The sequence below is a fragment of the Neltuma alba genome, unplaced genomic scaffold (genome assembly GCF_004799145.2).
Source record: "Neltuma alba isolate B1F8T4 unplaced genomic scaffold, ASM479914v2 tig00004254_pilon, whole genome shotgun sequence".
NCBI lineage: Eukaryota > Viridiplantae > Streptophyta > Magnoliopsida > Fabales > Fabaceae > Neltuma > Neltuma alba.
The window spans coordinates 1-62133 of NW_021633622.1; the positions used below are offsets into that span (position 1 = coordinate 1).

A 62133-nucleotide genomic window follows, 5' to 3' on the forward strand; every position below is an offset into this window, starting at 1 on the left:
GTGTGGATGAACCTATTGCTACTCCCAAGAAATATCCTGCAGGTGATAGAAACCATCAATGTAAAAAATGGGGCTTTGTTTATTTTTTGTGGGAAAACAAAGAATTGATGAACGCTTACATCCTTATCTTTCATTGCAAACATGACAGCACTGGCCTGCTCCGCAGCATTGCCCACTAGGGAAGCAATATTACACTGATAAAGACACTGGCATTTTTCCATGAAGTTGATGCTCCCTGTGAACCAGATGATCATATATAAAGCCTCACTTCTTTCAAAATAATCCTTCCAAGAACATTAACTCAGCAGTCACCAAACTTTATATTTAGTTCCATTTTTGCAAACACGCTAACATGATATGATGAGAGGTTGGTACGCTAAGCTATCAGAAGCTAAACTCTGAAGAATCTGCTTCAATTTCTCTTCAGTTGATATGTATACCAGGGAGCATACAAGGAATAAAAAGAAACACAGATAAATCTCAGACAGATGATGCTACTTTATTTTAGACAGACTGGAATTTTCAAGGCGTTCAGCAATTGTCAGAGAGAAAAGTTGAAAAATTAGTCACCTCTATGGCACCAACTAAATATTCTGACAGAATTGATATCAAAGCAGTCATAATTGAAAGCCAGATTATTGATTCCCATTTAGAGTAGAGATTCAGGGATTCATCATCTTCTATGCAGTTTCCATGATTCCCCTCCTCCTGAATTCTCATCATGCATCACACAACTTAGTGAGTCAAGGATCAAAATGTTAGTTTTAAACATACATCAGAACAGGTATGCACCAGAAAAGCCTCCATTAATTTTAGAAGTCTTAAAAAATATGAGCAGTGAACAATTACTCTATTTTAATTCTAACTCAAAAATTGCTTTAACAAGCTGATAATCTTACCTGCAGTTATTCACATTTGACAGATAATGTTCTGAGAAGTCAGAGACAGTATTCGTGGCAAAATTTAAAAAAGAAAAGAAATCAAGAGTTTCAAAGGAAATAGCATGTGCACAACCAGAAAAAATGAATGAATTTAAGAACAAACACAACAGAGCGAAAACTTGAGGCAAGAAGGCAACCTCATTCAAAGAGAGGTAGACTTCTTTGACTAGTTTAACTGGAAAATAGATATCGCTAGCAAACAAGCAACAGCATGAGCAGCTGCTGAATCTTGAAAGGGCCAACTCTGAGCTCCCAAAATGGACCTCAGTGTGGTGTGTAGTGAAGACAGCAGGAAAAAGTAGCCCATAACTGCCATCATAGCAATCCTGCGTTCACTGTAGCAGTTCCCTGCGTGCTCATGTGAATCAGCTTTGGTCAATTATATTAAAGGTGAAACTAAGGAAATAAAGAAAGAAGCAGAAGCTAACATGTCTACCTTGTTAAAAACCTGCTCCTTCTTATTAAAACAATCCACCACAAAAAAATGCACATCCAAGCACCACAACAAGTTAGACAAATTGACCCCCGCAAAGAGAGTTGGACAACTCGTGTCAGTCCTCTTTTCAAGTGCATATATTGAGATGATCAGTTTCTGTTGCATTTCCAAAATGGCATTTAGAAGACCCCCAGCTGCAAGATCCAATGGAATAAGTTAAGAGAACGAACTAGTAGAAAGAATTGCTCAAACTCAAGCAAAAGTTAAATCGATGTTTTTCCTTTTGGACATGAAGCCTCACTTTACCATCAGAACTCACAAGCTTGGAACTGATATAAGATTGATGTCTACATGACCAACCAATGGAAAATTAAGGTGCACGTAACCAACAGGCACAGGATCTGAATTTCAATTCAATCTATGCAAAACTATTCCCTATTGTTAAAAGAGCACCACCCTATTCAATTTTCCTCTCTGTAAGTCACTAATAGCCTGAATTAAACGCTGCACAAGCCACCAGAAGGCCAAGTTAATTCCCTTCCTTTTTGTTGAGTTACGTGGAATTGCTCAGAAGGACCTACTACATTATAGACTAAAGTAAACAACGGCAATCCATGATTTTTTTTCAACCAACAATCCTAAGTTCAAATACGACATAACATGTAAACACGATATATAGATAAATAGAGTGGAAGAGAGAAGGAAGCAGGGGGGAAGGGGGAGAGGCTTCAGTCCAGATTACTACTTTACAAAAAAGACAAGACTTAGTGCTTCACATTCAAATCACACATTTCATACAACTATTTTCAAGAGATTAAAAAAAAAGAAAGACAAATCTGGTACAATGCTGCTTATTTGAACTGTTAAAATCGTTACCAGTGTCTCCAGAGTAAACGCCAGCTGCCTATATCACACCGAGAGAATAATAGCATCAGAAACCTTAAAAGCCGTGATAGACAAAACGAAATTTGAAACAAAAATGCAATATTACTCTGTAGCATACCCTAGCCGCTCAGCCAAGGCATTATACCCAACAAACTCAGAGTGAAGACCCAACCCTGCAACCCATCTTTACATTTCAACATAAGACATATGAAAAAACTTAGTGAAGATCTGTTTAAGCTCGAACTAGAACTCACGTGATGATTAGTCAGTCTCTCCACAATAATTGCCAAAGGCCCCAGAGGCATAAGCAAGTTGAGTCTATTTGAGAAAATAACAATTTGTATACTGTTGTAGACAATACTCCTTAGTGTTTTCTGAGCAGATATTTCAGGGAAATGAGGAGTCTCGTTCCGATCTCCTGAACTGGTCTTTCATTTAGAGAGTCCATCTATCACAATAACATCATTTAGTATTCATACGGTACCTCAGACCTCTATACTTACAAGGACAACGAATTACCAAAACAAGGTATATTGGCAGCCATTCTTGGATTTGTTTTTACAATCTTTGAAATGAGAAAGTATTAAACATTATTTCAACTGACATTTCAATCCATCATGCAGCAAAACAGAACGCCCTTTTTCCTAGACAAAACTATAACATAGGGAAAATCATGGAAACAATATAGAAATCAGGATGTGAATCGAAGGAAAACTTAGAACCTGATAATCAAGACGAGGGAAAAGAACACCCTTGCATGTCTCAAACAATCGTCTAACAGTTTGCATGCGCTGCAAAGCAGAGATATTCAGTGCCAAAGACAGTGTAAGCCATTATTGAACCCGGAAGACAAAAACCCATATTTGAAAATCGAAAAATAAAATTGTAAAGATACAGTTAGCACATGAGAGTTGGTTCTAACTTTATTGGATGAGTCTCCATTTCTTATCATAAACAAGTAGAAAGAAGATGAAAGCAAGAGCAAATTCAAGGGGGTATCATGATAATTCCAGAAGAATATTAACATAACACTAATGAACTGATGCTCACCAGTAATAAAGATGAAGTGAAGGAAAATTTTGGCTTGAAAGACCATTTCAGTTTCTTCTTGCAGGTTCGTTATGAATGACCAGGATACTCCGAAGCAGTTTCTTCTAGTTAACACCGCTCCCCCTCTCTCTCGAAACCGATCAGTTTGAGTCGTTGACAATAAAGCTCAATAAATAATTTTACAATTTTGGGAATTTAAATATTATGGTTCATAGAGTAAACTTATCTATTTATCGTGGTTAATAGGTTCCCGGATAATAATACCATATCTCCCTACTTCGGACGGCATAAGCATTGTCTGTCAATAACAAAGAAAAGTGTACTTGTCAGTACAATGTAAGCAAAGATTCATTCTGACACGTGGCCCCGCCAGATCAGGCCTTTGCCCACGACGAACACTAGATCGTAATATTATTGCTGTGGATATTCTCTTTTTTGGTGGGGAGCTGTACATATATTACTCCGATTCTAAATATAAAATCTATTTTGTAATGTAATTTATACTACAAAATAGGTTTTATATTTAAGATTTTATGTGTTTTAGTCCCTATTCCTAAGTTGTAACATAGTACATTTCAAGGAGTTTAAGATGAGGAACGAATCTCATTCAAAACGCCAGATGAAAAACGACGAAAATATTAAACGGGAAGAAAGCAATATATATATATATTTATATATTGCATTTATAATTTTTAAATCAGTTTTTAACAAGCCTCTATTATTTAGAGAATTCAATTCAATTGTTTTGTGAATTTAAAAACGATTATCTGTTTTTACTTGAATAGTCATATACTATTCAAATGTCTTTAGAATTTGGTCATAATAAGTTCACAATTCATTACAAATTATAAAGTAGAGTGATCATCCTGTGAAAATGTTAAACACATTCTTTTTGACGATTTCTATTTTGAACATAATTTAAAAAATGATTAAAAGTCAGCCATTGTCAACATGTGTAAGCTCTATTTATTCCATCAATAGTAGGTCTTGAAATCAAACTAAATTGATTGAACCAAATGAAATAAATTGGTTAGAAGTCCATTAAAACAATAGATTGCTCAAAACTTTCATTTACATGTAAAATTTGACTTCATCAGTTAGAAATGGAATTCAGGCAGTCGAAAAAAAGAAAAAAGAATTTGAATTGCATCCGTTCGACTAAATTAACTAAATTAGAGCATTATAATAAAAAGCTACAACTATCTGTTCAAAAACATTAGTAACTTACACTAATTTACATTTAAATTAAAAATAAAATTATAATACAACAAAATATAACCAATTGTGCCAAGTTTTCACCATCGCAATGAAGATACAAATCAGATTGAGAATAATTCTCTCCAAATAAATTCCAGCATGCTGTTAACAGATCACTTTTGTGATCATCATGAACATGTGGCTTCAGAAATATAAATACGAACCAGGGCAGAAGCCAACTTTTCACACTTTTCCACCGGCCAAAATTTGGCCAGGAGGCCACAACAAAATACAATATGTTAAGTTCTATTATCAACCTCTATAAAGATAAAAAATTGACATGCGAGCAATTTTTTTTAATCGTTCTTGTAAAATTTGAATGGGAAGCAAGTTAGTTTGCTTTGACAACTTGAGGCAGAGACTTGAGAAGGGACAGAGACGGCCTTCGAACATGTGATTCACAGTAACATAAGTGTCATAAGCGTTAGAGCTCCAGCCTGATGTGCAGTGCCCAGTGAAACAGGAACGTATGAAAGAAGCGTTGAAACTCCTAATGTAACCTACAAACAATAATAAATTAATACCTCAGACAGGAAACAAGATATTCTTGAAGAAGTTCAATCTACAAAAGACATGGAATAAACTGATCATGAGAAGACTCGTAAAAACATTGAGATAGATCCTCTGAATGATATGCACAACATATGCTTCAATATCACTTTTTTTATGGAAAAACTTTCATATCACTTGATCAGCGGGAAAGATACAGAGTGGGCAAAGCAACCAGAGATAACCCAGATAACATTCAAATTGAAATAATAACCTGAAGAGCAGCCATCCCAGCAGTGCTTCCGATCAGAGATCGAATGGCAGGATGTAGGTCCAGCTTTCTAGTTGACCACCATAAAGCACCTACTGAAACCAGAGTTGCAGTTGCAAGGATGCGGTGATCAAGCTGCGACATTTATTCGAAACTCGTGATTAAATTCCACACGGGCACAAAGCTATGAATAAACACGGGAATGCCACAAATGGTCTTACAGAATAAAAAGTTGCACCAATTTGCAATTAAAACTTTTGTCAACAAACTGCACTAAGTAGTAAGGATTTATCTACCATTAAGTATCCATTCCAAAATTGGCTGAATCATATAATACTTCTTTATTTTAACTACACTTCATTTACATCGGATTTCCTCAATTCTTAACAGCAAATAAGAAAACCATGAGGTAGTAGGTGCTTCAAAGCGGTATGCATATGGATAATCACCTGTACAGTTGATGTATTCTCAAAGAAGTTCCGAATCAGAGGTTTCATTTCAAAAATATCATCTGGTATCCATGCGTCGCCCATCATTGGAAAAGTATTAAATGCATGCCCCTGGAAATCCACAAGCAAGCAGAATACTTATCTTTACTCATCAAAGTTTTCAACTATAACAAAGCATGAAAAACATAGAAATAATAGACATACTAACATACAGCATCGTTTCCAGCAACAAATGCACCTGAAATAGCTGTCAGACCAACAAGTAAGCCTATAGGTAGTGCCAGTCTCTTCACTTTAGCAGCCCCATGAACCCATGCTAGTGATTCAGCTGGTGGTTCAGGCATAACAACAGACAAAGCAGTCCAGAAAAGACCACAGTAATAGCAAACGCTGAAGTAAGATGAGCAGCAAGGCGATAGGGGCTGACCCTTGGCTGAAAATATTCAGATGCTGGTTCCTATAGAAGAAAACTGGCTTAAAAGAATGATAATGTTAACAATAAAACTTCAAAATCAACAGAGGAATTTGCCAACCTCTAAACCACTTTTAACCATCCACCACCCAATTAAACCCTGGCCAGCCCCAAGGGCAAAGAGAGTAGAAAGTCTGAGTCCTAATCGTAAGGTTATGTACCCCTTACGGAGAAAATATGAGAAGGGCAAAGCAAACATAACTCCTAATGCCCTTCCCCACATACGATGTGCATACTCCATCCAATATATAAATTTGAAATCTTCAATCTTCATTCCCTTGTTAACTCTGCAACAGGTGACAAAGTATTACATCAACGTATTCGGCATCTAGGTAAAAAATCAGCGCAATAAATTAAGGCACGCAAATAAAATAAAATAAAATAAAGAATTTTGATAAAGCATACATCCTCCACAATGCAATATTACGTTGACATTGCATGAATCACAGCGGTGTTTGCACTTGTTACTTACCGCTTGTATTCAGGTGATTGCTTATATTTCTCAAACTCTTGCTGCCATTCCTCATCTGACATGGGAGGGAGCCCACCCGTGAATTTCCAATCAGTCATTGAAAGACCGGATCGCGTCAGTCTAGTAACACCCCCAAGTACCACCATACTAAACACCCATGCGGCTGAGCCGAAAAGCCATATTCCAACCGCTTTCTGGGCATGAGGTCCCCCAGTCACTAGCAGTTTCACACCCTCTTTCTGGGCCACCTCAGTAGACGCCACACTACAAAAGCTCCTCATGTACGGCACATTGTGACCCTAAAAGCATCGTAACATTTTCCTTCAAACCAAATGTACAAAACAACACAATAAAGAAAGCTTCGTCACCCCGAAAAGTTGCAAGACCAAAATAGAAACGATATATTTACCACCAGATTTAATCATGATACTCAAGAATATCTCATACAATTATTATGATCATAATCAATAACAACTGACAGACCCCAGACAAATCCAAAACACCATCTTTGAATTGTCAATACTCATATATGATGAAGTGAACTAAAAATGACAATTATCCAACATATAATTGAACAGAGTAAAACAAAATTTACCCAGGTTATTTACAACCTGCTGAATGCATAAACTTTAATCGCTCCAAAGAAAGGGAAAATAACATACGCCAAATGCATGAGATAGATAGAAATGTTTCAGTAGAAGTGAAAAGAAGAGAATTGACGAGACCTTAGGCTGAGATCGAAACATATGTAAATATTGCCGGGCGATGGTCGGGTAAAAAAACCTTGACGAATCCCCGGAAGAAAAACTTGAAGTTGGCCTTGTTTCTCTCAGCTTGTACATCCCATTTACATCTTTACTGCGCCTCAAAAATGACCAGGCCGCTCTGCTCCGAAACATCTCTCTCTCTCTCTCGCTCTCTCCCTCCCTCTCTCTCGCTCTCTCTCTCCCTCTCTCTCTCTCTCTCTCTCTCGCTAGTTTGCGCTGGGAGGGGCTTAACCAGGGTTTAGGCGTCTAGCAGAGACGGAGATTCGCCTATTCCTCGATGCGGCGCAGTCGTTTTGGCGCAAGGCAGCCACAACTGTGGGAACGATCAAAATTATAATTATTTAAAAAATCAAATATCAAAATATATCCCCCTGATTTTCTTTCATTACTGCATTCCTTATACACTCCCTCTGTGTGCTATGTCAAATGTGAACCGTCATTTCAAGTAGAGATTAGTTCTAAATATAACATTTTAATTTTTTTAAAAATATTTTTATTCATTAATTGTAAAAATGTAATGTAAATAATTGAAGAGAATAATTTAAAGAGACCATCACATATTTATGACAAATAATTAATTTAATTAAATTTTTTAAAAAAAATTAATTTTTTAGTCCTTTAACTTTCAACTTACTTTTAACTTAGGGGGTGTTTGGCATTCTCAAAACTACTGTTTCAGAAGCACTTTTCCACAAAATGAGGTAATCTCTTCCACATATTTATTTCGTAATCCGTAAAAGCACTTCTGAAACCATGGTTTGGTTTCTATCCAAACACCCCCTTAAATCCTTAACTATAAGTTGGTGCGACTCAATCCCTCAATTTTTTAATCATATATGACTTGGTTCCTTATTTTTTTCACTTTTAACGTAAATAATTAATACTTCTCCGATCCTTAATATATAACCTAATTTACTAATTTGAATAAATTAAATATAGTAGTTAAATTAGTCAATATGATATATTTTTTCTAAAATATCATAATCATCTTCCTTAATTCATTCCCTCCTTTTCTCCCTTACTTAATTATTGTTGAAGAAATATCAATAGGATTAATTTAAAAAATATATCTTATATATAGAATTAACATCAACTTTCAAATTAGGTTTTATATTAAGAATAAGTATCATCTTTAAATTATTTTCCACTCAGCTCCGCCTGTTTGTTCAAAAAATTCAAACAAATGAACACGCCGGAAAACCGTTCAGACGTGGCAATCATGCTCCTCACTGGTATCCACAAGCTTGCCGGCATCTTTGTGGGCTTCGAGGGACAACTAGGGTCACCACGCTTGAGATTCAAACACGTTGGAGGAACTCAGGAGGAGATGCCAGGATATGGAAATCAAATGTTTTGCACTTTACATTGATAGGGAGCCCCTGGAGCAGAGGTTCAAATTTTCCTGTGTAGTTCACACAAGCATTTCCTCTTCTGGTTTGGCAAATGCTTTGAGAGAGGATGTGTTTATGTTACTGTTTGAGTTTGGAAGAGATGAGGCGAGAGAGATGGATCGCAGACGAGGATTCTGCACGTTTTAGGTGTAATTTAGTCGGTAGTACACAACACATATTCAAAAATAAAAAGATAAAATGGACCGCGTAATTCCTTTTGTTTAGATAAATCTGAGGAGACTAACTCGCGGGAGAGGATAAAGTGTGATGACCATAGTTGTTCCTCAGAGCCCACAAAGATGCCGGCAAGCTTGTGAGTTGTGGGTACTGATCAAGAGCATGATTGCCACGTCTGGATGGTTTTCTTGCGTGTTCTTTCGTTTGAATTTTTTGAAAAAATAGGTGGAGTTGAGTTGGAAATAATCCAAAAGATGATACTCCTCTGGTGCTAAATATAAGACTCATTTTATAATGTAGTGTCCTAAATATAAGACCCCTTTTGTAGTGTAATTTACACTATAAAAGGAGTCTTATATTTAGGACCGAAAAAATATTAATTATTTATACAACATAGAATGACTCAGGATCATTGTTTAAAAAGTAAAATAAAAGACTGGGTCATATGTGAGTTCAAAGTTACTCCTTCCATTCCTTATTATAAAAGACATTTGATGCTTATGGCATGTTCCCATATATAAGAGACACTTAAAAGTTATCTCTAGTTTTTTGTATTGATTTCCTATTTTACCCCTATTTATTTTGTCTCCTACTCATACTCTCTCTCCCTCCCACTTCTCTTTCTTTTAATAATTTAATTGTTCTCTCTCATACTCTCTCTCCTTATTAATAGGGGTATTGTTGGTAAAAAACATTATACTTTTTACGTATTAATTGTCCTCAACTAATTTTAACTGTTTTTTTTATCAATGTAATTTGGTTATTTGTCTCTTATAATAAGGAACGGAGGGAGTAAGATACTAGGTCATACCGAATCATAGTGAAGAGACTAAGTTAAAGGTAAATTAAAAGTTAAAAATCAAAAGATTAATTTTTTTATTTATTTTTAAATATCTTCAAATTAGTTATATAATTATATTAAGGACCACAAATAATACCTACACTAGAAATATTCAAAAATTCATTATTTATAATAAATACATTTTAGTTTCTTTAAATTATATTCTCCGTCTTATTTATAAACTTAAAATTCAGAAAGGGATATGATTCATTTTTTAAGTTTTAATTTGGGTTTATAAACATTTAATATGTTTTTTAGAATTTTATTCTTAATTATTCCTTTGTCATATTCTCTCACATTACACTTACACAATTTCCATATATTCTATTTCATCATTTTTTTATATTAAAAAATACTCCATCCGACTTATTTATAAGCTTTAAATTTAGAAATGAGTATGATCTATTTTATAAATTTTAATTTGGATTTGTCTATGTTGCTCTTAATTTCTTTTTTATAATACTGCTCTTAATTATTTTTCTTTTATCATGTTTTCTTATACTTTTCCTTTCATTCTTTGTTTCATTTATTATAATTGCATATTTAAAAAATATTTCTAAATTATTTATTATTTTAATTAATTTTAACTAATTATTTATCATTCATAAATTAAATTAAGGGACAGAGTATCTGAAAATATGTACAGTGTTAGCAAAGCTTAATCCATTAGCAAAGCTTCCTTGTCCTGTTATCTCACGCGACGGAATTTGCATTAGCAAAGCTTCTTACTAAGCATCCTATGGAAGGAAGAGGCTCCTACCTCTCTTTACGACCTACCTGTCTTCTGCGACCACGTTTAACAAGTTCATACCGACAGAACAGGGACAAACATACGATCCGTGGGACGATGATGCGTTCGGGCACAGCACGCCGAGAGGAGTAGAAGACGGGCTAACGGATGAAGCTCACCTGAACGGAGAACAGCCGCAAGATGGGCAGGAACTGAGAAGGCGAGGTCGGAGGATCTTGATTCTGGAGAAGCACGACTGAAAAAGGGAGTTTCTTTTCTTCTTCTTTTTTTGCCATTTTTAAAATTCTTCTTACTAAATAGAGAAACAATTTTTTTTCCCATTTATTAGATTATGGATGGTGCAATCTTTGTATTCTTCATTTCATTACTTTTCTCTGAAGTGTCTACATAAACTCTTCAAAACATTCATAATAAATTCTACGCAAAAAACAAGAGCCAATCCTAAGATCCTCCTGTTCATAAATCAGTGGATATGTTCCATTGGTACAGTTCTTTGTCTGGTACTCTCAGCTCTATAGTGACCAACCCAGATTCTGCCTCGTATCTGAATTCCACCTCCTCTGAATCAACTGTTATCTTCTTGGGTTGAGCTGATGAATAAGCTCCAAATAGGCCACACCCACGAACCTTCATGACAACGTTTGCAGTTCCATTAGCTTCTTCGTACCTCAAATCCTTGATGGCTCCTCCTGAGTTGAACATCTTGATCAAACCAATCGGAGCAAACCTAACCCCATTGGTCAATTCTTTGACAGGAACTACTGTGAAAACTTCATATTCTCGAGATTTTAATGTAACTGGCATTGATGCATCCTGTGGAAGATAGACTACTTCTCCTGCAAATTACCATAAGTGAGCATGTTAGATTCAAAAAGTTTTAAGTACCATATAGAAGATTATTTCCAATGTATAATGTGAAGCCTAGCTAGAAACATACCACCAACATGGGAAAATATAATGGTGTCTCCTGTCCATTTGTCATCTGCAACTCTGGACAAATAATCAACATCTTTGGCTCTAATGATGCCGGTGACTGTGCCGGGATTTTCATCGTGGATAAGGTTCTTCTTTCCAACTTTGCACCACCCAGCTCCCTGGCAGTTGAATGCCCCAACAACTCCAGAAAAATCATTCACATTCCATATCTTCAGAAGGCTGCAAAAGCAACTTTCAATGAGTATTTTGAAATCAAAAGCTCAATGATCTGACAATCGTTCAAACGTATTCAGGTATGTTGATCTGACAATCGTTCAAACGTATTCAGGTATGTTAATTCATGTTGGATTCCTTTACCTCTTTCCATCTCTGGCAGGATCAGAAAATAAGCAATCCTTTGTTGGCCTTCCTGGAAGTTTAGCCCTCAATATAGAACCATCAGGGAGTGCGAGTTTCTTTAATAGGTTAAAGTCATGGTGCCCAGGCTTATCACTGTAAATATGAAGACATTCAATGCTAAGAAACCATTCGTTCAATTGTATAATAATGCCATATCATTCATTGGAATCGATCATACCTAACATAAATGGGACATCCTCCTATGGCTCGAGCTGCACCGTGATATTCAGCCATTGGATGTAAGCTCTGTCATACATCAAAGGTTCAAACTTGATTAGCTCTGGAAGAGCAAGTACAAATTTAATTTTCAGAAAAAAGACGGGAATTAATCATTTTCCAACTTACATGAAACATATCCCAATCTGGCTGCATAAATTCACCCAGGAAGATGGTGTTGTAAGCAACTGATGCAATGTGTATTGTGTGAGATGCTGGATCTCTCGGCCAAAAATCATCAGATGCCCTTACAACAGCAGACCGTTTTGCACTATAAAAAAATTCATACAAAATCATTATGAATGATCTCACTCATAAAATCATTAACTCACTAGAAGTTCATGAGCAAGGAAACCATCCTCACCTGTAAAGCCCATCAGTGTTGTGACTCATACAGCAGATGATTCCATTATCAGGGAAATTTCTGCAGATGGATGCCTCTAATGCTTGATGGTATTTCCTTGCAAGTTTCACCCTTCCTCCATGCCCTGCCCCTAGAGTTTCAAGGATATTCTGAACATCAACTTTTACACCATCAATACCAGCAGATGCCAGATATGAGTGGAGTTCATTATAAAAGTGGAAAACTTTCTCAGGATTCACAAGGCCAAGCCCATTTATGGTGATTGTATCTAAAGCTTCGTCTGGTTGGTTTGATTGAACTCCGGGAGATGACACAGGGTAGGTTATCTTCGAGTCATAGTGCTCCGTTCCAGTGACACCAGGTTTAACACCACCCCAGTAACCAGTTATAGCATGCCACACATAAATGTGCCTACAGAAACGAAGTGAATAGATGAACTGAATATTCTCAAAGTAGGGAAAAATGGAGAAAGATGTAAAATGAAGTTATTAAGCATACTTTATGGCGTGCTTTTCTTTGATCTCATGGGTAATATAACGAAGTCCTAGAGACGGGTCTTCTATCCTCTCACCCTCTTTGCCATCTTTCTGAAATTTGTGGTTCTCTTTTATGTGCGTTAAACGATTTGCAAAGCTGATACAGAAGAAAGAGAACAAAGTTAGAGAATAGGAAATAGAATGACTGAACCAAATATGCACAGAAGGATTAAGTTAAAATATGGTTATGAAACTTAGAAGAAATAAATACTCACTTGGCTGTATTATCTGCTTTCCATTCTACAGCATTGAGGTCCAAACCAACAGATTGCCATCCATCATCAATTATAACAAACTTGGCAGGAATTCCACCTTTCTCTAAGCTGTAAAAAATAAAAATAAAAATAAAAAAGTAAATAAATAATCTTCACGACTCTGATCCAATATTTCCGAATTTTATTTTTTGTATTACAGTGGATGGATAGAAGCAACACCTTTGTAATCCCTGATTCACACCCTCTGAAGTGACATTAGTGTAGAAACCATCCCATGTACACCAGCCAAACCAGTTCAACATGTCAGGCATCTGAATACAAGAAAATAAGTATTTATTAGTTAAGATGCATTACTCTTAGATCATAAGATCATCGGAGGGAACTCTTATGAGAAAGCAAATATCACCTTCTTCCTCTCACGATGAGAAAATGTCTGCAAGTGTTTCTCAACAGTCCTGAAGAAATTGGAAAGGAAATCAAATTATGACCCGAGTTTGACCCCAAAAAACAAATTGTCTATAACTAGGATAGACACAGAGTGTAATAGGGAACAGTTAACTTACTTGACAGCATTTGTAATAACTTGGTATGGGTCTGATCCAGCTCCAATAAATACCAGATTAGTACCATCAAATCCTTCAACAGCAGGACATCCTACAGTCGAACACACCTTAATTTCAGTACTTTGAAAAACTAATAAAATGTGAAGTTCTGTACAATGTATGGGTCCCACTAGTTGGTTAGTTCAGTTTTAGACGTACCGCTTTCAACACAGATCTCTAGCTCGTTTTGTTCGTTGCCTTGAAGAACAGCCCTGAAATCTCCTTCAAGAAGAGGCAAGAAAACTGCATAGACAGCAGCGTGGTCTTCTCCTGCGTCAAGATCAGAAGGGTTGTGTACTTCCACAAGCAAGAACTGTGTTTCAAAGGGAATGTCTCGTCCACAAGTACCCATCCTCTGTGTCATCCACCACATTTTGAAGCGGAAAAGACACATAAAACGCAGCCCCCTGAAACAATCATTAACGAACCGATTAATAAACCTTATTTTGTGAAATCACACAAACGTATAGGATTAATACATTGTTTTGACTTCAATAACAGGTTACTATAATTAACTTGAAAACAAAATATGCATGTCGGTAACACCTATTTAGAGAATCACAACCAACATCAAAATACTACCAAGTGCACTCCAGAACAGTGAGTTTTCCTATAGAACTTCTTTTGTTAGTAAAACTATAATCCCGAATTAAATCTTCTAATGAATGAATTGTTATTTTCCTGGCCCAAAAAAAAAAGATTAAATTTTACAGCTTGAAGTCAAATTTTTTTTCTGTGGCGGCACCCAAGAACAACGTTGTGACTTTCACACATACATTACAATGCCAGAACAAGAACATCCCTTGCTTCACATTTTGTCATCGAACATTTGGTACACATATAAAATAACCTGGATATTTAACGTGGTTTAATCCTTGTCACTCTTTATCTTACAGTTTTAGCAATTTTTGGACAAAACAATTTTAAATTCATCTATAAGCAATTTTTAACGATAAAGTAGTAGAAGATTCTCTCTCTCTCTCTGTCACACACACACCCTATCACACACACACCCTATATGCACCCATAAGTATAATTTTGAACGAAAGGAAACGACTCAGATTACAACTATTTAAATTTTAAATCTCCGTAAAAGCTCATGCATAAATTATACTCCTCCAGTTCTAAATATAAGACTCTTATACTAATGTATATAAGAATCTTATATTTAGGACTGGAGGAGTATATGAATATATGATATAAAATTTACTTTGAAAAAAACGCGCTAATAGCGCGCGAAGCCATAATCTAGTTATGAATATTCATTTGCTCATAATTACCGAATATACAGTTTCCCAGCTAACATCATTGTAGTACTAGTTTCATAATTTAATTACAGCATCACAACTTTGCAATGCCTGCTTAATGCTTTAATGACCTTATGATTCGCCTAGCTGGATAGAAAAAGAATGATATATATTTATTACAAACTCTTACTCAATCTTCCCATCACCCTGGACGATAAAAAGTAAAACTAAAAGGCAACATCAGAACAAAAAATCAGGGACTAGAAAAGAACATACTCTAGTTTTCCGATAGGGAAGACTTTCCGGCTGCTCTTCTGATCACATTCGACACCAAGGAATGCGCCGTTGAGTAGGGCGCCGCCTGAAGCCGGAGTGACGACGACATTGTGACGGACGTCGCTCAACACCTTCTTCCCCAACACCGTCAAGTTGCCGTCGGCCACAGAAACCCCTGCTCCTACCGTCATTTTCCTCTTTCTTTTTTACTGTTCTTCGATCCTTAACTCTGAAACTCCCCCTGAAATTAATGCAGTGGCGGAAAAAGAAGTAACTAATCGCAATCCAGCTAATACTTGCTGTTTCGGGAATGAAGAACGTTCATGAATGGAGATATGGGCAGAGGCCAATGGATGCGTCGGGATTTATAGGAGGCAAATTGCTGTATAAATATAATTACTATGCGAGGCAGAGACGCGCCGGCTTTTTCCCTCCAGACGTCACGCGCCGGGTTTGCAATTTGCAACATGGCCTGACCAATCCAATTTAATAATGTGATTATAATTTCACCGTCACAAGAATTAATAAAATAATAATGATTATAGTTATCTCTTTTTGAGTCAGATTTTAATCTAATTTCAATATTAGGTTTTTTGGTTCTGTATATACACACACGCATAGATGCATAGCAAGATTTGTAAATTATAAATAGTAAAATTTCTCACAAAATTTTTTGCCAACAAATTTCCCACAAATTTTATATGATGTTAATATTATTCATAATGTTGGTATTGACAATTTGTTTCATGTTAATTTTAACTTGTATCCAATTTATTAGCTTCATCAATATATATAAATAAGATAAAGAAAAAAAACTGAAAATTACTAAATTCCAAATCAAGTTTGGGAACAAATTTTTATTTTAGTGTTAACGACACTGAATTTGTAAATTACAACAAATTTTTTGTTGACATTCTTTATTTAATATTTAGTAATTTTTAGCTTTTTTATATTATTTTTTTAAGATGAATCTAACTATTTAAAAAAATAAATGAACATAAATAATGAAATAAACGTTTAATTCATTCACAAAAAGATGGCAAAAAAAGATCATTCACAAAAGAATAGTACTCCTCCGGTCCTTATTATAAGATCCAATTTGACTTTTTATTTGGTTCTAATTATAAGACCCAATCCATTTTGTCTCTTATATTTATGTATTTTTTTCCAAGATAGTCCTTCTAATAATGATAGTTTTAACCAATATACTTAATTAGCAAGGTTATTTTAGGAATGACAACACTTATTTATTATAAATAACCAACTTAACTTACTTCCTTAATCTCCTTAAATAAATTAATTGGGTTTTATAATTAGAACCGGAGAAGTAGTAATGATCAGATTTTGCGATGAAGTCAACTTGGCACAATGTTGGCCAAACAAAACGTTGGTACAAGTCACGACGCAGTGCTTGTAATCATCCGACCACTTCAACAGGTTGAGATGTACGTATGGCGCCCAACCATTAGTAATCACGTACTTTCACGGAACAAAAATCTCGCTTCTCAAAACCAATCAGCGAGCTTGAGTGATTCCAGGTGGCCCCCGCAGGCTCGTGACGGGGGGGTTTCACCGGCCGACCTTTTGTGTGATGGCAAAAGAATCAATTCAAGGGACAGATCAGCACCGACGGTTCATGGAAAGCAAGCGTGATTGAGGCGGTACAGGATAGAACAATGTAGCGACGATGCAGTGGATCATTGCCGGCCTTGAAAATATCTTCGTCGTGAATTGGATCTACGTGGCATCGTTGACGCAGAACGCAGACAAATGGTGGTGGACAGGTGTTGTTAGTCAAAACAAATCCAAATAATCGTGGACCAATAATCCGGCGAGGCAAAGTGCACGTGATTGTTTCGTGCGTCAGCAATATGATTGGCGTTGGAGTTTTCTTCCTTTTTTCTTTTTTTTTTGAAGGGGTAACGTCAAGATGGGAAAGAAGTACGTGGAAATGACGTGGAGATCAAGATACGGGAGTCAGGTACACGTGGCAAACAACGCGGGGGCAGCCCAAATATTCATTGGATCTAACCTGGCATTTTATCTTTTTATTTTTATTTTAATGGTTCAAATAGTATAATAAAATAATGATATTTTTCTCCTAATTAAGGGGGACACGCACAGCTAAGGATGATGCTTTTGGTTTGATAAATTCACGTATCATTGCCTCAAGCAAAGTGTTTGCTTGGCTCTCTGGTTCACATATTAAGCAGAAAACTAAGGAAGGATACGTAGTTAATATGATAAATGAGTATTAATTATATTATATTCATCAATCATTGAAATGCAATTATTTGACTCTAAGGCCATAATCACCACATATAGTGATTATTTATTCATTAATAAGCTTTGTTAATGTGTTAATAAAGTTTTATTGATCTCATGAGAGGTTGGGGGTGATAGCCAAGTCGGTATCAAAATTAAACCATTGAAAATGAGCATGAAAAAGAGATGTGTGTATTTGGGATATTATATATATTATTTCTAAAATATTTAATTTAACTCTAAATACAAAATTTTGATCTAATTTGCCTCTAATATTTATTTATTTTGTTCTCAGGTCTCATAGTGGTTATACATATTGAGAAGCTTCCGTCAAATGGTACTTCTCCAGTTTTTTAAGGGTTTTATATTTAGACCAGAGGAGTAGTTTCTATGCATGTGATTAAATATGATAATTTAATAATATAAATACATATTTATTACAAATAACCAACTTAATTAATGTTTTAAATATTTATAAATTAATTATCTAATTTTTATATTAAACACGGTAAATATTGGTTTCATTTTCACGTGCATGTGATTAGGGTTGAGGAGTCGCTTTCATTGGGAAAGTAAAGACAAGAAGCGTATAATTGGAGATCCGATCTTTTTTGAAACTGTGGTATCTAGAAAAGAAGGAGATGGAGATTTTTATCCGAAATTTATGCAATAAAATTATACAGAAGTTGAATTTCAATTTCATTAACTCTCTTGATGTATCTGGACGTTTCATGTTATTATCATGTGAAAGTGAATAAGAGACTCTGATGTAACAATGTTTTTAAAACTTCTTATTAAACCCAGGTTACCACCTTTTTGTAGATTTATTTTTTTTACACAATTTTCACTTCGATCTTATTTACAAGAGTTAAATGATACTACCTCTGGTTCTTAATATAAGATCTTGTTTGACTTTTATTTTAGTTCTAATTATAAGATCCCAATCTATTTTGTTTTTCATATTTATGCATTCTTTCCCAAGATACTTCCTCTAATAATAGTAGTTCTAGCTCATAAACTTGACTAGCAAGGATATTTTAGGAAAGACAATACCTATTTATAACAAATAACTAACTTAACTTATTTTCTTAATCTCCTTAAATTAGTCAACTAGCTCTTATAATTAGGATAAGAGGTAGTATATATACTTGTTGGCCAAAAAACGATACACACCCACACTTATTTCGGTCCTATTTATCTTTTTCCTGATTATTTTGATCTATTTTGTCTTTCTTGTTTATTAATCTCTTTCAAGGCCACTTTTATGTTCAAAAATAAATACTTAACTATTTTTTTTAATAAGAATACTTAACTAAATTTATTGTCTCTTTATCAGTCAGTAAAATGGAGATGACAACCATAAATTATGCAAATAGTGTTTTATAGCTAACTAAAAGAAGTAAATTTTATTTATGGTAACTTTTGGGAGGAAACAAAGAGGAGATGGTAATAGAAAATAAATACATAGTGATAAAAAAAAATAAAAAGTAAAACCCTCACAATACACAAAGGAATGCTTTCCTTAAACAAGATGTATATTTTCAAGTAAAAGGAAAACAAGATGTATATTTTCTGGTAAAAGAAAACAGGATGTATATTTATTTCAGGAGAAAAGTAGAGAAAATAACCTCACAATACAAAGGAATACCTTTCTCCACTTTTTGGCTAAGATCAAGCATAGAAAAATGAAAACTGAGTTAGAAATAATTTATGCACATTTCACTCACAGGAGATCAAAACTCCGACCTTGCACTTACAAGGCATTTAAAAGAATTGTTTAGTGCGATTATGGCACAAAGCCACCAATGAGTCATGTCATGACTTATGAATAATGTAAGTTTTCATATACACATATTTTGATTGATATGAAAATTTAAGTAAAAACATAAATTGATTCATTTTTATAGGTACAAATATTATTTTATTGATAATAATTATATTCCAGACATTATTAGATATCAAAGGTGTAAACACGTTTTTTATCAAGAAGATTGATTTATCGGATCACTTGTGCTGCGTAAAACCTCTTACCTATAGGCCCGAAGTTCAGGAAGTTGGGTTGAATCAATTGATCTTAGAAAAAGCCCACAATTGGCCCCACAAAGAAAATTCCAAAAAAACAAGATGATGAGTTGGGTCCAACTGCTTGAGCTGATTACATGAGCCTCTTAAGAAGCCCATGGGCCAATGTGAATTTCACAGAATACAATCGACCTTTAAGGATTGGTCATGGGCTTTTTGAATGAGCAAAGCAAAAACATAGGCTAAAATATGAATATTTATAATGTGATGAACCGGGGATTGGGTCTAATAGAAGAAACTAGTTTATCATAATGTGATGAACTAAGATTCGAATCTCCACTGAAAGATATGCCTACATTTAGTATTTGACAGTGTCTCGAATAAGATTATCTCCAATAGGAGGATACCTATGCTTTAGCAAAAATAATAATAATAATAAGAACAATCCATATCATTCCCCGTTTGCAAACAGCATTATTTTTCCCAACCTCCTCCTTGGGGGAGTTTTTTCAAGCTTTGTGCATTGTGATGGTCCAAAATATAAGGGGAAATTGTTTAATGCTTCATTCTTTTTTTTGGTCAAAATTAACCTTTATCATCTGTGAAAGATATAAATATGGCACTAAATATATGTAGACATTATATCACTATTTTAGTGAGGGTAATTTTGAAATAAATTTTGAATGTGAGACAAATTAATTAAGATTAACAAGCTCCAACTATTTTTTTTTTTAAATTTGGTAAGGTAGTTTTTTTCCTCGTATATTAAGAATTGGAGGCAATAATATTTATTTAACACACAAAAAAGTTCATGTCTAGCTGTAAAACAAAATTACATTCAGAGCCACGAAACCATGGACCAAATACGATATGGAATATGAATAATGAAAGTGACATAAGAAAAAATTTAAATAACCTCAACATTGGGAAAAAAAAAAACAGTGAGAGAATGAGAAAGAGTGAAAGAGAATAAACTATAAAATATTAGAGTCCATCTCAAGTTAACTGCCGCCTCGGGGGAGAAAAAAAGAAAGGCAACAAAAATGTCAAGTTAACGGATTGAATCTGCACGTAAAATAAAATAGTAGGAGGATTGAGGAAACGGCATTAAAGATTATTAAAAAATTATTAATTAAAATCCTACATGTTCAATGTCGGTTTGTCAATGCATGTGACCATGTGCCGTATATTTCTCCTGAGTTTACAAATTTGATTGGAAAACTTTAAATCTTTAGAAGCTTCCATGGACATTAATTAATTTTGTCACAAGAGGGCAAGAGTCGTTTAATTTAATTTATAATGATATTATATATATTATTTATAATCTATAAACAAGACAATTTATTATAAATTTGGCCATATATGTTGATGATGTTGTTGAATGCCTAATTAAAACAAAAGCACTAAGTTTCTAGAAACTGGGGCTTAATAATGTAATGTGAGGTGACTCATTAAACCATTCAAATATTCAATTGATGACCATTTAATTACTATATCTGTTACGGAAATTGTGCTGGCTTTTTTATACTTTAATTGTGAAAAGTCCAGGCATTGAAATATTATAAAATTGGGAGAGGTGGGGCGAGAAAATAGTATTAAAAAAGAGAAAGGAAAAGGAAAAAGAGAATCTTTCTAGAAGGATTGAAGGAAGGAATAGGAAAGAGGATGGAAAATAAGAAGGTGGGACCCAATAGGAAAATATAGGAATCATAGAAGACCGGCAACTGGCCAGACGATCCACATCAGAATGAAGTGGCGCCACGCTTCTAGAAGCTTATCTCTTATCTCTCCAACCCCCTGATCGTTCTCACTGGCCTCTTCCATATTTGCCAATTGAGCAAATCTAGGCCCACTCCTTCATCCTCTTTTCTATCAGCTGGAGGACCTTTACGTTGTCTTCTCTTCTTTCGAGGCACAGACCACACTTCCCATAGTTTCTCCTGATCCTTCTCCTTATCCCTCCCTTCAGCAGGTGCCTCTTTTTCTACATTCCTTTTCTCCTTACAGTCTTTCTCTAAATGCCCTTATTTGCCACAACCAAAACACACCCATTGCAGTCTCTCATAAGTCACTGGCCTTTTCCACTTGGTCTATAATATAGGCTGGTAGAAGGGGTTCCTTGAGGTTGACTTGCAGTCTTGCACCCCTACTCTAGCATAGCCACCCCAAGATAGCGTAGCCACCCCTAGATAGCAGTGACCTAGAGATGCCCACCTTCATAGCTGAACCAATCTCATTTCCCAATCTTAAAACCAATAATATGGGCTTGCCTCGCGGGCGCAACCCGCAACAAAAGGCAGGGAAACGCCAACCCGTCACGGCGCAGGCTACTTTAGCCCGCACCGTTTTTAACCCGCTCAGCTGCGGACTAGCTTGCGGGTTGGTAGGCTAGCTTGTTTTTTTTTTTCCTGATTTTTTTAATGCATTATATAATACAGTTAGATGATTTTGACCCTTAAATTTCATATAGATATTACCTCATTCATATCATTACATATATAATTAATTAAACACTTCATATATATATGTATAGTTATATAAAGAGTACCGTCCATCTTTTATTTTTATATCCATTTGTCGTTACTATACACGGCTTCGTAAAATTAGATGAACATGTGATTCTCATATAGTCATACATTCTCGGACATAAAAAATTTACTTAATTAATTTGGATAAGAAAACTAGTTAAACTAATTATTTATAAAAAATATATGTTAGTTTTTCTTAAATATCTTCTAAAATTATAAATTAATTCTCTTTTTTTTTGTTAGAACCCATTATTCAAGTTTAAAACTCAGAGCCTAATTTCAACATTTCAAGCTAAGCCTAACTTATATTAATATAATAGATTTAAAAAAAAATTTAGACAGTTGGCAGGCTGGCCGCCAACCAACCTTGACGGGTTCGGGTTGACAAAATGCCAGCCCGCCAAGATGCGGGCTATTTCGACCCTCACCGCAGCGAGGTCATCGCCAGTTTGTTTCCCAGCTCTATTCCCCATTGCCTTTAGGACGTCCTTGTCACAATGCTCAAGGGGTAGATCAGGGAATGTAACCCACACTAACACTTCTTCAATTGCTTCCGCTTTTGGATCAAAGTTAGGCCTCCGTTGCCTCACAGTCAGGTAAAAATCAGAGATCATCCATGGCCCTCCCAATACCGCACTTTCGTAATCATCTATATTAGTAAATTGAACCACATAAAAATCATTAGAAAGATCAATCACAGCCACTGCACTTTTGTTAGCCCACATTCTTTGAATCCGTTGTTCGATTGTTCTGTTGCTCATTCGAGTTCCATGAATGAGAATATGAATGATGGAAGTGACATAAGAAAAAATTTAACTAACCTCAACATGGGGGAAAAAAAAGACAGAGAGAGAATGAGAAAGAATGAAAAAGAGTAAACTCTAAAAACATTAGAGTCCATCTCAAGTTAACTGCCGCCTCTGAAAAAAAAATTAAAAGAAAAGACAACAAATATGTCAAGTTAACGAATTGAATCTGCATGTAAAATAAAGCAGTAGGAGGATTGGGGAAACGGCATTAAAGATTATTAAAAAATTATTAGTTAAAATCTTACGTGTTCAATGTCGGTTTGTCAATGCATGTGACCATGTGCCATATATTTCTCCTGAGTTTACAAATTTGATTGAAAAACTTTAAATCTTTAGAAGCTTCCATGGACATTAATTAATTTTGTCACAAGTGGGCCAGACTCGTTTAATTTAATTTATATAATGATACTCCTCCTGTTTTAAATATCGGATTTTTTTAATTACATTACAAAAAAAAGTATTATATTTAAGTAACTTATTATAAATTTGGTAATGTATGTTGATGATATTTTTGAATGTCTAATTAAAACAAAAGGCACTAAGTTTCGAGAAACTGGGGCTTAATAACGTAATGCGAGGTGAGTCATTAAACCATTCAAATATTCAATCGGTGATCATTTAATTGCCATGTCTGTTACGGAAACTGTGATGGCTTTTTAATATTTTAATTGTGAAAAGTCCAGGCATTGAAATATTATAAAATTAGAAGAGGCGGGGCGAAAAAATAATATTAAAAAAGAGAAAAAAAAAGGAAAGCGAGAACCTTTCTAGAAGGATTGTAGGAAGGAACAGAGGCGAGGATGGAAAATAAAAAAGTGGGACCAATAGGAAAATACAGGAATCATGGAGGACCGGCAACTAGCCAGACGATCCACATCAGGATGAAGTGGAGCCACGCTTCCAGAAGCTGATCTCTTATCCAATATAATAGAGTTGGTAATATGAGTTGAGCTCACTAACCCATCAAAAAGTGACGGGTTAAGTTGATAAAAATGATGATCATTTTGAAACGGATTTTTTGAGCTTGTAACCGCCAAACTCATAACCGCGGCGGGTTAACCTACAAGATTGTCAGGCCAGCTCGTTTTATTTTTTTTTTATTTTCTTTTTTAACGGAACACACCGTGTAGGAGTCATGAGTTATGATTAAACACTTGACACATTATATTTGTGACTTTGTAGTGTTGTGCAATTGTTAATTTGGATTTATGTTTTAATTTGGGTGTTTATTATATTATTTTGGATGGATAGATTATGTAATCATGTTTAATATAATATTTTGAGATATTTTTATTTTGGTTTTAAATATAAGATTCAAATCCACTTTATCTCTCATATTTAAATTGGTAGCCCATATTACCAGCTCTACCAGTACTGTTTTCCTAGTGATTGGATAAAATTTTTTTCCCAAATTTTCATGCAATTACCGGTATACGAGCATCAAAATGGCACTGCTGCTGTAACAACTTGATAGTTGACAATTTTATCATAAATTAACATGATAATACTACTTTTAATTCTAATTATCAGAACCAGTTAACTAATTTGAAGAAATTAAAAAAATAAGTTAAGTTAGTTATTTTTAATAAATAGGTGTTGTCTTTTCTAAAATATCTTTACTAATCAAGTGTATTGGTTAAAACTATAATTATTAGAAAAACTATTTTAAAAAAAATGTATAAATATGAGAGACAAAGTGAATTTGAATCTTATATTTAAAACCAAAATAAAAATTAAACAAAATCTTATATTAAAGATAGGAGGTAATAATAAAATCCAATATGAAAAAATGAGAATAAAATACGAATATATGAACAAAATAATTATTTATGTGTATCCTTTTTCTTGTTTTTCCTTTTTCCCCTTGGACGGCCTCATTAAAAGCATGGGGTTACAGAGAGAATATTAGAACTTGGAAGATTGTGGTGATGAGCACCAAAGGCTCATTTCTCACCCGTCCGAAACCGGACACTTCAAATTTAATAATTTTAATTAATTATTTTTAAATCAAAATTATTCTTAAAAATGATAGTTAAAATTTTTTTTAATTTATATTTTATATTATTTAAAATAATTATTTTAAAAATGTAAAAAAAAAAATCCAGACCCTAACCGTCAAGATAAGAAAAGTTTTAAAAGGTGTTTAGATAGAAACTAAACCATATAAAAGAGGTTATCTCGTTTTATAAAAAAATATTTCTGAAATCACCATTTTAAAAATACCAAACACCCATTTAGATGCTCATGCTCAAGATAAGCATCCAAAGCGTGTGTGGGCAGAAGCATTTGACAGTAGAGAGGGAGAATGGATAAGGATGAAATTTAACACAAACAGGTAATGCCACGTTGGCCTATTGGTGACTAGTCAACCTCACTGTCCTCTCCCATCCTGTCATAGTGTCGTCCTCGTTCTTTCACTTCCTCCCACTACCTTTTTCTCCAAGAAAACTTAAATTAAGTTAAATATAAGAGAATCCCATAAAAAAAATAATTGAAACTATTAAATCAAAAATAATATTTTTATAAAAATATATTATTATTTATAAGTTTAGTGTTTTGAAAACCTACATAATTAAATGATCTAAGATTTAGTAATTTCAATTTTGTTATGAAATTTTTTCCGTTAAACATCCTTAAATGTGTTTCTAATTTTGCATTAATATTAAGCAATAAATAACATTCATGTCAAAATGTTCTCCACACAAAGTATCATCCATGTTTCACTAGAAGGCTGTCCAATTTAACCTTCAGGACTTATTTATAAATTATTTTAACATGTTTCATACTGATTAAAAAAATCAAAATTTCTTAAAGTTTTTTAAAATAAAAAATAAAAAGTATAAAAATAAAAACAAGAAAACAGATAAAAGTTGTTTTGATTTTTTAGTTTTTAAAAATATATTACTGTTTTTGTTTTTTAAAATAATCAACTGAAAACAAATTACCAAACAACTTTTTTTTTTATTTTTAAAAACATAAAATTATTTTTAAAATAATAAATCAAACAGGTTCTATATTTTTTTTTTCCCTGTCCTATAAAATATGAGCAGGAGTAGATTACTATTGTACTGCTAACGTAAAATTACGCGTATTCTTGGGGCTGCATCCAATTAAATGGTAGTACCCTCCCACGACGAGGGGTCCGGTTCATGCGAACCCCGCATACCCAGGCTCAAGTGGACCAGTCTTCTAGAACATCTTCCACCACAGGCAAAACGCAGTCGACACGTCATCGCCTAAGAAGACCGTCTCTCTCGCTCTCTTGAAATGTGAAAACCGACAGCCAACACACGGTTTTGCTTTCTCTTCCCTACCCATGGCTATGATTCTGCGTCCTTCCCAGCCCGCTATCCCGTATCTGCCTATTACCTTGTGCTCTTTAAATGACTCTTTTGCCCTTCTACCCCTTTGACCCCTATATAATCTTCCCCCATATTCCTTCTCCTCGCATCTCGCGTATAGCTAGTTGAAGATCACAGTCTCACACAATCATACCCGACTATACAATCCTAATTTCCGGATTTGCCCTTTCTGTTTCTCCGATTTCCCTTGTTCGTTTCGCCATGGCTGGAACCCTAAATTTTTCGCTCCCCGCTGTCAGTCCTGTCCGTTCCTCCTCTTCCAACGGCGCGGCTACTTCCTCCGTCAGGTTTCTTCCTCATCAATGTAGGGCTTCGATGCGGTCTTTTGCGACTGAGGCCGGATCTGCGGCTGTCGCATCTCGGCGGCCGGCGAGTCTCTACGAGGTGCTTCGAGTCAGTCAGAACGCTTCTCCGAGGGAGATCAAATCGGCTTACCGGAGTTTGGCTAAGATCTACCATCCTGATTCGGTGCTGCATCGATCGGAGTATGACGATGACCAGGACTTCATCGAGATTCACAACGCCTACGCCACTCTCTCCGATCCCTCGGCGAGAGCGATCTACGATCTTTCTTTGATGGCTGTTCATGGGAGGAGGCGGCCGGTATCGTCGTCGGCGGTTCAGAATGCCTCTTCTGGGTTTTATACGACCCGCAGATGGGAGACGGATCAGTGCTGGTAGAGATTGCCGTTTCTCCTTTAGGAAATTTGTAAGGCCGAGGAAAAGAAAAGAGCGTTATAGATTAGGGGAAAACTGCATTCTGCAAAACACAAAATTTTCAATAGTGTTTTGCGGATTATGCGAAAGAAAAAAAAACAATGTAGGAGACTCTGTAAATTCTACCTCTTATATATATTGAAGAAATATGGATATACGATGTTGTTCAGTGTTATTTTTCTCGACTTCTTTGTCATCTAAATTTGTCTGTATAATCTGATTCCAAGCTGAGGTTTCGTTCCATGATTCTATCCGATCTCTGGACAGTGCTCGCAATTTTTTTTTTTTTTCGAATAAGAAGGCAAGCGAGAGCTTGAAGTACAAACAAAGCAAAAAGAACACGCCTAAGTCAGATGCGTCCTGAGACAAATCTCAGCGTCCTGTTGCATTTGGTGAACACAAAATCTTGGAGGATTTTGAACCTGATTCAGCTCCATAGAAACTTTGTGAGCCTTCCTCGCTAGGTAGTCCGCGCATCGCAGCGATTCCCTACAGGCGTATGATACTTCCAGATTCCAGTTTGAGAAGATAATGGACCTTGTTTCATAGATTTCCTCCTTAAATGGATGTGAAGTTCCACCTCCATGCTGAAGGAGGTATAACGCCTCTCTCGAATCTGTGTACAGTTTGATCTTTGAGAGGTGTAGCTTTTTACATAATACCAGTCCCGCTCTAATCGCCAATAATTCAGCAATTGTCGAACCCACTGGTCCCAATTTCTGTTGAAAGCCTGATAGCCAATTCCCGTCTTCATCCCGCAGGATCCCCCCACACGCCGCTTGATTTTGGTCAGTCACAGAGCCGTCCACATCCACTCTGACATAGGATGGCGGTGGTGGGGTCCATGTATCATCTGCTTCCACGTTTGTTTGGAATATCTGATGTTTAAGCTGGTTGTTCTTCACTTCTTCCATGAGCATGTGTAGACAATGGTTGATCAATTCCCTGGGTGATACGTGGTCCTCATTAAACGCCTTCTTGCACCGATTTTTCCATATCATCCAGCAGACTAGAGAAAATACTCTAAACCACCTCCACTTTGATACTTGTCTTGAACCTGGTTCATTCTCTAAGTTCCACCGCAGCCAATCCTGAAAATTACCACTAAAAAAACCAACATAATAAACAGGGTTAATGAAAGCAGACCACACTCCATGGGCATTTTCACAGTCTCTCAGGGTGTGTAGCAGTGTTTCCTCACAAAGGCACTCAAAGGGGCACTCAGGAACGGTAGTACTGCAGTGTTTAGCTCTGGCCAGATTAGTTGGTAGTTTCTCATGAAACAACTGCCACATAAAAACTTTCACTCGCTCCGGGATGTCCTGTTTCCAGACAAAATTCCAGTGAGAGTTCTTTGGTCTAAGATTCTGAGTTGACACCCAATTGTAAGCTGACTTTATGCTAAAGGTGCCATCTGAGCTCTTCCTCCAGTAGAAGACATCGGGTCCTTCACAAGATGGGGGTGTTATATTCTGGATTTTATCTACTACCCACTGGGGTAAGAAAACGCTCCATTGTCTTAAATTCCACTCCCCCCTTTGCCGCATAAACTGGCTAACCTTAGCTTCCATATCGAGGGATTGGTGGTTTTTGATCACATACTCTTTGAGTGGTAAATCGAGTGGGGCCCAAGTTTCCTGCCACGCTTTAGTGTTTGAACCACTCCTGATTTTCTTCCCCACACCTTTTGAAAAAACTTCCCAAACTGCAGTAATACTCCTCCATACTGCTGATTGATTCCCTTTGGCCACTACCTTTGGCCATTCTTCACAGCCACATTTGTACTTGGCTTTCAAAATTTTTACCCACATAGCGTTTGACTTGGTTAGGAGTCCCCAGCATAATTTCAGGATAAACGCCGTGTTTTGGAAGTGCAGATCTTTAACTCCCAAGCCCCCCGTCTGTTTATCACTTTTAATGGTATCCCAAGCTATCAAATGCAACTTTCTCGCATCAGCTGAATGATTCCAGAAGAAGTCCCTACACAGCTTCTCGATTTCTACCAAGACTCCTTTTGGCAGTAAGGTTGACTGCATCTGGTAGTAAGGGAGAGCAGATAGGACAGATTTTATCAGAACTACTCTACCTGCCATGCTTAAGTATTTTCCCTTCCAGCTAGCAAGCTTCTGTCTAACCTTTTGAACAATCGGTGCAAAGGTTACCTTCATCATTCTCTTATGCAGTAAAGGGACCCCTAGGTATCTTCCAAGGTCTGCAGTTAGTTTAATTCCCAACCAATGACTGAGGGAGTTCGCTCGGCTTGAGTGGACATTCCTGGAGACAAACATTCTGGATTTCTGAAGGTTTATCTTGTGTCCTGACACTTCACAAAAGAATCTCATAGTATTTCTTATCTCTTCCATTTGGTCTTGAGAGGCTTCACTGAATAATACCAAATCATCTGCAAAGAACAAGTGCGTTAGTTTAGGTCCCCCGCCACACAGCGAGATGGGTTTCCACCGCCCCTCTTGCACTTCGGTATTTATCAGTTGGCCTAATCTTTCCATACAGATTACAAAAAGGTACGGACTTAGGGGGTCACCTTGTCTCACCCCCTTGTTGGGAAGAACGTTTCAGTGGGTATGCCATTCCATAACACTCTCATGGAAGCTGAGGAAACACACTTCATAATCAAGTTGACAAAACTACCACTTAGGCCCAAACTGCAGAGTGTAAATTCTAGAAACTGCCAATCAAGTCTATCATACGCTTTTTCCATATCAACTTTGATCGCTACAAATCCTTGCCCACTCCTCTTCGACCTCATGGTATGAATTACCTCTTGAGCAATAATGATGTTATCGCTACTATGCCGCCCACTGATGAAGCTACACTGGTTCGGTTGAATCAATAAATCCATGACTCCCTTCAGTCTGTTTGCCAGTACTTTACTGAGGATTTTGAAGCAAACATTGCACAGTGAAATGGGTCTAAAATCCTTGAGTTCAGTCGGATGCTCAACTTTGGGAATCAGCACAATATTAGTGTGGTTAATCTCATTTAATCCTGTCGGATCTTTAAAGAGGTTTGCAATCAGCTCACAAACTTTTGGTCCTATCTCTTGCCATTGTGATTGGAAGAAGTGAGGTTGTAACCCATCCGGTCCCGGTGCTTTGAAAGCACCCATGTCAAAAGCCGCTGTCTTTATTTCTATTTCTGTCACTTCACGCTGAATGAATTCAATCTGTTCTAGGGTAAGGGAGGGAAACCCAGCTGGCCAGTTATCTACCTTCTTGACATACGGGTCCTTTGTGTACAGAGCTTTGAAGAAATCACGGGCCATTTGACTTAGAATTTTCTGATCAGACTGCCAAAATCCATTTTCATCCTGCAAAGATTCAACCTTAGATCTCTTTCTTTTCATCACAGTGGTAGCATGGAAGAATTTCGAATTTTTGTCTCCAAATTTGAGCCACTGGCATCTTGATTTTTGGTACCAAATTAGCTCCTCTTGCGTGTTAAGTTTCCACAACTCCCTCCACAACTTTTTTTCCAGTTTGAAGAGACCATTACTGGTATTTTGCTGCCGAACCCTATCAATTCCCTCCAGCCTCCTCAGAACCTCCTTCTTCTTTTTGGGAATGTTACCAACCACTTTCTCATTCCATTCAGAAGCCTTATTTTCAAAGGAAATTCTGCCTTCATTCCAGTTCTTCCCTTCCCAAGTTGACTTGACTAGCTCTTTGAAATCAGATTCAAGGCACCACGCTGCCTGATATTTAAAGGTTTTCCTTGAGTTTTGAAAGCTGTCAATTTTCTCTCCGGCCAGCACCAAAACTCTATGATCAGACTTGAAGCGTAGCTGATGGTAGACTCTGAAGTGAGGGTGAGTTAGCTCCCAGTCTGAATTACAAAAGGCCCAGTCCAATCTTTCTCTGACTCTTTCTCTTTCCCACGTGAAACGGTCCCCTACTACTGGTATCTCCATCAGCTCACAGTGATTCACACAGGATTGGAAGGATTCCATCATCTGCCTAACTGGTGGTGTGCCCCCTAACTTGTCCCCAGGCTCCAAAAAAGCATTAAAATCACCCATTACAGTCCAGGCCCCGTTGACACTCTCCGCAATCTTTTTCAGGGAATCCCATAGCAATCTTCTTTTGCATATTGTGGTGTCACCGTAAACAAAAGTGGAGGATATTACCTCGCCCGAAGAAATGTCCGTGAGTTTGCAATGGAGCAATTGCGTGTTGGAATAAATATATTCAACAGACACTTCCTCCTCGTTCCATAGAACCCATATTCCTCCTGCATAGCCAGTGGCTTCAACCCTGATCCAGTTGTTAAATCCCAATCGGCGTATCACTTTCTCTGCTTTAACTCCACTTATTCTAGTTTCAAATAAACCCATGACATTGATACTATATTTCCTTACAATATCTCTAAAAATACGTGGAAAGGCTCTACCAGCTGCCCCACGACAATTCCAGGAAGAGATAATCATTAAAAACAAAAGGAAAGACCCCCAAACAATAACCAACAACTTATTGATCGGGTGGTTTACCTTCACACGAGATGCCCTTGCGTTGCACACTTCCAGATATACTAGTCCCCGAGAGATTCTTTCCTGGTTCATCCTCCATAGCTTCCCACAGAGGGGCTTGCGCAATTGATGTATTCTCTGTCTCCATTAATTTCCCCGCCAGGCTTGGTTGATTTTCTGAATAAACGTTGCCACCTTCTATGGCGCCTTCCACCACCACTCCTTCCATTTTCTCTCGGTGGACTTCATTATTTTGTTCCAGCATTATGGGCTCTGTCGACTTTGAACTTCCACTGACAACTATATGGGTCCTTTGACTGTGTTTCCTGGGTCCTACTTTTGTGCTTGTTTCCTGGACTCCTCCTTCTTTCTCTGTCACCGAACACTTGCTGGTTTGGGCTTTTGTTTTCTGGGCTACCAAAGCGGGACTTCTATTTTCTTTTCCCAAGCCCATCTGTCCTGTTTTGACTTTAAAGCCCCCTTTCGATTTTTCTTTTCCTTTGGGCATAGGACCCATCATCTTTTCCTTCTGGTGGTCTACCCGCCCTTCGTAGATAACTATTTCATTCCCAGATTTTGGCAGCAGATTAGCCCTTCCGTCTAGATCAGTGGACCTACCGTCTTGTTCTTTCGGCTCTTCTTCCAGGTCTGCTATAGCTGCAAATCTTGTCTGTGGATATCTTTTCCCTTCTTTACTTTCGTACTGCTGATGAGACCCGTTTTCGGCTCCTGTACTTTTCCTATTCACAGGCCTCGAGTTCCGTATTCGGCTAGGGCCTTTGACAAACATCCATGGTCCGAACTTCTCGTCCTCTGTCGTAACTGGGGTCGCCGGCGAACTGTAGTTCGGTGATGCTACATTTGGGGTGTTATTGCACTCCTTCCGCTGTTCTCCTGAGCTGGGCTTCCATGGGCAAGCTTCTTTTCGGTGCCTGTACCTACCACACGAGAAGCATATCAGCCCCAGACCCTCATACTCGACATTATATAGTGCCGAAGTGCAGATTATTCTTGGTACCAGTTTCTTCTGCAGGTCCAATTCCACACAGATACGTGCAAACCGTCCTCTTTCCACCTTTGCTTTGGACTCATCGATATTCGCTATCGTGTGCATGTCTACCTTTATTGTCTTTCCTATCATGTCTCCTAGTCTCCATATATACTTCTTTGAGTAGCAGTGCAACGGTATATTTGGAATCCTCACCCAGGTGGCAATTCTCCCTAGAGGGTTCTGGAAAGGGTCGAAGTAAGGAGACCATCGTTGAACCAGTACACTGTGTTGAGCTATAATCCACGGACCTTCAAAAAGGACCTTCTTGTATCTTGCTCCCCAAAGTTCATCGTCACCAAAACGAACTACATAGTAATTGTTTGGGAGGTCAATAAGCTCAAAATCACTGAATCCCCATATCCTGGATAGCTGGTCTCTTAATCTGGATAAATGGAACCTCGCACCAAGAACTGTGATAACTAGTGCATTATTCCACGGTTGGCAACACTCATTGAACTCCTCCTCAGTGCATGGAACTACCGGGTATACTTCCATTAGTTTCTTGATATCTTCCGATGGTTCTGGTAGTTTCCATGTTTGATCTAATAAATCAGATAGCAATGGGTCTTCTTCCATAGTTGAGTTACTGTGAGCAATCCCATTGAAGCCCTGGGCTTTGAAACCCAAGAGGGAATCACGATATGACCTCCCCTGTTCTTTTTCGCTGCTGTGCACTTTAGACATCTGGGGCACATTCTCATCGAAACAACCTTCCGCATCTTCCATTTTGTCTGACATCAGTGTGTCTTCCTTGATCTCCTTCTTTGATTTTTTTGACTGATTCTGCAAAGTCCCCTCTTCCGAAGTACGATCCGGAGGGATTTTCCGGCAAACAGGTTCGCCCATCGCCAGTGAAAGTAAAACGGCACACGTTTCAAGAGAGAGAAATTCTAATCCTAGTAGTATACTGTAAATGGTACTTTCTGACAGTGCTCGCAATTTAAAACATCGTCAAGTGTTCTTCTGTTCTTTCCCTGTAATCCGAATGATTGCATCTTTAGCTTGTCAATTGTTTACTGGAGGGAAATGGGGATGAATTTCGCTCAACAAGGAGAGCATCTAAAATTCTGTTTCCTTGACAAACTTAAGCAGGAATGTTATGTAGTAGCATAGTAGCAGTCTGAAAGTGTGGATTAAAGATTCTTTTGCCCTAATGCAGCAGGCAAAAGAGACTTTGCCAGTAGATATAAGTAGCGAATTCTCTCAAGATACCCCTGTGAATGGAGCTTTTATCATTTCTCTCGTTTTTGATATTCCAATACATTTCTCTTCATCGGTGGCCGAGTGAGTTGTTGGAGCTGAGATTTTAGGGAAAAGGGAAAGACGGTTCTGAATTCTCTGATTCTCATGTAAATTGTCTATATGGCAGATTAGGAATGATGCGTAATTTTTCAGGAGTCCAAGTACAAGGTGCAAAGGCTAATTAACATTATTCTGGAAGATTATGAGAATTTTCATATTAACTTAAAATGAGAAAGAAGATTTAATGGAACAAGCCAGTGAAAAAGCGAATCCTGCCGATTTGGAGCTGCCTGGGGATCCCCTGTTGCATCCAAACTCCATTTTCGGGGACTCTGACGAAATTGTTAAAGCATATCTAAAGCTCAAGACTTTTGGTTACATTGCTGCCAATCCATGTCAAAACAATTTGGGCGTCATCACATAACGAAAATACATTTTCAAAATCTAAAGCACTCAGGAAAAAAAATAAAATAAAATGTAAGGTAGTTACAACTTACAGCCAGTGTTTCATTGTCACAGCCAGATATTAAAGACATTCCCATTCACAATCGAGAAACAAATTAAAAAGTGCAGGTTGGTGAGGAGAACTTGACAGACTTTTTAAATAACTATTGCTTTGTTAATGATTAGACAGCTTCATATCTTAGTGCTCCTAATGCAATTCTTTGTCGTTATCAATTAAATCATATAGCTTAATAATGCTTTAACTTTATAACTAAAGCATTACAAAATGCTCCCGACACCTGACACCACTATTAAACAAAGAGAATTATTGACATTTGGTGGAACTGGGTATATGGATTTGGAAAAAATTACTGGGGAAGATGTCAAGTTGAAGATATCAATATAATTTATATCTACTTTAGACGTATTTTAAAAGATTCAATAACTTGACATTTTAAGTTGAAGTCATTGAATCAATCAAAAGAGAAATAATAACTAGCAGCAGGAGACAGATGCTCGAAAACTGGAGTCTATGGCTGCAGCCAAATGAGTGATCCAGTTGAAGCTATCCTGATTGATAGGATTTTGAATAAACTTAGACATAAGGCCAATCCTGATTAATGATAAATTATGCATAAGATATCAGATGATGCTCATAATCAGATCAATGATTATCATTTGGTATCTAACTAGTTAGTATCTTTAGATGAAAGATGATGCCAATTAAACAACATGATGCAGGACAGGGACTTCTATCAAAAAAGGGAGTGTAGCAAAATGTTCAACTTTGCAATTCAGTAACTCTTTCCAAAGATTGAAACTTTGGTGAATATAGTTTCAGATGCTGAGAATGCTAATAACCTGCATTACAGGACCACGTTGCTTGTGGGTTTTTGATACCTCAGCCTTCTTGTTATCCAACTGCAAATAATTCACTCAGAGATGTGACGGGACCACCAGGCTCATAAGACTTTGGACATTTTGTTATTATGTTATTGTTAATGTTAATGCTAATCATATAGCTTAATAATGCTTTAACTTTTCAAATAACTGTTGCTTTGTTGATGATTAGACAGCTTCATATCTTAGTGCTCCTAATGCAATTCTTTGTCGTTATCAATTCAATCATATAGCTTAATAATGCCTTTATAACTAAAGCATTACAAAATGCTGACGGCCTGACACCACTATCAAACAAAGAAAATTATTGAAATTTGGCGGAACTGAGCATATAGATTTGAAAAAACTATTGGGAAAGAGTATATAGATTTGAAAAACTTATTGGGAAAGATTTTAAGTTGAAAATATCGATATACTACTCTGGTCCTAAATATAAGATCTATTTTGTCGTGTAATTTACACGACAAAATAGATCTTATATTTAGGACCAGAAAAGTAATTTATATCAAAAGCCCTGCTTCTTCTTCATTCAGACAAAAATTTTTACTTTGGGAAGTGATTGCACTATTCTGCAATAAAAAGAGAATAATTTACATAAACATGAAATAGACATAATAACAAGCAGCAGGATACGGATGCTCGAAAACCGGAGTCTACGGTTGCAGCCAAATGAGTGATCCATTTGAAGCTATCCACAAGCACAGACAAGAAGGCCAATAAACTTAGACGCTAGGGCAATCCTGATTAATGACAAGTTATGCATGAGAATATGCCAGTTAGTGCTCATAATCAGACCAATTATTATTATTATTTGTTATCTAACTAATTAGTAACTCTAGATGAAAGATGATGCCAATTAAACAACATGATGCAGAACAGTGACTTCTACCAAAAAGAGGGAGTGTACCAAAATGTTCAACTTTGCAGTTCTGTAACTCTTGCCATAAGATATGAGCTGATTCGCCCAATTAAACCCACAGATGAAGAAAGATTACTCTCAATTTCAAAAATGTGGGGGAGAATGAAAATAAAACAGGACAATACACAAAAAAGAAAAGAAAAGCAACATGTACAAAATCAAACACAAAAAGGATGCGAAAATATTGCCAAAGATTGAAACTTTGGTGAATATAGTTTCAGATGCTAAGAATAGTAATAACGTGCATTACGGGACCACGTTGCTTGTGGGTTTTTGAAACCTCAAGCTTCTTGTTATCCAACTGCAAATAATTCACCCAGATGTTACGGGACCACCAGGCTTATCCATTGTGTTAAAGACTCTGGACATTTTGTTATTGTGTTATTGTTAATGTTAATAGTGCTACTGTGCTTATAGACATGATGCTGATCCAAGTATCTCATGAAGTGTTGGGGTCAAGTTTGTGTCTCTTTCGCTTCTGCAGGCTTGTGCTTGCCAAACTTCTGGAAATTCAAATAAGTGCCTGGTGAATTTTTTTTAATATAAATAAAGCTTCTTTATTCAGACAAGAAATTTTACTTGGAGAAGTGAATCGCACATTTCTGCAACAAAAAGAGAATCATTTGGCATATCTAGAATCTCAACAGTCTCCCATCCTAAATCTAAAATTCCAGCGATATCTCTAAATGATTTATACGAAAATTAGGAAATGAATTACTAATCCTAAATTTTTATGATTAAGCTACAATTTTCAAAGAAATACTCCTTTTAATATATATATATATAAGTCAGTTAATATATAAAAATAATATTGTAAACGCTTGCGTACAAACTTAATAAAATAGAAATTCAGTATTATGACATAAATTAGTCATTATCTATATTTATTTTTTTAAAAAAATCATTAATTGTAATACGAATATAATATTAGTATAGATGTCCATATCTCCTATTATCTCCATTATTCCACAATTATCTTAATTTTTAATTTTAATACAATATTATTTTAAGAAAAATTACTCATTTAAATCTTATTATACCTAATTATTTAAAATTCCTTAATTGGAGAGAGATACCCCTACAGTTACGGAGAAAACCTCTCTAAATGATTTAGATTAAATTTGGGAAAACGAAGCGTAAATTTTTAGTAAGCCGCACGTTTTAGACTAAAATACCCCTCGTCTTCACTTTCAGAATAATGGCGAACAAAGACGCAAATGAGGGATGTTTGGTAAGTGGTCTAATGTGTACTAAATATTAATCGACTAGTGACAGGTTTGATTTTAGACTGTGAATGAAGTTTCAGTTTTTACTCAAAAAGAAAAACAATCTTTTTACAGAAATTTGGTATTTGAGAGCGACGCAGATGAGTGATTCTGTTCTTAGTAGCTTTAACCAGAGAACAATAGAAAAAAGATTCAATAATCTAACATTCTAAGTTGAAACCATTGAATCAACCGAAACAAAACCTAAATTGGTGCTTCTTATTCTTGGGAAGTGAATTGCAAATGTTGCAACAAAAAGAGAATCATTTGCTTGTTTTCATGAGAATGGAATTGATAACATACTGCAGGACACGGTGACGGATGCTGGGAAAGTGGGGTCCAATGATGGAAGGATAGCAACATCGACGATAGAGTCCTCAAACACAGGCTTGACATAGAATGCGATCATGGGATCCATGCGATCTATGGCTGCAGCAAATGAGTGATCCAGCTGATTTTCTGAGATGTGTTGATTTTCTGAGGTGTGTTGATGTTTAGATCAAGTGCCACTTGCTGCAATAGCGTCAGCAACACTATTTGGCTTAAAGGGAGAGGAGACATGGACAAAAATACAAGAAGATCCACCTGTTCATTCACTCCAAAATGTTCAGATCAGAAATAAAAGTGATGTTATAGAGACCACGAAAACAATGATTTGGAACCGTCAAAATCAGTTACCTCAGAACATAACCAAGAAAGAGTGGATCGGTCACTTGTTTGGAGGGCAGTGGTGAAAGCCTTCTCGTACTTCTTTTCAGATATCAAACTTGCCAGATCGTTTCTGGGACCTTGGCTCGACTCAACCTGAATATGTTGGTTGGACAAAGTTTAATATGCTTGAGTTAGCCGCATCTTTTTAGATTAACGCATCCTGCAAAGTACCATTTGTTATTATTAATTACGACCACTAAGAAGAAACATATGGGAATGCGATCAATTCAAAAAATCACAATAACACATTAGTTGCAAGTATAGGCACCTTGAGATGCCCTTCCAGTTGCATACGAAGATGATCTCTGTCCAGCAGACCTAACGATGCTGAATTCTCCCTGTGACGCCTTGCCAATTGCTGATCCCGCATGGCCACGTATTCTGGGTTCCGCAATTGATAATCTAATGCCTGCCTCAGAGTTCGCTTTTGGATAGCCCTATCTGGAGAGTTCAGCTGCCGCAATGACTCTGAATTCTCTTCCATGCCTTATCACCCACTCCCGTCAAATAAAGTACGTTTCTTCTAGGCATCCATATATATATATATATATATATATATACACACACACACACACTACCTCCGGATCTTAAATTATATCCACAATCCCAATGATTCTTCTATGTCTAAAATTATTTAGAGAGATTTTCTCCCCAATTAAGGCAACATGATTTGTTGAGGAGGGGGGGAAAAAAACAGAAAAAGAGTGACAAGAAATTTAGGAAATCAATCCTAAATTTTTAAGCCATAAATTTTAGACTGAGATACCTATTACGCACATATATTAAAAATCATTTCGAATAGAATACCAAATATATTCGCAAGTTGAAAAAGAAATATTATTTTAAACGCTTATATAAAATCAAGTATACCCATAAAACAGAGTTTTTATCCTCTGTATATCTTATGCCACATTAATCTAGAAATTGAATGATATTTTGGGCTTGAATGAACTTTTTATGTATTATTGGATTCATGATTAATTTTAGATTTTTTTTATAAAAATTGAGATTTTGGATTGAAATCTGAATATTTTGTGATTTCCTATTTTTAGCTTGAAATTAATATATCTATTTCTTTGGAAATAAATCTCATATTTTAGAAAGATTTATCTTTGGAAAGTTTTTGCAATTTCTTACATTATTTTGTGCATATCTATCTAGTATTTAATTTTGATAGAGATTATATTGTATTTGGATATAATCTACATTAATGGATGCACCTAAATTCTTGTAGGTCAAGAAATAGGATATAGGGAATCAATGGTGCAAGATTATTTCTTGGAATTCAAGCACAATCTAATAGTTAATATCAAGTGGGTTAATTAATTTTAATAAGCTTAAGCTTTGGATCTTAAAAAAAAATTTCCTTTCTCTCATTAAAATATTCTATTCATTCCATAGTCATTGGACGTCCTCTAGTCTCACACGCCTTCATCCATGATCCATCAACCCCTTCTTTTTGGCCATTCAACTCATTAAAGAAAAAAATTAATATTTTGTCCCACTTTCTCTTTTCCATTCGGCACACATCACAGCACCTACAATTCCTTTCCTTGATCCAAAGAGGAGACCACGTGATCATCATCTTCCCTTCTTTGCACCATATGTCCATGAATTGCACCAAGCTTGAGCTTACTATGGAGATAATTTGTGAAGAAAAAGGGGATGAATTTTGCTCAACATGGAGAGCATCTAAAATTCTGTTTCCATGACAAACTTAAGCAGGAATGTTGTGTAGTATCATAGTGGCAGTCTGAAAGTGATGAATAAAGTTTTTTTTCCCCCAATGCAGCAGGCAAAAGAGACTTTGCCACTAGATATAAGTATCGAATTCTATCAAGATACCCTTGTGAATGGAGCTTTTATCATTTTTCTCCTTTTTGATATTCCAATACATTTCTCTTCATCGTTGGCTGAGTGAGTTGTTAGAGCTGAGTTTTTAGGGAGAAGGACAGGACGGTTTTGAATTCTCTGATTCTCATATAACTTATCTATCTCATATGGTATATAACTTGTCCGTCTTATATGGCAGAGTAGGAATGATGTGTAATTTTCCAGGAGTCCAAATACAAGGTGCAAAGGCTAATGACATTATTCTGGAAGATTATGAGAATTGTTCATATGAACTTAAAATAAGAAAGAAGATTTAATGGAACAAGTCAGTGAAAACCTGAATCTTGCAGATTTGGAACTGACTGGGAATCCCTGGTTGCATCCAAACTCCATTTTCTGGGATTCTGACAAAATTGTTAAAGCAAACCCAAAGCTCAAGACTTCAGTTACATTGCTGCCAATCCACGTCAACACAATTGGGCGTCATCACATAACGAAAATACATTTTTAAAATCTAAAGCACTCAGAAAAAAAAAATGTAAGGCAGTTACAACTCAGCCAGTGTTTCATTGTCACAGCCAGATACTAAAGACATTCCCATTCACATTCCCAGTATCATTATAACTTTTATCATCATCTTTACCTACATTTATAGATACTAATATTCAATAGTGTGCTAAATTTTAAAACTAGAGAATTTTAAAAAAAAAATTCATGCAATCTTTCATATAGTTAAGATTTCTGGATTAGCATTACAAAGGAACTGCTCATGGAGTTGGTCAATCAGAGTTATTAGGACAAATACATTTAGCCCCAGTCAAGATAAATATTATTTTAACAGTTTTTGTTGTACGGATTTTTAGGTGGATTTTTTTGGTGATTTGTATAGCTCTCTTTCAAACTTACATATTTGATTAACACTTTTTGTGAAAAGCCCTACCATCTCAGTTTTTAGATTAAGAAAAGTATGTTAAGGAAGCATCCAACTCGCGTGGGCCAACAAGTATACCTAGTAGTATATCACATACTACTAACGTTGTGTTTATCTCGACGGACGGAAGGGAAGGGGAAGGATTTTAATCAAGGAAAAGGAAGGAGAGGATAGTTACAAAAGGGAGAGGACAAAAGGGAGAGGAGGAGAGGGGAGGGGATTTTAATAATATCTTATTTGGACTGATTAGAGGGGAGGGGAGGGAACAATTTTAACGATACCTTATTTTATCCTAATAAAAAATTAACTATTTTAACCTCATAAACTTTAAATAAATTTTTCACTTTTTTATTTTATCAAGATATAACTCTATATATATATATAATGCAATTCACTAATTTTGACTTACAAGACACAGTCACACACTTATAGGATATCAAGATAAAAAGTCATGAGTGATAGATTTCAATTAGAGAAAAGACCTTGAAAGTGAAAGAAATACCGACAGCCTTTTGGAATTAGAAGAAGAGAAAAAAAAAAGTTCAATAGTACTCACTAATTTTGGAGACAACTATCTCAACAACTTCTTGCTAGATATTCAAAAGAATTCTTTTACGTAAAAAATATTTACGACTGATTTAGAGTTAACAAATCAAAAAGGTATATGAGGAATTAAATTATTTTAGTTAAGTTGATTTTGAAACTTAGAATTTTATCTCTCATCTCCCCTCTACAAAAACTCCACTTTTGGAAGGAAGGCTAGAAGGGGAAAGGAGGGGAGAAGAGCCCCTCTTCTCTTTAAAAAATATCTTAACCAAACAAGAAGAGGGGAGCAACTCCCCTCCCTTCCTAAAAAATTACACCAGCCAAACAAAGAGATGGGAGTAACTTTCCTCACCTCCCCTCTTCCGAAAATCCCATACCAAACATAGTGTAAGTCTTTAATTTCATATCTCTTTGTTTAAACGTAATGTAGAGAGTTCAATTCCTTTTCAATTTGCAATAATAAATAATGAAATAAGTTGTAAGATCACTTACTATCAGCTCCAATGATAAGAATGGAGTAGGACATGGATAAAAGTCAAAAAAAAAAAACATAGAAATAATCCACCTAGAAAGGCTTCATTAATAAAAACATTGTGTGGAGGAGTGTAAATTAGTCTAATTATCTCAATTCACCCAAAAATTTTTTTGGAGAGTGTAAAATTTAAGATGTGGATTTCGAGTAAATATATATTATTTTGTGTTGTAATTTTTGTTTCCAAACTGATTTGCTTGCATATGAATTAAAACATTTCATTTTAGGTGTGGGTGGTGGGGAAGATTCAAACCTAACAAAAGTAACAAAAAGAAGAATAAATCCAAAATGTTAACAATCAATTAGGTAAGAGTAAGGTTGTACGTAGTGGATCAGGAGTGTATAAAACTATAAATCCATTGGACAGTGAACAAATTTGGAATTTCCCACCTTCTTCTTTTTCTTTTTCTTTTTTTTTTGGGACAAGCCACTCCACTTCACTTTGCAACAGACTAATCAACTTCTCCGTTGTGACCATCTTACCCACTTCATCCTCCTCCTCCGTAATGTATCCCTATTCTACTTTCTAGTCATTTCTTTATTATTAAGAAAAATTACCCATGAATCCCAAATAAAAAAATTAAATAAAAAAAAATTCAAAAAATAAAATCATTTTTAATGAATTTTATAATACTTATCTTTTTTTTTACCAGCATTTATAATATTTATCCGTAAATTGCAAGTCTAACTTACAAAAATGAATTACTGGCCCTATGCTTATTATATTCCTCCGGTCCTAAATATAAGACTCTTTTTGTAGTGTAATTTACACTATAAAAAAGGATTTTATATTTAGGACTAGAGAAATATTTTTTAAATGGGACCTACCGGTACTTTTTCTTTTGTGTTATTGCTAATTAGCAATTATTCAACCAGGCTTTGAGATAAATTTTCCGTTTGCATCCATGATCAACTAAAAACAATGACTTTGCACTTTAAATACTATTTTTATCCCGTTTTAATTATTCTAAAGCATTTTGTTCTTTCTATTTATTTTATTTTAAATGTTATTTTCGTCATATAACTGATAGATTTTCAAATGAGTAATTTTTTATGGATAAATGGCAAAAAGAAATTTTTTATAGATAAAGATCAGATTAAAATAAAACAAACTTAGAACTAAATATATAAACTTGAAGTTTTTTCCCGATGCAAAACTTGAATTTAACTTATCAAAATCGACTTTAAAATTAAGTTAAGAGATATTTATATAACTAATTAAAGTTTTAAATCAAAGTAATAAATCAATTCAAATTAAATAAAGTAATGGATAATAGATTTAATAAAATTAAAGAACCACAAAAGCATACTTTTGCACGCCCAAAACAAAAAAACAGAGATAAGCTAATAATGATAGTGGTATCTTCAAAGCTATATCTTTTCGCATCGATTTATTTATTTTGCGCCAACCTCATTTTATCTACTTATTCACATATAATATGTCCCCCAAAAAAAAAAGTGTTCTTGTTTTGCTTTTATACAATAAAGAGATAAGGAAGAGTGAGCAATCTTTATTAAAAAAGTGTTTGGATAGAATCAAAATTATAATTTTAAAATGTTTTTACGATATATAAAATAAATATGTAAAAAAATTTATTTCGATTTATAAAAAAAATTTCAGAAAAATATTTTTAAAGTGTCACAAACACTTTTTAAGTTTTTTTTTTTTAATTTTTCACTATCCGATGAGAAGACAGAAACTGACCGTTTCGAAATAGCTTTCCTTGTAAGCGAGAAAATAAAAACGACCCATTACGCCACAACCGCGTGTAACCGTTATATAAGTACTTAAATACCCTCCTCCTTCCCAAATAGTTCACTCACCCACTTTTTCCCTTCATCTCATTCTTCTCCTTCTTCGTCTCTTTGGCTTCACGTTTTTCCCAGAAAGCGAGATCACGTTGCTGGTTCGATCTTCGATCGGATCGGAATTTCTGAGATCATGTGCTGCGGAGGAAGGATGTGTATGCTGTGCACTTGCGTCATTCTCGTCGTCATCTTGATCGGGTTGCTTTTCGGGTTCGGAGTCTTCACCCATGGCTTCCACAAGCTCAAGGACACCTTAAGTTTCTGCGATCCCTCCGTCTCTGGTAGTTTGTGCGGGCATGCAAAGGGAAGACCCTTCCTGGGTCACGCACCGCCTCCATTGTACTAGGGCTTTTATTTGTTTCCCCCTTCTATGTTCATTCCCGATCCGTTCTTTCTCAGTTTCTGGGGATTTATTTCGAATCGTAGGTTTAGGGTTTTCTTAATTTTTTAATTATTATTACTTTAATTCGAATTGAACATTGCTGTTCTGGTATCTGTAACTATCATTCGCCTCTTCTTGGGGATCCATGTTTGTTTATATATTAAATATTGCTCTCTCTGGTGTTGCTCTAATCTGCTGTTTGTTGCGTATATACAAGTTTCGCCGATTTGAAATTTACAGTGCAGGGAATTCGTTGCGTCCTTATCCGAATCTCATCTGAGATTCCGAATACTTTAAAGTAGTTCGGTGATAGAAGATTAAATTTTCTGCTGATCTGATAGCCAATGAAAGTCGACAATGGGTCCTCTCTTTATTTAAAGAATTCTGAAGAATCTCTCCTATTCTACTTTTTGAGTTTTGAGAGATAACGTAAAATATGTGTAAATTCGAATCAAGCGTATGATTGTGCATTGAGGATGAGAATCTGGGAATATAATAGGGGATTGCTTCGAGACAATTGTGCTTTGACATCGATGATCTAACCGTATGAAACTTTCTGGGATATTTTGAAAGTTTAAAGAACACTTTTTAACAGTAGAAAGTGTTTTTAACGTTATAAATTTTTTCTCCTTAAGCGACCCTTGCATCTGAGATTTGGTCAGGCAACCACGGACGATAAATTTATGATAAATTAAACCCTGTGCATCATAATATTAGACAGTCAAGTAATTAATTTTCAAAACGTATTTCAAACGAATTTTATGCATTACAAATTTATGTCTCAAGTACTTAAAAGTTACAGCAAGTCCATGATTGGTCGCCTCCCTTCGACGGCATTAAGCACTAACACATACTCAAATAGATGAAATTATATGACATTAAGTATAATATTTGAAGTTTAATTTTTAAAATAACAATGATTATTATTGGCCTAAAAAAGTATCATTTGATATTAATGGGTTAGGTCTGGCCAAAAAAAAAAAAATTAAGGGGTTAGGATTAAGAGACCAAAATATAATTTATATAATTAAATGACCGAATTAAATTCTTTTATAAAATTATAGGAGACAAAGTGCACTGTTGCCAAAACTATTTTATTTTATGAATATATGTATAAATTTCAGATTGAGGCATTAAAATGTGCCAAAATCATTTATATATTAGTGCCATGCGGTAAAAGGCATGTCAAATTTAAATAGTTCTTCTTTTTTAAGAATTTTAAAATAGTTCTTATTATGTATTTCAATCAATAAGATCCGTAACTCAAAATAAAATACTCAGCTATATAATACTCCTCCGGTCCTAATTATAAGACCCAATTGACTTATTTGAGGAGATTAAGGAAGTAAGTTAAGTTGGTTATTTATAATAAATAAGTGTTGTCATTCCTAAAATATCCTTGCTAATTAAGTATATTGGCTAAAACTATCATTATTAGAAGGATTATCTTGAAAAAAAATGTATAAATATAAGAGACAAAATGGATTGGGTCTTATAATTAGGACCAAATAAAAAGTCAAATTGAGTCTTATAATTAGGACCGGAGGAGTATTATCTTTAGGCAATTCAGATTGAGCCTAATTCGATGACCAACAATTCATTCTGGACCTGAATTCTTTGACCTACTTTACTCTCAAGTCATTTAAACTTGTGTAATTTAGCTGCCATCCCACGAGACAAGAGTACAAAGAGTCAAAGACAAGGGGATCAGGTTAAAAAAAAAAAAGAAAGTATAAAGACATGGGGAAAGAGCGATCTGACAATACGGCCATGGTGACGGGGCACGAAATCCTTCGTTGAAATGGGTTACGGTTAGTTACGACGTGTTTGCCTTGATTTTTTAAAAATAATTTTATGAATTTTCAGATAAACTTATGAGAAGAATTTTGTTTCAACTTATTTAAAAATATTTTTAAATGATTTTTGGGTTGCTAAAAACCCTTTTAAAATGAGTGGTACCTGCTCAAAGTGAGTTCTTAATTATTTTTTAGCAATAACTAGTATTCCTATATTTATATTTATAAAGTACTTCCAACATGTTTTATATGGACTAAGAAAAATTTTAAATTGCATTAAATTTTCATTAAAATATAATAATTTTTTTTAATTTTATCCCTATTTTATATATACGTTTTAAAAAATAACTATTTATATTATAATAAATAAAGAATAAAATAGTACATTCATACTAAAAATTTAATGAAGTGACTTATAAATATGATTAAAAAAAAATCTTTTCCCTCTGCCTTATAAATAAAACCAGAGGAGTACTTATCTGATTTTATTCATAGGTCAATTCCAAATGCTTTCCACAAACTAGTAATAACCTTAAATTTTATTGATGCTTATTTAAAATTCAATAACTTATTAATTTTATTCCTATTTAATATATAAAGTCAGCATAATAGTAAATAAAAGATAAAATTGTATATTCATATAAAAAATTTCTCTCACTATTCCACAAATAAGACTAAAAATATCTTCTCTTTCTGTCCTATAAATAAAACTGAGGAGTATTATATAGAAAAAGGGAAGGGTCCTACAAATTCAAAATACAAAATGACAAGTTAATAAGAAAGAGTTTGGTTAAAGGGAGTGAAGGGACGGTAGGGGGAAAAAACTAAAAAGAAATATAAAAGTGAAGTTGTAAGTTTTTTCCCTGTTACTTTCTTTTTTATATATTCCTTTTATTGAATTTTTTAAAATAATTTCACTTGTTTATGTTCATAAATTGTTGGAGATTTATTTGAAATTTTTGACTGGTTTTTAAATCAAGGAATATAATTGGGGATTTGTTTTAAGACTAGAGATCTATTGGTGTTTGAAGATTGATCAAGGTTTTCAAAACAACTGTTGATTTTAGAATTTTGGATTTAGTATTTGAGGTGTTATCGGCAGTTTTGAATTTACATGGGCCTTTTGACAAAATTGAGTCACGTGAGCTTAGATTCATGGCTTTTTTTTTTCCCACTTAGAGATTTTCTCAAGCTTTGTTTTAATAGAGCCAGGGCTAAAAATTAATTAAGGTGTCCAAATAAAATTGGTGAATTTCTTTACACTAAAATATTTGAATATTTTTTTAGTTTTGAATAAATAATATTGTTATGATATTAAATTATGTAAGACTCATTTTGTAATATAATAAAAAATATTTAAGAATATGCTAAATGATCCTTACCCAAAAAGAACTACGGGATAACACTATAAATAAATAATTATATTAGAATTATATTTCTCTTTATATGCACAATAATGATATCCCTCAACTTGAGAGGACCAAGCACACCCTAGGAAATTGTGTTCATTGTTCTTCTTTGTTAATTGTTTAACAAAATAATGTTATCGAGACGACAAAAAACACTAGTCTGTAAATTGTTTAATACTTACCCGACTACACAGCCAGTGCATTAATTCTACATCATTTCTCTGTAACGCAAGACCGAACTCCTCCTTGTAATTGAACTGAACTAATAATTGTTGAAGGCCTGCTCTTAACTATTCATCAGCATCATTAAAAGCAGGAGCAGGAGGAGTACTGTTGCCAAAAGCCATTCTAATTTGTCATTTTGAATTGAGGAAAATCTTCAACTTACGTTTGGCCGAGTATAAATTGTGTAATGATCACTTCCTCATTTGCCTCAACGTAGGCATAGAATGCACCTCATTTCCTTTCCTCATATGTCATTTTTCTTGCAGTCTATACATATTTACTTTCCCTTCTCATCATCATGCTGATTAATCTTGATTAAGCCTTCCTCATTATTTAACTCATGATCAATAGTTTATGTATGAATTTATTAGTTGAATTATTTAAATTTATTTTAGATAGTAACCTTCTAACTTATGATCAATAGTGTATATATATTTTATGTCTGTTGGCAATATATATATATATATATATATAAACACGCATATAGTTTCCCAGCATCTCTCACCATCTCTTGCAGCATGTTATCAATTCCATTCCCATGAAAATACGTAAATGATTCTCTTCATATAGCAAATATGTGCAATTGACTTTATTCTAGATAAACAAGCACTAGTTCTCTCTCGTTAAAAATGCTTACTATTAAGTTTGTTTTGGTTGATTTAATGGTTTCAAGTTAGAATATTAAGTTATTGAATCTTTTCTGGATAAAATTCCAAATTTCAAATTTTCGTAAAATGATTCTTTTTTATTTATTTAAGTAAAACCTGAAACTTCCATTCACAATGTAAAATCAAAGTTGTATAGTCCATCAATATTTAGTACATATTGACCACTCACTGGACATCGATCATTTGCGTCTTTGTTCCTGATTATTTTGAAAGCGAAAAAGAGGGGTATTTTTTAGTCTAAAACATATGGCTTAATGAAAATTTGTGCTTCCTTGTCCTAGATTTCGTCTAAATCATTTAGAGGGGTTCTCTCCCTAACCGTACGGGCATCTCTCTCCAATTAAATGAGAGATATGGGCATCTTCACTAATATTATATTCATATTAAAATTAGGGAAAACTAATATGTAGGTCCTTATATTTTTATCCCATTTTGAATCAAGTTCCTAAAGTTATTTTTTATTTTACGAGATCCTTAATGTTTCAACCGTTATATCTGTTAATCCTTCTGTTTACAAAATGTTAAACTGATATTAAACACCTTTAAAGATCCTAAGACGATGGACGAGTGGATCAGACATGGCAACCCATTCTCCTTCACCACTATAGAAGGCCCCGCTAGTGATTTTCGATTCCTCCCCCAAGGCCACCTGCAGAGGGCAAGTCCCAGTTCGACTCTCCTTAAACTTTTATGATCAAAAAGAAGATTTGTCGAGCTTAAAATTTTCATCCATGGGTCCAGCATATTGGGGTGGGAGACTTAAATTTTTCATATACATAATTTAATCCATGTATTCGTTATGCTTTGTGGAGTGGATTCCTAACAATGCAAGGTCCAGTGTATGTGATGTTAAGATGTCATCAACTTACATTGGGAACTCAACATCAATTCAGGAGATGTTTAGGAGGGTCAGTGAGCAGTTTACTCCCATGAATTGGCGCAAAGCCTTATGTATTTTAACGGATACTCTATATGGAAGTTTAATAACAGAGTGAATGGATATTGATAGCGAGTGCTAAGAAGTATCATTGGTCACGAAGGTAAATATCCTTTTAAAAAGAGATGAAGAGAAAACAAACAAATTTCCTTAGAAAGCACAGTAAATCATTGAGGCAAATAACCCTTTTTGGTTTGCCTTTGTTTTCTATTAAGGAAAAGAGAGGTAAACAGAGGAGCTTTTATGCATAGTAAACAAGGCAAAAAAATAAAAGCGATGAAGGATGGTAAAGACCATCAACTTATATACATACACACACATATTCAATATTTTATGTATTATTTCGGTCAAAATCTGCAACAAGGAGACACACATCTTTTCTAACTGCTAAACTTTATATATCGAACTAGAGTTTAAAATGATTTTAAAGCTATAATGGATAGATCCAAACTTCAAATAGCATTTCATGTTTCCTGGAATGAAAAGAAGAGGACAATGAGGAGAACGTAACTCACAAGGGGCTTCTATTTTTCAAACTTTCACAATCAATTCCTCAAGCTTACTGGTGTAAGAAACCTCCCCCTGTGAGCAATGATGCTGAAGTAACTTGTATCTAAATCTTGTGTGACCTTAGTTCTTTTACTTTGAAAACTACATATGGGAAAGAAGCCATAGTTCGGCCAAAGAGGTCAGTAGTGGCAATGGTAGGAATTGGGTTTGATTTTAACAGTAAACAACGACGAGAAGACTATGCCGGCAGCAAGTGCGTCTGGGAGGACATGTGTTGTCGTTATGTCATTCTATTTAGAGGCGGAGTGACGATGTTTGGAGGAGCGTCGAACTGGAACTTGCCCTTTATAGGTGGCTTTGGGCAAAGAATTGGGAATCACTGGCAGGGTCTTCTATAGTGGTGAAAGAGAATGGGCTGCCACGTCTGATCCACTCATCTACTATATTGGGATCTTTGACGGTGTTTAATCTCAGTTTAACGTTTTGTAAACAGAAGGATTAACAGATATAACAGTTGAAACATTAAGGATCCCATAAAATAGAAAATAACGTTAGGGACTTGATTCAAAGTGGGATAAAAATATAAGGACCTGCATGTTAGTTTTCCCTTAAAATTAATAATATTTGTTAAAAAATAAATATAGATATTGACTAATTTATGTCGTATTATACTGAATTTCTATTTTATTAATTTGTACGCAAGGGTTTAAAATATTATTTTTATATATTTAACTGAGTTAAATATATTAAGAGGATTATTTGCTTGAAAATTGTAGCTTAATAAAAATTTAGGATTAATTCATTTAAACGCAGGAGACTCAGTTTGAGCCTAATTCGCCGACCAACAATTCCTTTGGGGCTTGAATTCGTTGACCCGATTTGCTCTCAAGTCAAAATTGCGCCCTTGAAGCTACCATACAACAAGAGTATAAAGACGTGGGGAAGAAATAGTCCAACAATATGGCCATTGTGACGAGCACGAATTCCTTCATTCAGTGCACGTCTAATCTTTGAAGGCCAATATGTCCAACAACATGCGTCTCTGTCTTTTTTTTTTTTTTATTTACTTGGCCAGAACACGTGTATCATATTTGAAGGCCTCCATTAAATATTCATGAGAAAAGGACTGAAACTTCCTCATCATAAAATTTATTGCCTAGAATACACGAAATTTGTTTAAGGATTTAGGTATAGCCTATATCTAATATATGCAACTCTTTTTCAACTATCTGCAATTTATACTTAATTATATGCAAAACAGAAAATATTTGTATATAGGGAAAAAAGTTATAATTACTGAAAATAAATTGTGCGAGCTTAAGAATCTAAGTCCTTAAATATCTTTAAGCAATAACTAGTACTATTTTAGTCCTAAATATAAAAATTAGTTCATAATACGATTTGTACTACAAATTAGATGTTACGTTTAAAACCAAATGCAGTATTATATGAGAAAAGTCAAGAGTCATATGGATTCAAAACACAAGATAACATGATAATAAGAAAGAGTTTGGTTAAGGGGAATGGAGGGAAGGTAAGGGGGAGAAAACTAAACAAAATAAAATAGAAAAGTGAAGTTGTAAGTTTTTATTTTTTTTCCTGTTATTTTATTTTTATATTTTCCTTCTATTGAATTTTTAAAAATAATTTCACTTATTTTTGTTTGTAAATTGTTGGAGATTTGTTTGGAATTTTTTTGGCTAGCTTTTAATTAAAAAAATATTACTGGGGATTTGTTTCAAGACTGTAGATCCATGAGCGTTCAAAGAGTGAAGATCAACATTTTTGAAACAAATGTTGATTTTGAGATTTTGGCTATTTCAATTTTAAGAAATCAATACGTGTACTTACGTCTTCATGTCTTATCTTTTTTTTATTTTTTTAATTGGAATCGACCACGTCTTATCACGAGCTTTTGATTTACATGGCCTTTGTTATTAGAATTGGCGAAATGGGCTTCTTCGGCCCTTTTGGACTTAGGTCATATGAGCCCAGGCCATTTTTTTTTTTAACTTGGACACTCAAGCTCAGTTTTAATAGAGTTGGGGCTGAAAATTAGTTAATTCGTCCAAATAAAAATTTGGTAGATTTCTTTACACTAAAATATTTGATTTTTTAATAAATAATATAATAAATAATTTATATTATAATATTTAAAATAAATGCAACAAATTAAAAAAAAAAGCATTGGTTAACTTAGAATTACCGATCAGAGATCTATCTGTGGGGTCAATCCTAAGTTTTAAAAGACATTTAAGAATATATCAAATGATTTTTATCCAAAAAGAACTTGTGGATAAATTATTTATCCCTTTTTATAATCCTGTTACATGGTTGATATATTGTATATTGATGTACATGAATTTTATTGTCTTTAATTTTGTAGTGTAAAAAGGAGAGACTTTATTAATACGATATTCGCATCAGATAAGTATAATTCACAAATAAATATAAAATTAATTTATAATTATTATAAGAAATCTTAAAAAGGCCGAACACAAGTATACAACGAGGTCAAAGAAGGACTCCATGATTTTCTTTTTGGGGTCAATAAGGGACCTTGTCAAGGTTGAATAATCAATATCGTATACAAATAAATTTTAAAGTTTGCAATTTTAATGGTCTATAAACCCCATTTTTTTAAAAAAAAACTATTACTAAACTTTTAACATGAACTAAATCCAAATATTTAACTTATTGTCAAAGGATAGTAATAAATATATGTAAGGTCTTGCATTTTTTCAAATTCATACACTATGTCTTCAAAATTATTAGACAAAAATTTAAAATATCCTTCATTGTCTATATAAAAATTGATAAGAAGTATAGAATAATTTTTTATAGAGTATAAGTATTTAAATCCTTGAACAATTTCATTATTTTATTTTTTAATTAAAAAAAAGGCAATACCCGACGAGGCAGAATAACAGCTGAGACTCACGTAAAAGGAGGACGCTTCTTTTCTTTCTTTCTCTTTTTTTTTTGGACCAGGGAGGACGCTTCTTTCGGTCCTTCAGCCTTGCAGGTAGCAAATATTTTATTTATTTTATTCAACATTTTATGGATAGTAAATTAATTCAACGTTGAGGTCCCAGGTTCGGAGCCCTGTTTGGTAACGGGTAACTAGGAATTTGGAGTTCCCTAACCTATGGAGTTAAATTTTGTGTCTTTTTGATAAGAACGCGGATAAGAGACGCGTTTGAATCTAACCCAATTAACCCAAGTCACTAAGCAAAGCAAGCGAGCAATTAGGAAGCGATACCTTTGAGGGAAATCTGGTCTTCCCACAGTCTAAGGCTTTGCATATAAAAAGCTCGTCCTTTTCTCCTGCGCTAAGAAAGGTATCGCAAATCTAGAGAGAGGCAAAGGGATCGAACCGGAGCAAGAAGTTGAAGATGAGGATCACTGTAATGACTGCTGATGAACAAATACTTTCGTTGGATGTTGATCCCCATGAATCTGTAAGAATCTGGAATCATCATTCTTTCGCCTTTTTTGTTTGATAAGCTTTCTTTTGCTATTGCTATCTACAATTTTGGCTTTCTTTGTGGTAGGTGGAAAACGTCAAGGCATTGCTTGAGGTAGAAGTGAGTTCCCCATTACCCTTCCCTCTTTTTCTGCTTTTTAATTTTGCTCCTTTTCTTCTACAATGCATTATGCTTCAATATTGCTGAGAACAGGGAACGATATTTAATAGAAAGTTTTGAATTTTACAATTTTCATTGGTCGAGGACTTTGTAGCAAAAGCTGGACTGTGGAGTGATGTTATTGATGGCTGACTAATGCGTCATTATAGTCAACTTGTTTGTAATTTCTTTTAGATTTTAATAGGCAAAAGCAATCAGAGTGGTGCATGAGAGACTGAATCTTATGTTTTTCTTCTCTTGTGCATATTGGTCCGTTAATGATGTCTTACTTTGTTTCCTTGATGTTAACCTTACGCATCTATGAAGACACAAGTGCCTCTTCAGCAACAGCAACTTCTCTATAATGGAAGGGAGATGAGTAATTCTGAGAAATTGAGTGCTCTCGGTGTTAAAGATGAAGATTTGGTGATGATGGTCTCTGCTGTTTCTTCTGGGTAAGCTCTTCTTTAATATTATATTGCAATGTTACGAGGTAATGCTGGGAAACCTTCTTTTTTTTTCTTTGTTGGAACCCCCTTCTGACATTCTGCCTATTCCACTCCCCGGGGGGGAGTTGAATGTCTGTGCTCTGCGCATGGTCTGCTTGCTTTTAGGTGTGAATCAAGGAATCCCCGCATTGCAATATCACTCGTTCTTATGCCACTTAATTATGATCTTTGCTTGTGGTTATTGTTGCAATTTTTTTGGGATGATATGCATTGTTACATCCCTGACCACCATGATCCTTCTGCGATGAGGAAAAGTCTGGCTTTCTAGTGCTGCTCTCTCCATCTAATTTGTTTTTCTGAAGAGTTTCTCTATCTTTCTGTCAGAAGATTTTTTACTCTTTGACTTTGCTATCGTCATTTGCTTGTCATTCATGTAATTTGAATGTTTGAATGGTAAAAGAATGAAGATAGTAAACTATTATGTTAATAATGTATGATGAAAGCCTCTTTGGGTAAACTTGCGTTGATATTTGAATGCCTAGATTTATGCTGAAATGGATTTTTTATTTATTTTTTATAGCTAATGCTTTCTGTGACAAATTCTTTTTTCTTTATCCAGTGCATCTGCCAATGATTTAGGCTTCAATCCTGATGGATCTGCTGTTAATCCTGCTTCTTTCCAGCAGCACATTAGACAGGATTCTAACCTGATAGGTCAGCTCTTTCAGGTAAATGAGTAGACCTAATGCATCATTTCTCAAGTTATATGATTTTCAGACAATTTATGTAATTACTTGTCCTCTGTATCTTTCTTTTATGGCTTGCTATGCAATGACCTTCTTACTTACAGAACGATCCAGAGTTGGCACAAGCTATTCTAGGAAGTGATCTTAACAGAATACAGGAGATTCTACGAGCACGTCATCAACAGAGAGCTGAATTACAGCGTCAAAAAGAGGAGGAACTTGTAAGTAGGATCTCCAGTGACTTTCTTTCCTCCACAGTTGTGAATTACAGCGTCAAAAAGAGGAGGAACATGTTATTCTGTATATTGTATATATATTTTTATGTGTGTTGGCAGTGTGTGTGTGTGTGTAGGTATTTTATGTCTAATGTATCTGTAAGAGATGTGATCACATTGATCTCACTGGCTCTGTTTGTTGGTGTGACTGATCATCATTTTAAGAGAAAATCAGATTGGCTCTATGTGATTTTAAGTACATTAGATTTAATAGAATTATTTTTCTGTATCCAGACTAATATCAATCCAACCCATTTCATGAATAAAATGTGTGAATTACTAATCAGACTTAGAATGTGCTGACAGAATGACTTGTTTGACTTTTCCCCACTTTAGGCTCTTCTTTATGCAGATCCTTTTGATGTTGAAGCACAAAAGAAGATTGAAGCTGCTATTCGTCAGGTGAGTCTATTTTATATCTTATTTGTTACATTAGCTGCATAATTATAAGTTTTATTGCTCTTGAAATGTTTTATAAGGGGCTCTCTCCTTTTAAAACTAATTATACGTTCCATCTGGACTGAAAATACATACTCTATTAGACCTTGGGATTTCTCAGGTTGTGCTTTTAATGAAGTATGTGTTGTTACTTATCACTTATTATCACTTGTTTAATTTGTTTCCACGAAGTATGATTTGTTTTATGTGATTATGTGGGCATATTTTGAGTGTTTATGGCATGCAATGATTTATTCTATGCTTAATTATATTTAAAAGAGGGCTAGATGCTCAATATGTTTCAAGATTTATCTATTTCTTAGATGAAGAACAATTTTTAAATTTAATCTTCATTATCTCACTAACATTTTTTTACGAGCTTTGGAGAATGTCTTTGGTAATTCCTTGGCTAAAGTAAACTATAATATTACCTTGTTAGATGAATTTAAGGTCAGATTAAAATTGGAAAGGTAATATTTAATTATTGTAAAATTTGTCATTAGTTAACCTCCTTTAATGCAACCTATTACTTGTTCCATGCTCCATATTTAATGCTCATAATAATTTATGATGGTGCCATAATAAACTTAATAATTTATGATGGTGCCATAATAAACTTTTTTTCCCCCATTTCTGAAGCAAAATATTATATTACTCTACTTGAATGACAGAATTTTGACGTTGTGTTTACAGAAAGGAATTGATGAAACTGGGCAGCTGCACTAGAACATAATCCCGAAGCTTTTGCAAGAGTGGTATGTTACAATTCTGTATCCATTGCTAATATCTTTTTTTTTTTCATCATTAATTTAATGATTTTTATGTAATTCTTCAGGTCATGTTGTATGTTGACATGGAGGTTAATGGTGTCCCACTGAAAGTAAGTGTACAGTTACAGAGAGTGCATTCTTCAATTCAGGGTTATTTCTGCTTTGAAAATGAGAAAGAAAACACATTCTGTAGTGGGGAGAGCTATTAATGCCTATCATAGGGTTTATTTTGGCAGAGAATACTAAGTATGATGGCGTCATTTTCCTTTCAATGGAAGGGGATACAGAATGGAATTTATGTTGCATTGATTTTTTATGATATCTTTTTCTAGGCATTTGTTGATAGCGGAGCCCAGTCTACGATTATATCAAAAAGCTGTGCTGAGCGCTGTGGGTATGTGTTAGTAACATTTGTTGGACTGGAATTTTCTCCTTGGCATTTATAGATAGTTTAATGTTTATTGAATTTGTTATGATGACATATTTGCATGCCCATGAAAGTACTCTACCCCATAGCTGGCTGTGTCTAAACTTTTGAGGAACATGGTTCATCATTTGTGCTAGTGGTCTAAACAATAACTCGATTAAGGAAAAGAAAGAGAAAGGATAGTATAAGGAGCATAGTATATGATCCTGGCCAAAAAAACAAAACAAAAAAAAAAAGTCTATGATCGTGCACTTTTCTATATGCTGTGTTAGAGCTTTAGTCATTTTTTAGGTCTGACTTCCACTTGCTAAGCTTGTGCACCATGCAACGAGAATTCTGACTGTTTGAGGAAGATGAGTCCATGAATGATTTTAAGGAACGTTAGAGCTGGTTTGATAACTCTGCAATGTAAAATATGCTTGATGCACTTAATAATTATCTTCCTGTGTCATTATTAAAGGATATTGAATGAACATTTCTCCTAGTGTCGCACTGATGACAGTATCTTGAAATCTAGACGGCTATTCTTTGAAATTTGTCTTTTCCCTGTTTTTGATAATTTATGACTATCTTCTCTTAAATTCTACGCCTGTAAGGTATCATAATGACTCTTCTTATCATTATCTTGCATTTACAGATTCTGGTTTCAATAGTGTGCTAGATTTTGAAATGAGAGGATGCTTTTTTTAAATATTCATGCCATCTTTCAGATTGTTAAGACTTTAGACCAGCGTTACAAAGGAATTGCTCATGGAGTTGGCCAATCAGAGATATTAGGACGAATACATGTAGCTCCAATCAAGGGTAAATTATTCTAACCATTTTTGTGTGGTGATGATTTTCAGGCGGATGAAGTTGTGTCCATCTTAGTGTCCTGTGCTATCTGGTAGATTATAATTGTATGTCGAATGGACTAGCACAGATGTCCAATTTCATGCTCAAACATATTTGGTGTTCTGGTTTTCTTTTGACTTTAGGGAACAAAGTTCACAGTTTGATAATACGTGAATATTCCCTAGAGAAGAATCTTTTATTGTATCTGTTTATCTAATACTCCTTCAGTCCTAAATGTAAGACCCTCATTTTGTAGTGTCAATAAGTAAACCCATTTTGTAAATAATTGACACTACAAAATGGGTCTTATATTTAGGACCAAAGGAGTATTAGTAAGTAGTGACCTCTTTCAGGCTCCCTTGACCACTTTTTGTACGATTTCCGTTTATAGGAAAATAGATTTTATCACTAAATAAAGAGCAAACTATTCTGGACTTTTTTATAATGTGGTTAAGGGTTGAAATGATAGCCTACGGATTCCAAATTTGCATTTTAGGTACAGGGTGCATCCTGAATTTTTCTTATACAATGTACTTGAGCATGATTACTTTCTATGTCTCTAAAAGGGTTCATGTTTGTGCATTACAGTTTTGATAAAGTTACTCTTTCTGAAATGACAGACCATTCTCTTATAGTATTTTCCTCTCTAATATGTATGTCTCCTTTCCCACTTTCTCTTTGTTTGTCATTCTTCATGTAGATTGGGAATATATTCTACCCTTGCTCATTTTTAGTGCTCGATGCTCCTAACATGGAGTTCCTTTTTGGGCTGGATATGCCTCGAAAGCACCAGGTAAGATACTCATTTGCTAACTCAGGTATCCTCCTCACTTCCAGTAAAATCTGTGTTTTTTGTGAAAATTTTTCTGGTGTCTGCAGTGCATTATAGATTTAAAAGGACAATGTTTTGCGAGTTGGTGGAGGAGAAGTTTCTGTGCCATTTTTGCAAGGTCAGTCTTTTCTACCGTGGATGGAATCATAACATATTCATGAAGATTTTTCCTGCTTGTGTTCGTATAGCTCTCTCTTAAACTCTTGGTTAACATTTTTGTGTGCTATGGTCAGAAAAAGACTACCATCTCGGTTTCTGGATGAAGAAAGGTATGCTAAGGAAGCATCCAGCTCAGGTGCCCAGTAAGTATACACTGTGTTCGGTTGAATTTAATCAAGCAAATGACTTCAAATTTTTATTGTGTTTTAAATTTATTTTTGCTTTGCTCAGTGATTTTGTTTTGACAACTTTGTATTATCCTTAGGCAACAGGACCAAACAGATCGGAGTGGTGCTGCACCAAAAGGAGGCCAGTCTTCAGGTTAGTACCGGGATTTTGTTCCTACTAATTGTTCTGCAGGGGAAAGTTTTATATGTTTTGACTCATTGGAATTCACTAGATTCTTATTGGAATTCTGATGGGTCCCTAAGTGGGACCTGGGAAGCTAACTGTGTTGAGGTGGGATAACCAACCCACTTAAACACCCACGAAGCGTTCCATCCTACTAACTCTCTATCAAATTCCATACTTTAGTTTATTCCTCCTTGATATTCTAATTAACCTTACTTTATAGACAATTTTTACGTAAAAGTTGTGCAGTTTCTGTTTAATCCACGCAAACATGTTATTTCTCCTTTTCAAATTTTGCATATATAATACTGATATTATAGTTAATTCAACATTCTAATTCGTTTGCTATTATCCATTTCTTTCTAGGAGGAGCTTCTGGTGGCACTTCTCAGGTAAATTTGCAACTAAGAAGTGTTTCAGTGTTTTGCATCATTCCCGTCATTTTCTCTATTCTTTTTTTCTGAAGCAATTCAGATGCGATTGATGTGAATGCTAGTGATCCCAGATACTATCAATATAATAATAGAGCTTCACTGTGATTGCAGGAGGGTGATTTTGAAGCAAAAGTAGCAAAGCTGGTGGAGTTAGGTTTTGGAAGAGAAGCAGTGGTACAAGCTCTTAAATTATTCAATGGCAATGAGGATCAAGCTGCCGGGTTTTCTTTTGGGGGTTTCTAAATCCATTAATTAGTTTACTGCAACTGCAAATAGTATTTTTGCTTCTGTTTCCACATTCATTTTAATTCTATAAAAATGGAATTGGCGAGCAGGTGATGTTTCATGCTGCTAAGGAACTGTTTTGATTCAATTGGATAGGTCTAATTTATGGTTTAGTTATAAGGTTCAAGCTGTGATATTCACCTGTACAAGACAACAGGTTGGAATAAACAATCTTTGTTTCCAAACAAACGTTAGACAATGTGTGTTTTATAAATCCTTTTCTTCTTGTTTACATTTAGTCAGTCACTACCAGGATTTTTTTTTTTTTTTGCTTAAAAAGATTCTGATAGGGCTTATTACTTATATTTAAGCTGGAATAATATGGCCTCAGAATGTTGTAACTTGCTATAGGTGTGAAAAAACCCACTACTCCCTCTTCAAATCTGTTCGACTGTAAATAATTATGTCAATTGTGAACTTGTGTGGGCCAATTGTAGATAAAGCCCACAAAATCTACTTCTGCTTTTTAATATAACAACTAGTTTAGCATTCAATTTAGTTCTAAATATAAGATTTTAATTTATATATATCTCAATATTTATCTTTTTTTTAAAAAATAATCCTTATAGTAGTTGTACATATTAAAGGTTTGGAGAAAACTTAGGTCAAGTTACTTGGATCCATTAGGTCCAGTCAGCCATGAAAAAATGCCACCTTAATTTTTTTCCACATCAGCCCTTAACCCCGTAAACTCCCGTTAGTGGACTAAAATTTCTGGAAAAAAAATTTAAGAAAAAAAGGAGAGGAGTTGCGATGAGAGCAAGGGCTAAAGAAAACAAAGTCGGATTTCCCAACAATGACAACGGCATTTTGAAAGTTCCGATGGCCTGGTTCTGTCAAAGGAAGATCAATATCCAGTGTATGGAGGAATAAAAAAAAATGGAACGGGGACATCAAGATGCTCATGGCGGAGGAAGACATCCTGCTGTGTCGAAGGAAGAGATTATCGAAAAACCAAAAGAAAGTTGTTTTACAGATTCTTCTCTCAGTAACCCTCTTCCTTTATCCTCTAAAGCATCGTTGTTGGGGACTGAAGCTACGGAAGCAAAACAAATTATGATTACGCAACAAATGGTTATTGGAGGAGAAAAATTGGATTCGAAAATACAAAAGAACAGCAGGAAATTATCACCTTTAACAGGTTGATTGATAATAATGGAGTTTTGCTAGGCCTAGTTGAATTCATAAAAAACTCAGGCAAGTTTTCAATTTCCCAAGGATCTGAATGAGGTTTCTTTCAAAGTTGTCATTGTCTTTATGGGGAACTCTCATGCCCCTCCGATTTGGCTCTCTCTTTGTTTTTCCTTTTTTCCTTTTTTACTTTTTTTCCCCCCTAAAGTTTTAGTGGCAAACGATGGTCTAAGGGGTTAAGGGCTGATTCGAAAAATAATCCAGGTGGCAGTACCTAATTGGTTAATGGAACTTAACGGACCTAACGCACTTGACATAAGTTTGTCCTAAAGGTTTCATTTAGTAGTTTCAAGCTAATGCACATAATTAATCTACTTTATTTTCAATTTATGTATATATTCGTTTTTTTAAAAGTAATTCTTATAGTAATTCTACATATTAAAAGTTTTATATTAGTAGTTTAGCCTAATACAGATAATTAATAAAAGGTAATAAAAAAAATCAACAATAATTACAAACAATTAATTAATATTTTTAATCTTTTCAAATTAATTAATTTATTCTTATATTAAGTATCAAGGTAGTAACTTTGTTTTGGGTGTATTCAAAGGTACGAGCATGACTTGTTTTTAGACACTTTAAATTGTTTGTCGCAATAACACCGCTAGTTGGAAATTTTTTTTTTATATTAATTCAAAGTTTTTTTTTTGTGTGAATGTAATTAACGAAGGGTACTCCCCTTGCACGTGCAAATGGATTTAAACTATATATATATGTGTGCGCGCGCGTTTGTATATGTATTCTCATTTTTCTTAATTTTCCAATTCCATCTGTTGCCAAAATTCACTAGGCTAATGCTATGATTAAGTGAAGTTTTGTAAAAATTAAATCTAAAAGGGTTTTTCTTAGTACTAAACTCTTTTGACAAATTATATGCCCCTAGTAATTTCTTAAAATCATGTTAAGAGTCTAAAACACAATTATGTACCTTTTGACAGTCGGAAAAGCCAAGCAGAGGCTACTATGAAACTCCACCAATGTCATATCTATAATCCATACTAACAAATTTCTAAAATCCAAAAACAATGAACAAACCATCTTAAAAGACGTACATAACTAAGATAACAAGAGATCCTCGTAATCATCACCCCTACTTGTGGTGCGCCACTATAGGACTTCTCACTGGTTTCTTTCCCATTTGTCCACATTATCTCTGCAAAAGAATAAGCTGCAGGCCTGTGCGACCAGTTCCTTCTATCATAACCTGGAAGCTCTTCTTCTCACCAACTTTGCCGAATCTCAAGTGACTTGGCTCAACAAAGACATTAAGTCCCTTAGGAACCATTAATATCCACGAAATACTTGCTTGTCTCCCACGTTCGTCCTGTCCTTGTAACTTTGACTGTATTTGTCCCCAGAATGGGCACTGTGATTGAAGGTAGTTGAAATCCAGCACATTGGTTGACTTTGGACAAGTGAAGGGGCTTTCCATAATGCCTGAATAAGTGTTTCATTGTAGCCATAACCACATAAGAAGGTCAAGTATCATCGATTGTCAGATCATAAACAAGCCCCGGGTCCATAGCTGCATCAGGTTGAACATGTCCTGCTCCATAAGCAAATGGTATTGCTTCTTTCAT

At 35.0% G+C, this 62133-nt stretch overlaps 4 protein-coding genes, 1 long non-coding RNA gene and 2 pseudogenes across 5 annotated transcripts; 3 read left to right on the plus strand and 4 right to left on the minus strand.

Moving 5' to 3' along the window:
* Positions 1–119: 119 nt before the first annotated feature.
* On the minus strand, positions 120–2806 carry LOC114744069 (vacuolar cation/proton exchanger 5-like; annotated as a pseudogene).
* Positions 2807–4900: 2094 nt separating this feature from the next.
* Positions 4901–7655, minus strand: LOC114744067 (cytochrome c oxidase assembly protein COX15-like; annotated as a pseudogene).
* A 3323-nt stretch (positions 7656–10978) lies between these two features.
* On the minus strand, positions 10979–15764 carry LOC114744066 (probable galactinol--sucrose galactosyltransferase 1). Its single transcript, XM_028932253.1, has 13 exons — positions 15441–15764; positions 14077–14324; positions 13879–13969; positions 13722–13770; positions 13535–13626; positions 13316–13423; positions 13063–13197; positions 12565–12975; positions 12330–12471; positions 12163–12230; positions 11943–12077; positions 11587–11804; positions 10979–11485 (listed from the first exon to the last, which is right to left on the minus strand). The coding sequence occupies exons 1-13, from the start codon at positions 15629–15631 to the stop codon at positions 11106–11108; spliced, it is 2268 nt and encodes a 755-aa protein (XP_028788086.1). The 5' UTR covers positions 15632–15764; the 3' UTR covers positions 10979–11105.
* A 10713-nt stretch (positions 15765–26477) lies between these two features.
* Positions 26478–27392, plus strand: LOC114744068 (chaperone protein dnaJ 11, chloroplastic-like). The gene has a single exon (XM_028932254.1). It carries the CDS (start codon positions 26628–26630, stop codon positions 27105–27107), a length of 480 nt encoding a protein of 159 aa, XP_028788087.1. The 5' UTR covers positions 26478–26627; the 3' UTR covers positions 27108–27392.
* Positions 27393–31627: 4235 nt separating this feature from the next.
* On the minus strand, positions 31628–33523 carry LOC114744065 (uncharacterized). The gene has a single exon (XM_028932252.1). The coding sequence runs from the start codon at positions 33521–33523 to the stop codon at positions 31628–31630; it is 1896 nt and encodes a 631-aa protein (XP_028788085.1).
* Positions 33524–52929: 19406 nt separating this feature from the next.
* Positions 52930–57142, plus strand: LOC114744070 (protein DNA-DAMAGE INDUCIBLE 1-like). Its single transcript, XM_028932255.1, is given in 11 exon segments — positions 52930–53197; positions 53291–53323; positions 53690–53817; positions 54431–54539; positions 54662–54778; positions 55169–55234; positions 55964–55973; positions 55976–56025; positions 56106–56150; positions 56373–56434; positions 57105–57142. Coding segments are annotated over 11 exon segments (702 nt in total). The 5' UTR covers positions 52930–53131; the 3' UTR covers positions 57121–57142.
* A 1427-nt stretch (positions 57143–58569) lies between these two features.
* LOC114744071 (uncharacterized) lies at positions 58570–59245 on the plus strand. The gene is made up of 3 exons (XR_003740057.1): positions 58570–58613; positions 59010–59035; positions 59189–59245. It is a non-coding gene; the product is annotated as an uncharacterized LOC114744071 (long non-coding RNA).
* Positions 59246–62133: the final 2888 nt, after the last annotated feature.

Excerpts from the sequence above, each read along its gene's own strand:
- LOC114744066 (XM_028932253.1), bottom strand. The coding sequence starts at position 15,631 with ATGACGGTAGGAGCAGGGGTTTCTGTGGCCGACGGCAACTTGACGGTG. Across the intron at positions 14,325-15,440 it reads TTCCCTATCGGAAAACTAGA|GGGGCTGCGTTTTATGTGTC; the intron begins GTATGTTCTTTT and ends TGATTGTTTCAG. Across the intron at positions 13,627-13,721 it reads CTCATCGTGAGAGGAAGAAG|ATGCCTGACATGTTGAACTG; the intron begins GTGATATTTGCT and ends TCTTGTATTCAG.
- LOC114744065 (XM_028932252.1), bottom strand. The coding sequence starts at position 33,523 with ATGGGCGAACCTGTTTGCCGGAAAATCCCTCCGGATCGTACTTCGGAA.
- LOC114744068 (XM_028932254.1), top strand. The coding sequence starts at position 26,628 with ATGGCTGGAACCCTAAATTTTTCGCTCCCCGCTGTCAGTCCTGTCCGT.